At 33.5% G+C, this 72,089-nt stretch overlaps 4 protein-coding genes across 5 annotated transcripts in view; 1 reads left to right on the top strand and 3 right to left on the bottom strand.

Moving 5' to 3' along the window:
• The window catches only part of LOC117920197 (E3 ubiquitin-protein ligase AMFR-like), a 720-nt gene extending 10 nt beyond the window's left edge, over positions 1–710 (bottom strand). The window contains exons 1-2 of the mRNA XM_034837588.1: positions 327–710; positions 1–269 (exon numbers count right to left, since the gene is read on the bottom strand). The exon at positions 1–269 is cut by the window's left edge and continues 10 nt beyond it. Coding sequence (XP_034693479.1) covers positions 1–269; positions 327–710 — 653 coding nt within the window. The remainder of the gene's footprint in view (positions 270–326) is intronic.
• A 22,053-nt stretch (positions 711–22,763) lies between these two features.
• On the bottom strand, positions 22,764–28,361 carry LOC117922075 (protein IQ-DOMAIN 31-like). The gene is made up of 7 exons (XM_034840086.1): positions 28,133–28,361; positions 27,474–27,610; positions 26,879–27,175; positions 26,114–26,317; positions 25,740–25,820; positions 23,721–24,753; positions 22,764–23,037 (listed from the first exon to the last, which is right to left on the bottom strand). Exons 2-7 carry the CDS (start codon positions 27,561–27,563, stop codon positions 23,006–23,008), a joined length of 1,737 nt encoding a protein of 578 aa, XP_034695977.1. The 5' UTR covers positions 27,564–27,610; positions 28,133–28,361; the 3' UTR covers positions 22,764–23,005.
• A 10,297-nt stretch (positions 28,362–38,658) lies between these two features.
• Positions 38,659–42,091, top strand: LOC117915774 (probable LRR receptor-like serine/threonine-protein kinase At1g14390). Its single transcript, XM_034831457.1, has 7 exons — positions 38,659–40,271; positions 40,456–40,589; positions 40,683–40,926; positions 41,014–41,207; positions 41,337–41,389; positions 41,477–41,588; positions 41,693–42,091. Exons 1-7 carry the CDS (start codon positions 39,044–39,046, stop codon positions 41,924–41,926), a joined length of 2,199 nt encoding a protein of 732 aa, XP_034687348.1. The 5' UTR covers positions 38,659–39,043; the 3' UTR covers positions 41,927–42,091.
• A 614-nt stretch (positions 42,092–42,705) lies between these two features.
• Positions 42,706–46,971, bottom strand: LOC117915784 (ubiquitin-conjugating enzyme E2 2). Of its 2 annotated transcripts, none has more exons than XM_034831476.1 (6): positions 46,693–46,971; positions 46,057–46,190; positions 45,924–45,949; positions 44,840–44,929; positions 44,151–44,239; positions 42,706–43,055 (listed from the first exon to the last, which is right to left on the bottom strand). In XM_034831476.1, the coding sequence occupies exons 2-6, from the start codon at positions 46,179–46,181 to the stop codon at positions 42,927–42,929; spliced, it is 459 nt and encodes a 152-aa protein (XP_034687367.1). In that variant the 5' UTR covers positions 46,182–46,190; positions 46,693–46,971; the 3' UTR covers positions 42,706–42,926. The 2 variants fall into 2 exon arrangements, with proteins under 2 accessions (XP_034687367.1, XP_034687360.1); XM_034831469.1 differs by having other exon boundaries at positions 46,734–46,969.
• Between the last annotated feature and the right edge of the window lie 25,118 nt (positions 46,972–72,089).

The following is a 72,089-nucleotide window of genomic DNA, read 5'->3' as shown; positions in this document are numbered from 1 at the left end:
CAAGTAGGCATCTCAAAGCGACAGATGGGGCATACATGGCTCTGCTTCAGCCACCTTATTATACATGAACCATGAAAGACATGAGAACATGGCATGACTGTCACTTTCGACCCACCGCTCAACTCTTCCAAACATATCGTACAGCTTTCACCCTCTAATATTGTCTCCGTCTTGAGTGCCTTGATTGAGATATCAGTAGCCGGAATCATCCCCTTTCCTCTGCCCTCATTTTCTATCATTGATTCCCTAGTAGCCAAATCAATCAACACCTGCTCATTGCGAACATGCATAGTTACCAATCTTATTCTAGCCCGTATTGGAAGTACCATGCCTGCAGCCATGTGGGATACCAAGTTTTGGATGCTTCGTGCATACGCAACTATGTTGACAATTATGCTATCATGTAAATATGGGTCCACTCCCATAGACAACAACGCGCCAGACAACATTTGGTGAGAGGTGTGGTCGGACATGAAGACCTGATAATCAAATAAGGGCAGTCGTAAAGCCAAGCTATGAACAACGCATCTGCTGATAATAGATGCAGCCCCATCGGATGCTATGTTCGTCCATTCATGCTCCAATTGCCATAAAATTGTCAAGTCAACTTGAACAGATGAAGACGATGTGGAAGCAGAGTAGCCATTAGGATCATGGTCAGGTATCCATAATTTTGTTACCAAGTGCTTGCAACGATGAGTGGTTTCCATAATCAAGAAACTAGAAGGAAAACTGAGAAGACGACACAAAAATCTTGATGTTATGCTAAGAGATGAATCGAAAGATGTTCAAATTGAGTATGGAATGTAGTGTTTAACTATGTATATATATATATATACCTCTCTTACTCCAATAAGTTTCTAAATCTTGGTATTTGTAAGTTTCTAAATACGGGTATTTGTACTTTATATCAGATAACTTTCTAAATCAAATCTTATCCCAATATATTTTGCAAAATATAGAAAGTTTCTAATTCTAATCAAGTCATGGTTCTTAAATGTAAAAAGTGATTATGACTTATTTTATTAAGTTTCTAAATCTGCTTGGGGTACTTTATCTTTCTAAATCAAATCTTATCTTATATATTACAAGACAAATATTTTAAAATATAATAAATTTCTAATTGAAAAAGTTGTTAAATATAAAAAGCTTTATTTGTAGATTGACGTATTTATCCTTCCAAAATCATAACTGATTTATGCCTAATTGGTGTCTCAGCTGGTTCGTGTCCAACTGGTGCTCCTTGATGGCGAGAGTAATCAACAATATTTATAACCTATAACACCATGAACTAGGGTAGCAAATACAAAGCTACTATAGCATAGTGGCTCTAGGATCGTTCCACTGGGAAGGGTACTCAAGTTGAAAATGATACCAATTCAAAGTGAATTGGTGCTGTTCCATTTCAAGATTAGCTTAAGAAATAAAACACAAACTTTGGTTGGAAAAGGGTTAAGCTTAAGTTAACAACACGGCAAGTGATGAAAATTACTTAAGAAGAAAAGCATTCCTTGGAGATTCAGGTATACAGGGGAGGTTCCTCATGCAAAATCATAGCTCCGGTCAGTTGGTTCATTTCCTCACATTAGAGAATTAACATAAAGTCAATTCTCTAACAGGTGCTGCACAAATGCATCCCTCAATTGGATTTCAGCTTTAATTCTCTCACTGATGCAACTTGCAATGGTTCAAGCCTCTCACTTAGCCTTTACCATTCAAGGTGATCTTTAACCTTGGATTACCCGTCAAAAGCTCGCAAGAGATAACTAATGGATGTCTCCTAAGAGTCCAAAAGCTTACCAAGTGTTGGCTATTCTAGAAAATCCTACCTTCAAGTCACCTACCAGAGGCTCGCAAGGGGTAAACTAGTGCATCTCCATGGTTAGAGATCACTTGCCTTACCAAGTGTTGGCCCAGGTGACTCCAAGGTGTTTTAAGTTAACTAAAAACATTAGAAACCATTCACGGGACACACTTACTCTTCATTCATATCTGAAACCACAAAGCTTCTGATTGATGCACTTGGAACCTTTCCCGGCAACCTTAACTCCAAGGAACTAAAAAGTTTAGTTACTCATTCTCTGGGGAAAGCTCCTCAGGGAGTGCATAACTTAGTAAAATAAGTAAAAACACAATCAAAGAGAGAAGGTAAGGTAGAAAAGAGCTCAAGCTCTGTGTATTTCTTCCTTTGAAATTTACAAAAGGTTCATCACTGTAACACACACAGAACAGGCTCCTCGGGCTCCCTTTATACCAAAATCACATAATCAACTATTACATTGATATTTTAGCCAAATTCCTAACTTAAAAACTAAGGAATCCTATCATTGGTGACTTACAAGGAGAATTTGGGCATTTAGGCAACAAAAATCTAATGAAAAATATCTCCAAGTGTCGGTTACAAATATCGGGAAGCACTAAGGACCACTTCGCAGGTGAAAAGTGAGGTCTGCGAAATTTCGCAGGTGCACAAGAAGAGCTGCGAAATTTCTTCATAGCATCCTGCTGATTCAACACCTTTGCAAAGTGGACTTCCATCTTATGGTGTTTGGCTTCCATCGCGGCGTGAAGCTTCAGGGGAAATCCATGGAACTGTGCAAAAAGGCTGCGAAACCATTCCGCAACAAAAGACTGATTCCACAGCACTTTTCTGAAGCCTTCCTTCAGCTTGGAGCAGTTGTCTTCCGAAGGCTGTAACTTCCTCATTTCAAATCCAAATTGCACACGGTTTGAAGCATTGGATTGTTGACTTCCTAAGCTTTCAAATGACATATTGTATACATAATTTGGACATCAGGAAGTGCTCCAAAAGTAGCTGCAGTGACTGTCATCAAGAATGCTCCATGACTGATTTCTCTTTGCTTCCCCTTTGCATTTCCACTTTGCTTATGGCAAAAGATGCTTCAAAGCTTTGATTCTTCATGCCTCTAAGCTTCCCATTGCTTGCCAAGGATTCCATATAACTCTCCTCAATCTCATAATGCTTTGGTGATCAAAATACTAACAAAAACACCAAAACTTACACAATTTGATTAGAATTAATTGAAAGGGACCTTAACATGCTAATTGGGTTAAAAGGCACTAACTACTACTCAAAAGTGTTTAAAAGGATTAATTAAAAGCTATCAAATAGCACTTTTTGAGTAGTAATCAATAACTACAAACGAAATCTTGACATTTTCAAATATTTAAATCTTATCAATAGAAACGTTTTGAAGAAAATTAAAAAATAATAAAAACTTTTAGTAATTTTAGTAATTTTGTTGTAAAAAAATTTAAAATTTTTTCATGAAATTTATTAATTGAATTAATAATTTGTTTTTTTTTTTTTTTTTTTGGAGTAATAGAGGTTTTAGTTGAAAAATTATATATGATATGTTAATGTAAATATTATATTATGACTAAATTAAAAGTGGATTGACACTTAGAATTTAGATAATGTGACAAGAGACTATTTTTAATTTCATTAGTTATTTTGTAAATTGACTTAAGGAAACTAATTTACAATGTAAAAAATAGTTATATCTTCTATACCAATAATTGGGTTTAAATTTTAGATTTTCATGTTTTTTGGTAATTGTATGATAGTTTATAAAAAATAATTTTATCGACTAAGGAAATGAAAGTTGCCACATAACCAAATTAAAGTCATTGTCTCTTGAAAAATTGATTTTCTTTTCTAAAAAAAAAATAATATATATATAAGCAAAAATCGAGATGAATTCTAAAAATCCAAAATTAAAGTTAAAATCATCTTTTGAAGTTATGATTTTAAAAAAATAAAAATAAATTTAAACAAGATATCTTTTCAAGAAGTAATTTCTTAAAATCCAAAAATAAAGCAAAAACCATCTTTTCCTTTGAATTTTTTTTTTTTTAAAAAAATTGTTTCCTCCAAAAAAACATTTGGTGCTACATGTTTTCAATTTTATTAAAATGATGATTTCTCAGTTTTATAAAAAAATTCAATTTTATTTAAAATTGATTTTATATTTTTTATTAAAATATGATTTTCCAAGTTTATATACATAAAAAAGAAAACTATTTTTCCGGTTTTATTTTGAAAAAGGGAAATAGTTTTATTAAAAAAAATGTTGTTTAGTTTTATTAAAAAGGATTTTACAAATGTATTTTTAAAAAATTATAGATTTTAAGAAGAAAGTTTGAAATTTTTGTTTTAAAAATAACTACTAATTGGAGATGGGTGAGAGAGATATGTGCGCGTGATCGTGGATGACGCCGGCGACAGTGGGGATGCTCTCGGACGGTGGAGTTGAGAGGGATGAGCGGCTGTGGGGGTCCCGTAATGGTTTCTGGACTGGCAGTGGAGATGGAGATGACTGCATCTCCAGCTGTCGGAGAGGAGCGGCGATGAGAGACAGTGAGCTGTGATAGTGGTGCAGTGAGACCTCTCTTCAAACAAAAATCTCCTATCTTCTCTAAAACATTTCAATTCTTAAAACTCTGATTCTCTCTCTCTCTTTTAAAATCCTGACTTTCTATTTTTTTAAATTCTGACTTTCCTCTAAAAATGTTTATTTTTCTTTTCAATTCTATCTTCGGTTTATTAAAAAAATTAATAAGAAGAATACATACAAGAGTGTATGGGCTAGAGAGCCTGAAACTTTATGTTAAAAAAAAAAAATCCTAAGACCAATTTTGGAGTATATATTATGAGTGGCCCAAAATTTAAATGCAATTAGGCTTAAATTTAAAGATAAAATGGAATCTAAAATCAATTTAAAAATAGGCTTTGCACAAATTTTGTGGTTTACACATTGTCTAAACAAAAAAAAAAAAAACTAAATTTGTGTCAATTGACATAATCATGTTAGTAAATAAAAATACAATTAAAACAAAATCATATAATAATATTTGAAAAATATATAAAGACAAATGATGAGAAAAAAGATGGATGTTATTCATGAAATTAATACATTAATAAATGTTCTTCAAAAATAAATGCTATTCATGTTACATATGAGAGACAGTCACTACAACATTCCTCCTCACCAAATTTCACTATCTTAAGATTCAACAACCACCTTTTATATAGTTTAGGTCTCCCTCCTCCAATAAGTACACAGTGAAAACTTCTATTTCTACTGTCATCAACCATGACTTATGTACTACTCCCATGTTCATCGACAACTCCCTATAAGCCTTGGAGATGATATCCTTAACTATACAATCCTTGGTGGGGGCTTTTATCTTTAGTGGCAACAAATCTCATAACAAGGACAGGAATGTTGACAAAACTAAGACACATCAAGTTGGAGAAACCATTGACTCATTGTGGATTCCTCTTGGAGAAATACCTTGCAATTATTACCCTCCATCGACATCCACATTTTCTTGTGTTTGGAATTGGGATGAATGCTAAATTGGAAACATGAGCTTTCTCTTTCCGAAGCAAAAGGTTTGGCGAACAAACGAACCAGCACATTAGACCTTTCGACTACCATGACAATTGCTTTAAAGCGAATGAGCAACAACACACAAAAGATGGATTGCAAGAAGTGGTTCTACTAGTCTATTTAAGGATAAATTTGGTTTCTATTTTAAAAAATATTAAAATATGTTAAAAATATTTCATGTTCTTAAACAAATTTTTGTTCTACAAAAACATTAGAGAATAATTTTTAAAATTTGTTCTTAAAAATTATTTTTCAAAACTGTTTTAAAAAATAGTTACCAAATAAGGATTTCATTTTTTGTATGTGACATTTCCTTTTATATCATAAATATATATTTTTTCAAAGGAGGGTTATTCTTTGTTTGTAAATTAATAATAATAAATTGATAGTATTTTTAATGGTGAGATGCATGATATAAATTTGATTTTTTGGGAGAAAGCACTTACAAAGTATTAATTAAAATATTATTTAAATTTTTAAAAGATAAATTAGCCATTTCACCCATCCCTATCTATTGTAAGAAAAATATTTTCAAATATTAAAAAAAAAAACTTTTAAACCTTTAAATTTTGATTTTTAAAAAGAGTCAATAAATACTTATCGAATCAAGATGGTAAGATTGAGTGATATATGCTATATATACTAGAGTTTGTTTATTAAATTGAAAAAAATAAGTGTAAATTAAAAGAATCCACTAATATTTAAAACTCCAAGATATATACATCTTAATCTTCTGTAGGCCGTCTCCGACTTCTTCAACTAAATATCAAATTTCATATATTGTAATTCGAAAAGACTACAATCCAACTAATATCAAATTACTAATTTTGCATTATTCTTAAACCTACGGGAAAAAAGAGTCCAACTATCTAACTATCTGCATTACTTACTACAAGTAGGCATCTGAAAGCGACAGATGGGGCATACATGGCTCTGCTTCAGCCACCTTATTATACATGAACCATGAAAGACATGAGAACAAAGCATGACTGTCACTTCCGACCCACCGCTCAACTCTTCCAAACATATCATACAGCTTTCACCCTCTAATATTGTCTCCGTCATGAGTGCCTAGATTGAGATATCAGTAGCCGGAATCATCCCCTTTCCTGTGCCCTCATTTTCTATCATTGATTCCCTAGTAGCCAAATCAATCAACACCTGCTCATTGCGAACATGCATAGTTACCAATCTTATTCTAGCCTGTAGTGGAAACACCATGCCTGCAGCCACATGGGATACCAAGTTTTGGATGCTTCGTGCAAACGCAACTATTTTGACAATTATACGATCATGTAAATTTGCGTCCACTCCCATAGACAACAACGTACCAGACAACATTTGGTGAGAGGTGTGGTCGGACATGAAGACCTGATAATCAAATAAGGGCAGTCGTAAATCCAAGCTATGAACAACACATCTACTGATAATAGATGCAGCCCCATCGGATGCTATCTTCATCCATTCATGCTCCAATTGCCATAAAATTGTCAAGTCAACTCGAACAGATGAAGACGATGTGGAAGTAGAGTAGCCATCAAGATCATAGTCAGGTATCCATAATTTTGTTACCAAGTGCTTGCAGCGATGAGTGGTTTCCATAATCAAGAAACTGGAAGGAAAACTGAGTAGACGACACAAAAATCTTGATGTTATGCCAAGAGATGAATCAAAAGATGTTCAAATTGAGTAAGGAATGTAGTGTTTAACTATGTATATATACCTCTCCTACTCCAATAAGTTTCTAAATCTTGGTATTTGTAAGTTTCTAAATACGGGTATTTGTACTTTATATCAAATAACTTTCTAAATCAAATCTTATCCGAATATATATTGTAAAATATAGGAAGTTTCTAATTCTAACCAGTCATAGTTCTTAAACGTAAAAAGTGATTATGACTTATTTTATTAAGTTTCTAAATTTGCTTCCAGTGCTTTATCTTTCTAAATCAAATCAAATCTTATCTTATATATTACAAGACAAATATTTCAAAATATAATAAATTTCTAATTTCAAAAGTTGTTAAATATAAAAAGGTCTGTTTGTAAATTGACTTATTTATCTTTCCAAAATCATAACTACAATCAAAATCTTGAGATCTTAAAATTTTTAAATCTTATCAATAGAAACGTTTTGAAGAAAATTAAAAAATAATAATTTTTTTTAATAATTTTAGTAATTTTGCAGTAAAAAAATCTAAAAGTTTTTCATGAAATTTATTAATTGAATTAATAATTTGAATATTTTTTTTTTTTGGAGTAATAGAGGTTTTAATTGAAAAATTATATATGATATGTTAATGTAAATATTATATCATAAGTAAATTAAAAGTGGATTGACAATTAGAATTTAGATAATGTCACAAGAGACAATTTTTAATTTCATTAGTTATTTTGTAAATTGACTTAATTATCTTTCGAAAATCATAACTACCAAAAAAAAAATCTTCAAATCTTATCAATATAAACCCATCACAAAAAAAATGTATAAAATAATAAATTGAGTTACATATGGAATGAGATAAACATAATTAAAACAAAAATTTTGGACTATAAAAAAATTGTAACAAAGGAAACTAATTTACAATGTAAAAAACAGTTATATCTTCTATACCAATAATTGAGTTTAGAATTGAGATTTTCATGGTTTTTTGGTAATTGTATGGTAAATTATAAAAAATAATTTGCAAAATACGATTGTGAAGAAAAAATATTTTCAAATCTTTCATAATTTTTGTCGAAATGAAAGTTGCCACATAACCAAATTAAAGTCATTGTCACTTGAAAAATTGATTTTCTTTTCTTAAAAAAGAAATTATAAGCAAAAATGGAGATGATTTCTAAAAAATCCAAAATTAAAGTCAAAATCATTTTTTGAAGGTACGATTTAAAAAAAATTAAAATTCTTAAAATCCAAAAAGAAAGCAAAAACCAGATGGTAGGACCTGTGGTGAGGCTTGATGGTTGGCGGCGGTGGCTGTGAGAGTATGGGGGAGGTGACGCCGGCGGTGTGTGGAGGGTGATGTGAAGATGGAGGGAGCAGAAAAGGGAAAGAATTAAGCCAGAAAAGAAACGAACGAAACAAATAAGCAGCAGAAGGGAAAAGAAGAAGAAGAGGGAAGGGGGCCGGACTCCCTGGACGAAAGAGAGACCTCTCTTCAAACAAAAATCTCCTATCTTCTCTAAAACACTTCTATTCTTAAAACTCTGATTCTCTCTCTCTTAAAATCCTGACTTTCTATTTTTTAAATTCTGACTTTCCTCTAAAAATGTTGATTTTTCTTTTCAATTCTATCTTCGGTTTATTAAAAAAATAATAAGAATACATTCAGAGTGTATGGCTAGAAAGCCTGAAACTTTTGGTTAAAAAAAATCTAAGACCAATTTTGGAGTATATATATATTATGAGTGGCCCAAATTTAATATAATTAGGCTTAAATTTAAAAATAAAATTGAATCTAAATAAATTTAAGAAAAAAAACTGAAAAACACTATTGAACAGCCAAAAAACTGTTTATTGTTTTGTGTTTTATATTATCAAAAATAGAAATAAAATATTTTTAGATAACATCTTTTAATTGCTTTCACTTTTTTTTATAATTGTTTTAAATAATAATTATATAAACGTGTCTAATGATTAATATTAAAATTCTAAACATAAAAATTATTTTTAATATATTAAAATATGTTAAAAATATTTCATGTTCTTAAACAAATTTTTATTTTACAAAACATTAGAGAATAATTTAAAAATATGTTCTTAAAAATTATTTTTAAAACTATTTAAAAAGTAGTTATCAAACAAGGACTTCATTTTTTTGTATGTGACATTTCCTTTTATATCATAAATATATTTTTTCAAATGAGGGTTATTCTTTGTTTGTAATTAATAATAATAAATTGATAGTATTTTTATGGTGAGATGCATGATATAAATTTGATTTTTTGGGAGAAGCACTTACAAAGTATTAATTCAAAAATTATTTAAATATTTAAAAGATAATTTAGCCATTTCACCCATCCCTAACTATTGTAAGAAAAATATTTTCAAATATTAAAAAAAATGCTTTTAAACCTTTAAATTTTAATTTTTAAAAAGAGTCAATAAATAATTATCGAATCAACATGGTCAGACTGAGTGGTATATGGTATATATACTAGAGTTTGTTTATTAAATTGAAAAAAATAAGTGTAATTAAAAGATCCACTAATATTTAAAAACTCCAAGATATATGTCTTAATATTCTGAAGGCCATCTCCAACTTCTTCAACTAATATCAAATTTGATATATTGTAATTCGAAAAGAGTACAATCCAACTAATATCAAATACTAATTTTACATTATTCTTACAATATTATAACCTACAAGAAAAAGCGTCCAACTATCTAATTATCTGCATTACTGACTGCAAGTAGGCATCTCAAAGCGACAGATGGGGCATACATGCTCTGCTTCAGCCACCTTATTATACATGAACCATGAAAGACATGAGAAACATGGCATGACTGTCACTTCCGACCCACCGCTCAACTCTTCCAAACATATCGTACAGCTTTCACCCTCTAATATTGTCTCCGTCTTGAGTGCCTGATTGAGAATCAGTAGCCGAAATCATCCCTTTTCCTTGCCCTCATTTTCTATCATTGATTCCCTAGTAGCCAAATCAATCAACACCCGCTCATTGCGAACATGCATAGTTACCAATCTTATTCTAGCCCGTAGTGGAAGTACCATGCCTGCAGCCATGTGGGATACCAAGTTTTGGATGCTTCGTGCATACGCAACTATATTGACAATTATGCTATCATGTAAATATGGGTCCACTCCCATAGACAACAACGCGCCAGACAACATTGGTGAGAGGTGTGGTCGGCATGAAGACTGATAATCAAATAAGGGCAGTCGTAAAGCCAAGCTATGAATTGGAAGGAAAACTGAGAAGACGACACAAAAATCTTGATGTTATGCCAAGAGATGAATCGATAGACGTTCAAAATTGAGTATGGAATGTAGTGTTTAACTATGTATATATATATATACCTCTCTTACTCCAGTAAGTTTCTAAATCTTGGTATTTGTAAGTTTTTAAATACGGGTATTTGTACTTTATATCAAATAACATTATAATCAATCAAATCTTATCTTATATATTACAGACAATATTTCAAATTAATAAATTTCTAATTTCAAAAGTTGTTAATATAAAAGCTTTGTTTGTAAATTGACTTATTTATCTTTCCAAATCATAACTACATCAAAATCTTGAGATCTTAAAATTTTTAAATCTTTTCAATAGAAATGTTTTGAAGAAAATTAAAAAATAATTAAAGCTTTAATAATTTATAATTTTGCAGTAAAAAAATCTAAAAGTTTTTCATGAAATTTATTAATTGAATTAATAATTTGATTTTTTTTTTTTTTGGAGTAATAGAGGTTTTAATTGAAAAATTATATATGATATGTTAATGTAAATATTATATCATAAGTAAATTAAAAGTGGATTGACAATTAGAATTTAGATAATATCACAAGAGACAATTTTTAATTTCATTAGTTATTTGTAAATTACTTAATTATCTTTCGAAAATCATAACTACCAAAAAAATCTTCAAATCTTCGAATCTTATCAATATAAACCCATCACAAAAAAAAATGTATAAAATAATAAATTGAGTTACATATGGAATGAGATAAAAATAATTAAAACAAAAATTTGGGACTATAAAAAAATTGTAACAAAGGAAACTAATTTACAATGTAAAAAACAGTTATATCTTCTATACCAATAATTGAGTTTAGACTTGAGATTTTCATGGTTTTTGGTAATTATATGGTAGATAATAAAAAATAATTTGTAAAATATGATTGTGTAGAAAATATTTTCAAATCTATCATAATTTTTGTCAACTAAGGAAATGAAAGTTGTCATATAATCAAATTAAAGTCATTCTCTTTTGAAAATTTGATTTTCTTTTCTAAAAAAGGAAATTATAAGCAAAAATCGAGATGATTTCTAAAAATCCAAAATTAAAATCAAAATCATTTTTTGAAGGTACGATTAAAAAAAATATTAAAATAAATTTAAATAAGATATCTTTTTAAAAAACTATTTCTTAAAATCCAAAAAGAAAGCAAAAACCATCTCTTCCTTTGAAATTAAAAAAAAAAATTGTTTCCACCAAAAAAAACATTTGACGTTACATGTTTCTTTTTTTCTTAATAATATTTTTACTAACAATATATAAAAAAATTACTTGATATTATATAAAAAATTATTTTTACAATTTTATTTACAAAAGATATTCCAATACCATTTTTCAATATCTTTATTTAATTTATTATAAAGGTTTATAGAAAATCATTTTATCTTTGTTTTGTTTAAGAAGAGTTTTTCAATTTTATTAAAATGATGATTTCCTAGTTTTATAAAAAAAAAAATTCAATTTTATTAAAATTGATTTTATATTGTTTATTAAAAAGATGATTTCCAACTTTATATACACAAATAAAATAAATTTAAAAAAACTATTTTTCCAATTTTATTTGAAAAAGGATAATAGTTTTATTTAAAAAATGTCGTTTAGTTTTATTAAACAGGATTTTACAAATTTATTTTAAAAAAATCATATGTTAAAAAAAAAAAATGGTATTCCATCTCTTAATTGGAGACGAGTGAGAGAGAGGCGGGGTGGCGCGCGATCGTGGATGATGCCGGCGACAGTGGGGTGCCATCTCGGCGGTGGAAGTGAGAGGGATGAGCGGCTGTGGGGGTCCGTGATTATTCTGGACTGGCAGTGGAGATGGAGATGACTTCATTTCCAGCTGTCGAAGAGGAGCGGCGATGAGAGACAGTGAGCTGTGATAGCGGTGCAGTGGCGGCTATGAGTCGCAGTTGCGTGGTGGAGGGTGATGGTAGGACCTGTGGTGAGGCTTGATTGTTGGCGGCGTGGCTGTGAGAGGATGGGGAAGGTGACGCCGCGGTGTGTGGAGGGTGATGTGAAGATGGAGGGAGCAGAAAAGGAAAGAATTAAAGCCAGAAAGAAACGAACGAAACAATAAGCAGCAGAAGGGAAAGAAGAAGAAGAGGGAAGGGGGCCCGGACTCCCTGGACGAAGAGAGACCTCTCTTCAAACAAAAATCTCCTATCTTCTCTAAAACACTTCTATTCTTAAAACTCTGATTCTCTCTCTCTTAAAATCCTGACTTTCTATTTTTTTTAAATTCTGACTTTCCTCTAAAATGTTGATTTTTCTTTTCAATTCTATCTTCGGTTTATAAAAAATAATAAGAATACATACAAGAGTGTATGGGCTAGAGAGCCTGAAACTTTTGGTTAAAAAAAATCCTAAGACCAGTTTCGGAGTATATATTATGAGTGGCCCAAAATTTAAATATAATTAGGCTTAAATTTAAAAATAAATTGAATCTAAAATCAATTTAAAAAAAAAAAAACTCAAAAATACTTTGGACAATAAAAAAACTGTTTAGTGTTTTGTTTTTTTCTATTATCAAAAACAGAAAATAAAGTGTTTTTAGATAACATCTTTTAATTGCTTTCACTTATTTTTTTTTATAATTATTTTAAATAATAATTATATAAACGTGTATAATGATTAAAAATAAAACTCTAAACATGAAAGTTATTTTTAAATATATTAAAATATGTTAAAAATATTTCATGTTTTTAAATAAATTTTTGTTTTATAAAACATTAGAGAATAATTTTAAAAATTTATTCTTAAAAACTATTTTCAAAACTGTTTTAAAAAATAATTATCAAGCAATGACTTCATTTTTTTGTATGTGACATTTCCTTTTATATCATAAATATATATTTTTTTCAAAGGAGGGTTATTCTTTGTTTGCAAATTAATAATAATAATTTGATAGTATTTTTAATGGTGAGATGCATGATATAAATTTGATTTTTTTGGAGAAGCACTTACAAAGTATTAATTCAAAATTTATTTAAATATTTAAAAGATAATTTAGCCATTTCACCCATCCCTAACTAAAAATATTTTCAAATATTAAAAAAAAAAAAAACTTTTAAACCTTTAAATTTTGGTTTTTAAAAAGAGTCAATAAATAATTATCGAATCAAGATGGTCAGACTGAGTGGTATATGGTATATATACTAGAGTTTGTTTATTAAATTGAAAAAAAATAAGTGTAAATTAAAAGAATCCACTAATATTTAAAACTCCAAGATATATATGTCTTAATATTCTGTAGGCCATCTCCGACTTCTTCAACTAAATATCAAATTTGATATATTGTAATTCGAAAAAACTACAATCCAACTAATATCAAATTACTAATTTTGCATTATTCTTACAATATTGTAACCTACAAGAAAAAAAGCGTCCAACTATCTAATTATCTGCATTACTGACTGCAAGTAGGCATCTCAAAGCGACAGATGGGGCATACATGGCTCTGCTTCAACCACCTTATTATACATGAACCATGAAAAACGTGAGAACATGGCATGACTGTCACTTCCGACCCACCGCCCAACTCTTCCAAACATATCATACAGCTTTCACCCTCTAATATTGTCTTCGTCTTGAGTGCCTTGATTGAGATATCAGTTGCCGGAATCATCCCGTTTCCTCTGCCCTCATTTTCTATCATTGATTCCCTAGTAGCCAAATCAATTAACACCCGCTCATTGCGAACATGCATAGTTACCAATCTTATTCTAGCCTGTAGTGGAATACCATGCCTGCATCCATGTGGGATACCAAGTTTTGGATGCTTCGTGCAAACGCAACTATTTGACAATTATACGATCATGTAAATTTGGGTCCACTCCCATAGACGACAACACGCCAGACAACATTTGGTGAGAGGTGTGGTCGGACATGAAGACCTGATAATCAAATAAGGGCAGTTGTAAAGCCAAGCTATGAACAAAACATCTGCTGATAATAGATGCAGCCCCATCGGATGCTATGTTCATCCATTCATGCTCCAATTGCCATAAAATTGTCAAGTCAACTCGAACAGATGAAGACGATGTGGAAGCAGAGTAGCCATCAGGATCATGGTCAGGTATCCATAATTTTGTTACCAAGTGCTTGCAGCGATGAGTGGTTTCCATAATCAAGAAACTGGAAGGAAAACTGAGAAGACGACACAAAAATCTTGATGTTATGCCAAGATATGAATCGAAAGATGTTCAAATTGAGTAAAGAATGTAGTGTTTAACTATGTATGTATATATATATATATATATATATATATATATATATATATATATATATATATGCCTCTCCTACTCCAATAAGTTTCTAAATCTTGGTATTTGTAAGTTTCTAAATACGGGTATTTGTACTTTATATCAAATAACTTTCTAAATCAAATCTTATCCGAATATATATTGCAAAATATAGGAAGTTTCTAATTCTAACCAGTCATAGTTCTTAAACGTAAAAAGTGATTATGACTTATTTTATTAAGTTCTAAATCTGCTTCCGATACTTTATCTTTCTAAATCAAATCAAATCTTTTCTTATATATTACAAGACAAATATTTCAAAATATAATAAATTTCTAATTTCAAAAGTTGTTAAATATAAAAAGCTTTGTTTGTAAATTGACTTATTTATCTTTCCAAAATCATAACTACAATCAAAATCTTGAGATCTTAAAATTTTTAAATCTTATCAATAGAAACGTTTTGAAGAAAATTAAAAAATAATTAATTTTTTTAATAATTTTAGTAATTTTGCAGTAAAAAAATCTAAAAGTTTTTCATTAAATTTATTAATTGAATTAATAATTTGTAAATATTTTTTTTTTGGAGTAATAGAGGTTTTAATTGAAAATTTATATACGATATGTTAATGTAAATATTATATCATAAGTAAATTAAAAGTGGATTTACAATTAGAATTTAGATAATGTCACAAGAGACAATTTTTAATTTCATTAGTTATTTTGTAAATTGACTTAATTATCTTTGGAAAATCATAACTACCAAAAAAAAATCTTCAAATCTTATCAATATAAACCCATCACAAAAAAAAATGTATAAAATAATAAATTGAGTTACATATGGAATGAGATAAACATAATTAAAACAAAAATTTTGGACTATAAAAAAATTGTAACAAAGAAACTAATTTACAATGTAAACAACAGCTATATCTTCTATACCAATAATTGAGTTTAGAATTGAGATTTTCATAGTTTTTTGGTAATTGTATGGTAGATTTAAAAAAATAATTTGCAAAATACGATTGTGAAGAAAATATTTTCAAATCTTTCATAATTTTTGTCAACTAAGGAAATGAAAGTTGCCACATAACCAAATTAAAGTCATTGTCTCTTGAAAATTTGATTTTCTTTTCTTAAAAAAGAAATTATATGCAAAAATCCAGATGATTTCTAAAAATTCAAAATTAACGTCAAAATCATTTTTTGAAGGTACGATTTAAAAAAAAAATAAAATTCTTAAAATCCAAAAAGAAAGCAAAAACCAGATGGCCTACCTGTGGTGAGGCTTGATGGTTGGCGGCGGTGGCTGTGAGAGTATGGGGGAGGTGACGCCGGCGGTGTGTGGAGGGTGATGTGATGATGGAGGGAGCAGAAAAGGGAAAGAATTAAAGCCAGAAAAGAAACGAACGAAACAAATAAGCAGCAGAAGGGAAAAGAAGAAGAAGAGGGAAGGGGGGCCGGACTCCCTGGACGAAAGAGAGACCTCTCTTCAAACAAAAATCTCCTATCTTCTCTAAAACACTTCTATTCTTAAAACTCTGATTCTCTCTCTCTTAAAATCCTGACTTTCTATTTTTTAAAAATTCTGACTTTCTCCTATCTTCTCTAAAACATTTCTATTCTTAAAACTCTGATTCTCTCTCTCTTAAAATCCTGACTTTCTATTTTTTTTAAATTCTGACTTTCCTCTAAAAATGTTGATTTTTCTTTTCAATTCTATCTTCGGTTTATTAAAAAAATAATAAGAATACATACAGGAGTGTATGGGCTAGAAAGCCTGAAACTTTTGGTTAAAAAAAATCCTAAGACCAATTTTGGAGTATATATATATATTATGAGTGGCCCAAAATTTAAATGTAATTAGGCTTAAATTTAAAAATAAAATTGAATCTAAAATCAATTTAAGAAAAAAAACTGAAAAACACATTGAACAGCCAAAAAACTGTTTACTATTTTGTGTTTTATATTATCAAAAATAGAAAATAAAATATTTTTAGATAACATCTTTTAATTGCTTTCACTTATTTTTTTTTATAATTGTTTTAAATAATAATTATACAAACGTGTCTAATGATTAATATTAAAACTCTAAACATAAAAATTATTTTTAAATATATTAAAATATGTTAAAAATATTTCATGTTATTAAACAAATTTTTATTTTACAAAACATTAGAGAATAATTTTAAAAATTTGTTCTTAAAAATTATTTTTTAAAATTATTTTAAAAAGTAGTTATCAAACAAGGACTTCATTTTTTTGTATGTGACATTTCCTTTTATATCATAAATATATATTTTTTCAAAGGAGGGTTATTCTTTGTTTGTAAATTAATAATAATAAATTGATAGTATTTTTAATGGTGAGATGCATGATATAAATTTGATTTTTTGGGAGAAGCACTTACAAAGTATTAATTCAAAAATTATTTAAATATTTAAAAGATAATTTAGCCATTTCACCCATCCCTAACTATTGTAAGAAAAATATTTTCAAATATTAAAAAAAAAAACTTTTAAACCTTTAAATTTTGGTTTTTAAAAAGAGTTAATAAATAATTATCGAATCAAGATGGTCAGACTGAGTGGTATATGGTATATATACTAGAGTTTGTTTATTAAATTGAAAAAAATAAGTGTAAATTAAAAGAATCCACTAATATTTAAAACTCCAAGATATATATGTCTTAATATTCTGTAGGCCATCTCCGACTTCTTCAACTAAATATCAAATTTGATATATTGTAATTCGAAAAGACTACAATCCAACTAATATCAAATTACTAATTTTGCATTATTCTTACAATATTGTAACCTACAAGAAAAAAAGCGTCCAACTATCTAATTATCTGCCTTACTGACTGCAAGTAGGCATCTCAAAGCGACAGATGTGACATACATGGCTCTGCTTCAGCCACCTTATTATACATGAACCATGAAAGACATGAGAACATGGCATGACTGTCACTTCCGACCCACCGCTCAACTCTTCCAAACATTTCGTACAACTTTCACCCTCTAATATTGTCTCCGTCTTGAGTGCCTTGATTGAGATTTCAGTTGCCGGAATCATCCCCTTTCCTGTGCCCTCATTTTCTATCATTGATTCCCTAGTAGCCAAATCAATCAGCACCTGCTCATTGCGAACATGCATAGTTACCAATCTTATTCTATCCCGTAGTGGAAATACCATGCCTGCAGCCATGTGGGATACCAAGTTTCGGATGCTTCGTGCATATGCAACTATGTTGACAATTATGCTATCATGTAAATATGGGTCCACTCCCATAGACGACAACGCGCCAGACAACATTTGGTGAGAGGTGTGGTCGGACATGAAGACCTGATAATCAAATAAGGGCAGTCGTAAAGCCAAGCTATGAACAACACATCTGCTGATAATAGATGCAGCCCCATCGGATGCTATCTTCATCCATTCATGCTCCAATTGCCATAAAATTGTCAAGTCAACTCGAACAGATGAAGACGATGTGGAAGCAGAGTAGCCATCAGGATCATAGTCAGGTATCCATAATTTTGTTACCAAGTGCTTGCAGCGATGAGTGGTTTCCATAATCAAGAAACTGGAAGGAAAACTGAGAAGACGACACAAAAATCTTTATGCCAAGAGATGAATCGAAAGATGTTCAAAATGAGTATGGACTGTAGTGTTTAACTATGTCTATATATATACATCTCTTACTCCAGTAAGTTTCTAAATCTTGGTATTTGTAAGTTTCTAAATACGAGTATTTGTACTTTATATCAGATAACTTTCTAAATCAAATATTATCCCAATATATATTGCAAAATATAGAAAGTTTCTAATTCTAACCCATCATAGTTCTTAAATGTAAAAAGTGATTATGACTTATTTTATTAAGTTTCTAAATCTGCTTCCGGTACTTTATCTTTCTAAATCAAATCTTATCTTATATATTACAAGACAAATATTTTAAAATATAAGAAATTTCTAATCGAAAAAGTTGTTAAATATAAAAAGCGTTCTTTGTAGATTGACTTATTTATCTTTCCAAAATCATAACTACAAACGAAATCTTGACATCTTCAAATATTTAAATCTTATCAATAGAAACATTTTGAAGAAAATTTTAAAATAATAAAAACTTTCAGTAATTTTGCAGTAAAAAATTTAAAATTTTTTCATGAAATTTATTAATTGAATTAATAATTTGTTAATATTTTTTTTAGAGTAATAGAGCTTTTAATTGAAGAATTATATATGATATTTAATGTAAACATTATTTCGTCACTGAAATAAAAGTGAATTGACGTTTAGAATTTAGATAATGTATCAATATATATATATATATTAAAATCTGCAAATCTTATCAATATAAACCAATCATTAAAAAAAAAGTGTATAAAATAATAATAATATATTGAGTAACATGTGGAATGAGATAAAAATAATTAAAACAAAAAATTTGGAACATCAAAAAATTGTGACGAAGGAAACTAATTTACAAAGTGAAAAATAGTTATATCTTCTGTACCAATAATTGGGTTTAGAATCAACATTTTCAGGTTTATTTGGTAATTTTATGGTAGTTTATAAAAAATAATTTGAAAAATGTGATTGTGAATTTTTTTTAAAAAAAAAAAAAAATCTATCATAATTTTTGCCAACTAAGGAAATGAAAATTGCCACATAACCAAATTAAAGTTACTGTCTCTTGGAAAGTTGATTTTTTATTTTTAAAAGAAATTATAAGTAGAAATTGAAACGATTTCTAAAAATCCAAATTAAAGCCAAAATCATATTTTGAAGAGATATTCTCTAAAAATTCTTTTAGAAATAAATTCAAACAAGATGTCCTTTGGAGACGATTTCCTAAAATAAAAAAATCAAGTCAAAACCATCTCTTCAAAAGATTATTTTCCTTTGGAATTTTTTTTTAAAAAAAAAACAAATTGTTTTCACTCTTGATGGTACATGTTTTCCTTTTTTCTTAATAATATTTTAACTACTAATATATATAAAAAAAAATTGCTTGATTATTATATAAAAAATTAAATTTATGATTTTATTTACAAAAGGTATTCCAATGTAATTTTTAAATATCTTTATTTAATTTTATTAGAAAAGGTTTATTGAAAAATGATTTTATTAAGGAGTTTTTCAATTTTATTAAAATGATGATTTCCCAGTTTTATAAAAAAATAAAAATAAATAAAAATCAATTTTATTTAAAATTGATTTTATATTTTTTATTAAAAATATGTGTGGACCTTGTATTTCACTGGATGCGTTCCCACTTGATGGTAAAACTTGCTTTTTATTTACTTGGTGAAAAATATTATTTTAAAAAAAAGACTTGGAGTCGCCATTTATTTTTGAAAGGGAAAATAAAATAAAAAAAAAACTCTAAATGTGACTTCTTATTTAGAAAAAACGGTATATGAAAACAGAGAGACAGGTTCAGGGGTCAGGTTACTTATTAGGAAGATACGACGAAAGACCGTAGCACCCCTCTAAGTCCCTAAAAATGGGTCTTTACAAAATAAGGTGAGACGAGTGTGACAATTGATAAGGAAATCAATTAATACCAATGAAATGATCAAATAATAAAACAAATCATGCATGAGAATAAGCAAAGTGAAAGTGAAATCGTACATTCGCAACAAGTAATAGTGCGCTATCATGAAATGCGATTAGTGCACAATAACAAATACAAAATATATCGCATGTATCACAAAATTCAATAAGAAATCCCCGATGACAATTATGCACTTCACTCAAATCATTTTAAAAGAAAATATCATGGATGTTGGGCCTCCACCAAAGCCTAATTGATTTTTGCATGAATTAATCCCACAATTTCTATTATTTTGGAATTATGAAAAATTCAATCATGCTTATTAAAAATCGAGAAAATGGAAAAATTATTTGAAAATAAAAGAAAAGTTGTGAAAGTGCTTATCAGAAGGGAAAGGTAGCAAGTTTATTAAAAACGAGATTTTTTTTATGACTCTAAACCCTAAGGAAGGAAGAAGAAAAGAAAGGGCTTAAAATTATTTGAAAACGGGAGTGAAATTAAAATTATTTGAAAATATGAAGTTTTGAAAATTATTTAAAAATTGAAGTTTTGAAAATTAAATTTAAAAAATTGGAGTTTTGAAAATTGGAGTTTTAAAAATTAAAGTTTTGAAAGTTAAATTTGGACACCAAAAGATGAAAAAAAACAAAGAGGAGGACACGTGGCCTTTAGGTGGTGCACTGGAGGGTGGCCATGCATAGCCAACCAGGAGTGGCCGGGGTTGCAAGGTGGCTGCTTTGTTGGTGGTGAGTTGACTTGATACCGTTCGAATTAAAGAATTCCAAGTATCTCAACTTCTAATTCCCACAATTCTAGACATTCTCGTCTAAGCTCCATAGCGCGTCCATTGACCCAAAAAAAACAAAAAAATAGTAAGACTATCAATCTGCAATATATGAACATTAAGACTGCGCATTTCAATTTCTCATATCGTCTTCAAATTGTGCTCCCTCATACGTGCTATAATAGAGCTTGATTCACACTGCCCATGGTGGAGTAAACCATTTTCTGCATTCGATCCCATCATAGTTTCCCATAAAATTCCCATGTGACAAAGATCTAGCACAGACAACACAACCCATTACAACTAGCTCAGACCAGATGTCTTCAAGCCATGTATGAATCAACCTTGTACACTGTAAAAGCTGAGAATTACTGCAATGGAAATCATGGGCTATAGCCATGAAATCTTCATTGAAGACACTATGAACCTCTGCAACTATACCCTCCATCTCCAGAACCATGCTTCTTGTTTATGTCAAATCTAAGGCAAGCTACTTTTCAAAGTTTTCACATTGCCGATACTTCAAATTATTGGAAGATTGCAAGCTTTGAACCTTGCCAATTACACTCCCTCTTCCAACAATTCCTCTTCATCAAAGCTTCGCTACCCCACAATTTAATAACCACCTTTTATAGTTTAGGTCTCCCTCTTCTCACAAGTAGACGATGAAACACCTTGAAATTATTGCCCTCCAGCGACACCCACATTCTCTTGTGTTTGGAATCGGGATGTATGTTAAATTGAAAACAACACGAGTTTTTCTCTTTCTAAAGCAAAGGGTTCAGCGAAAAGGCAAACCAACACAATAGACTTTCCAACTACCATGACAATTGTTTTAAAGCTATAGCCAACAACACACAAAAAATGGATTGCAAGAAAGGAATTGTGTTTCAATTTGAAAAGATATCTACTTTCAATTCAGAAAGAAGTTTTTTTTATTCCGGAAAGCTTCCATTGTTGGAACAATATACAATCAATATAAATGTTTCTCCTTTGTTATGACTCTTAAATTAGAAACTTTTGAAAGCCTTTTCAAAACTTATACTTCATCTAGACCTAAATATTCATCCAAAAAAATAAAATTAGGAAAGTAACTAGTTAGATCATAAAAGAATTTGTAGTCATTATTTTTCTCATTACGATACAAAAAATTACAAAAAGGTAATATTTTAAGAGGCCATATATGAAGGCACCGCAAGAAGGAGAAAAATAAAACAATAAAAAATAAAATAAAATCCTCACACCCATGCAGTAATTTTACTACCAATGTTGGAAATCTCTACCTTCTATTTTAAGCAAAAGCTAGCCACATGCTCAATGTCGATCCAACCCAACACAAAAGTGATGTTTGTTTTTTTGGCTTTTTGCTTAAAGCAATTTAATTTTAGAATTTAGGTAGTTTATTTTTCTACTTTTTCATCACTTCTTATAAACTTTTTACTAAATAGAAAAAACCAAAATATGTAACTTTTTCTAAATAGAAAAAATAACATATTAGTTTTTTTTACTTTTTAATACTTGATAGAAATAAAATACTACAAAAACAAACAATCTAATATTTAACACTATTAAGCATTAAGGTTCTATTTAAAATTAAGTAAAAAAACAAACACCACCAAAGTGTCCCGCTATTTATGAGAAGAAAGGACAGATGAATTACACATTAGGACACCTTGCACCTGTACCTTCCTTCAAGCAGTATCAGGCAATCATATGGTGCTTCCTTGAGTTTGTGATATTTATAAATACACCATTCAGATAGCAGGGTTCATGCATTAGCTTAAATGGTGAACTCAGCATCATTTAATATTAACACTAAAATTTGAGTAGCAAAAAGAAGCAAGTATTCAATCTCCAACATCACACGGTATGACAAAAGTTCCTATGATCTTGCAAGTTTAAATATTCTATTGCAAAAGCCTAAAGACGAGGAAAAATAAAAAATAAAAGACACTGCAGAAAAGACATACTTTCTTTACCACTTGACATAATTTTTCTATGGAACCTTTGTGCACAATCACCTCCTCCACTCTGGTTGCAGCAACTTCTCTGAAATTAAAACACCAAAAATAATGAACAAATCAGAAATTGGACTGGGTATCTCATAGATTTTATTCATCATTATGCTAAAGATTTCAGAGTGAGGAAATTCATTTTATAAAGTACTACATCTGAACATGCATGCATGATGACCAAGAATATTTAGCTTAATTTCTAGCAGAAAGAGTTAACAAAGAGAGGGAACGGGATCAATGAATTCTAAATTTGTAAGAAATCCATACAAAATCAAAGCTGTTCAACTTCAGACTCAGCTGCAAGGCCTGGACAGCCAAGTTGGAAGTTCTAGTAGTTGAGTGAATCAAAAGGCAGACAGACAGCACAATTACCAAATATATGCATATGCTGAAATCTCCAAACTTGAGTGCATGCATGCAGGCAGGTGATCTTGTGTACGAGTTAGTTTCAATCCTCTTATTTCCAGAAATAAAACCCACATTGCAGACCAGATGTATTCCACCTCAAATTTACTCAAAATAAGTATGACTACTCAAACAAAGTGCAGCCCAAATCTTGCACATGCAATCATCTCATAACCATAAATAAGTGCTCTACTTTTCTAGACAGAAAACTCATGGTTGAGAGTCTTGAGACTGAAGCAACCTTCATACCAGCCTACAAAAATGTACGCAAAACAAAGGCATAAGAGAAGTTATAGGTTCAAAAGTTCTTACCACTACCGTCTCTAGAAGACATTAAAGATCTGTCACTTCTGAACACTCCTTTGCCACTTGCTTGGACCAGTCTTTGCGCTCGTGGTGACCATGAACTCAACTTGCCATTGGTAGAAGATGATGGTAGAGAATGTCGTCTGGTGATACCATTCTTATCAGCCTCATCTTGGCCAAACCTCGGGGAGCCTAATGCTCTCAGTTTGGCCTTCGCAGATTCAGTTGCTGCCATATAGCTAGGCAGTCTTGGTGTGTTATGTAACCCATTCTCTTGATAATCATACTTTCCAGGTAAAGAAGCTCTTCTCTGGCTGGTTTTCTGGTCATCATTGCTAATATCATTATCCTTATAGCTCATGTCCTTGTTCACTTCAGGAATATTCTCGCTTTTACCATTGTTTTCCACACATTGCAAGTCAGCCAGAGTATGATCATGTACATCATCAACTAGCTCATTTTCAACAAGTGGTTTCAGACTTGTCTCAATATCAGACTGTTTTGACACTGTCACTGCCATATCCTTCTTGATCTTTTTAAGAGAATCCCCAGTGCCCTGCTCAGGGGCATCAGAGGCAGCGCTTGATGATTTCCTCAGACTGTGCTTGGGTTTCTCAGCTTTAACCTCTAGCTGATCAGAAGCATCTGATGTGGATTTCAGATTTTTTCTTAATTTACTTTTAGTCTTCTCAGTTGCATTTTTTGGATGCTCCTGAACAGAATCTACTGGATGGCTTGAAACTTTCCTCAGGTTGCGTTTAGGTTTATCTGACTCTAATGTGGACTGAGTAGATCCATTTTCAAATTTTGCACTGGTTGCTTTTCGAACACTTCGCTTTGGCCTACTTCGATCAGTTTCTACCGTTTGAGAAGTGCCACGCTTTTTCTGAGACTTTGAGTCAATAATCTTTTTGGGTTTTGTTAGGGGTTCCCAAAAATGTGACTTCGTCCAACGTTCTAGCCAATCCCAGGCTGAGTTTGGCTCCCCAGGACCATACTGAAGGTGCAGAGGCATTGATGTAGGTGATGAAGCAAGAAGCTGAAAGTGATGAAGAAGCACAATCACACACTCAGTTTGAAAGAGCAGTCAAAGAAACAAAATGGGGCAGCTCAAGGTCATAACCATTTTTTGTTGCAATTCACAATACTTACATCATTGATGGCACCTGCATTTCTTGTGCATGGGTACAGGTGCCAAGAATTGATGTAGGTAGTCAATGCCCAATTTCCCATGTTTGCTGCCAGGGCACAGTTACTAGTTTATTGTATGATATTTTCAAACTAATATAACAAGTACTAATATATTGCACTTGCAGTCTTAAATTCTTCCCCAGATGATTCCAGAATGATAAGATCCAGACCATGTTATTATGGCTTATCAAAACCAACAATGAGCTTGCAGGGCCTCCAACCTAGGTACATAGAATAACATCACAAGTGGTATGTGCACAGGGTGCACAGGCCAAGCTTGATATACCAAAGATAACTTTTTCTTTTTCTTTCTCTTTTTGACAGGCAACCTCCTTGGCACTTAAGTCAAGCCTCAAGGGTTTGGTGTACCAAAGATAACTTAAAGCAAATGCCCTTCTAACATTTAAATCCTGTAAGCCCAAACAGATTGGAACCAACTAATGAAGCAAAACTAATACATATTAAATATAATAAAAGATGTTTAGGGAAGCATACATAAGCCCAAAGGCCCCAAACAAATTCCACCATGAAAAGTGAGCATCATTGGCAGATAAGTCCATTAAGAAATCCTCAAGAATAAAAATTATTATGCAAGATTATCTACATTTCAAAAACTGATATATATATATTATGAACTCACCTTACAGACAAACATTTTTTGTCATAAGCCCAAAGGTCCCAAACAATTCCACCAGGAAAAGTGAGCATCATTGGCAGATAAGTCCATTAATAAATCCTCCAGGGCAATAATTATAATGCAAGATTATCAACATTTTAACAACTGATAGATATATATATATATATATATATATATATATATATATATGAACTCACCGTACAGACAAAAACATTTTTTGACAGCTTCTCTGCCTGATTAGATGTTTGTAACCCAAAAGAGTTTGAACATTTGGCATCCTGATAAGAAAGAAAGAAAGAAAAAAAAAACTAGTAAAAAAGATGCAAAAATCTTCTATTCCAACTGCTCATTGATGGTGTAACATGCAAACAAAATCAAAGATAGGTGTAAATAGTCGATATACCAGTCTCACAAGAAACAATAGTATGAAAATTTCTCAACATACCCTCTCATTCATGCTGACATGAACAAGGGTCAAGTTATATAGACAAAAAAATATTTTTGCCCACACTTCTCTTCTGATCAGACAAAGACAAGAAGCTATGGATAATTGTATGAGACACTCAATTACCGGAAATTTTCTCGCACTCAGTTTTTCATGCACTTCAGTCCCGATATTAGAATGTCTGACACTTCGGCCACGAACCAGTGCCTGGAACTTAACAATTCCCTGCACACAGCATAAGGTGGCTATAGCTTGTCTTCTAACCAAACGGCCGCGACCAAGTGCTTGAAGCCTTATGATGCCCTTAAGGGTTCGAAATGCTCGTCGAGCCTTCAAAGATATTAAGCTGGCATCAGTAAACTAGAACATTGACCCAAAAAAGTAAGAATTTTCATATCAACCACCAAGAAAATTCAGGGGAGACAAAATATAGTAGAGGTTGAAAAAAAATACAGGTATAGCCTACATTTATCCAGAAAAATAAGGCAAAAAATGTAACTGACTATCTTTTCAAAAAACCATATGCATTCAGAAAAAACACACACACACACACAACAGCAACAAATAATCAATGAATAAAACACTTGCAAATGTAACATGGGTATGTTAAGGCTCATAATACGTACCATTGTATAACCTATCAACAGAACAGATACATATGCTATAACCAGACCAAAAAAACAAAAGACCATAGGAACATTCGTGCATAGTTAGCTGAGAAAGCCCCAGCACAAGCAAAGTTCAAGCATAAAGCTAATTTTTTGAAAAAAAGATGGTGCTGAGTAAAAAGAATTTTAGGATCTGTCGCAAATAGAAAGATAAGCATGAAAATTTATAAAATCCATCACATCATCCAAAAAAAATTTAACAAGTACAGAAAGAGGTAATTACCAAATAACCCCTGAATGCAGCTTGTGCCTTTGTTGCAGCTTGTTCATGTCTGATTCTTTCAGGATCTTTTGATAAACCCAAATTCATGATTGTTTCTGTATCCCCATTTTCCTTTGAAGATGATAAAATAACTCCATCATTTGGTAATCTAGAAGCTGTTCCCTTTTCTGAGTCTGAGACTACTCCATTTCTAGCAGTGGTGAGAGGAACAGGGAGTGAAGTCAAGGGAGCATCAACAGTCAAATCAGATGCTGGTACCTTAGCACAAACTAATGCATCTCCCTTGCTTGCATGTTTCTTCACATGAGAATCAAAAGATCAGTTATAAATTAGACATTTTAAAGCTTCATACCAATTTCCACCAGACAAAACAACACAAAATTAAGAGCATAAGCTTCATTCAGCCAATATCTTCTCAGAGTGCAGAGATTTCTTCTGAGATAATATCTATTAAAAAATAGCCTCAGGTCAATTTTAAATTTTCTAGCATCAAATCTTCCTTTAACAGTAACAATAAATTTCCTAAAAATAAATCCAATTGTTGCTAAAGATTACCATCAATAAGAACAAAAGAGAAAATGAATGTACAACTTACTGAAATTTCTCTTCCCTTTGACAAATTAGATTTGGATGATTTCTTCCCAAAGAGTAGCCCTTTGATCCATTTTCCAGGGGATTTCCCCATCACTTTAACACCAATAACTCAAAACCACATAACACAAATTTAAAATCCTGCAAGATGTCAATTACCAATAAATCAATATTATAAAATACCAACATAACCTCAATGATGTCAATTACCAAGAAACAAAAGAGGTTTAATCATATAAAGAGAGACGCCATAACACTGCATCAAATTGCCCAAACTTCTTAATCAATCTATAAACAAATCCTAAAGCCAAATAGCAATTAAAATTATGCTAAACAACATAAGAAACACACAAATTTCAAATCAAAAGTCCTACATTACTTCCACAAACATCTACCAATTAACCAAGCTCAACAATCGATTCATTACACCATTTGCCCCAGCGAAATGAACAAGCCTCCATTTGTTTCACCACAAAACATTTTCCAGGAAAACAGAGTTAGCTATGATTTACATCTATCTTGATGAATCTGAAGTGGGAGAAATATATGTTGGCACGTAGATGCGCACACGTAGATCCGAAATCATCATGGTATGAGAACAAGCATGAACTATAGAGAATGGAAGCTAGTAGTTCACAAACAACATTGGATCTGAAACATTACCTGAAAATGCACTTTCTCGAAACCCTAAATCCACCATTTCCGAACTCCAAATGAACCGAAGAAATGGCAGGAAGAGCAAAAGAGTAAACGATCTGAGATCTGAATGCTAAAAATAGAGCTTCGGATAATTATACAGACAGAAGATAGAGAGAAGAAGGAAACAAATGCACTATGACAGCATGAAGAGGAAGTAGAAGAAGAAGCCGTTTTATTCTTGGTTCTATGCTCTCTCCACTATACTACTGAAAAGACACCTGAAAATCATATCTTTATATATTTTTCTATTTATTTTTTTACCATTTATTATTTCTACACCAATTAAATTTATTTCTATTCAAATAATAAACAATAAACTAAATTAATATCGCCTTTTTTAGAAAAAAAAAAATCAGATAAAAATAGTGGAATTAGTTGATTGCATTTGGGTGGATGAAGTTGCCTTAAAAAAAAAGTTAGTTCGTGATAATCACAGTAGACCTTTTCCTTGTTTGGTGAAACTTCTTTATATTAGTTTTTAAAAAAAGTTTAGGTTGAAGGGCCTTCACGCCTTTTATAATCACCATGTCTCCTTTTTGAAATACTCGGAAAGCAAGAAAAATTATATAAAAATTATTTTTAAAAATATTAAAATTATGAAAGTGTCATTAATATTGACTCTTAAAAATATTTTTAATACTTAAAATTTAAAAATAATTCTTAAAATCATTACCAAACACATTTAAATTTTGATAGTTATTCTATAAAACGCTTTTAATATTTATAATACTTAAAAAAATTTATCATTAAGGTATTAAAAATGTTTTTCAGAATCATTCACAAACACGCTCTAAATAATTTTAAGTATAAAAAAAAAAATCATATTATTAAAAATGTAAAATACTATCAAAATACTTTTCTTTTAATTTTTACAAAGGAAAAACATTCTTAATTAAAATATTATAAATAAAGACGTTGGAATTAATGTCCTCCTCATGGTAGTTCCCATTTAGGGACATTACCACTAGGTGAAGCGTTGAGCTTGAATTATTAATAAAAGAAGATAAGGAGTGAAGCCACATAATGAGACAAACTTTAATTATTCATGCTCCAATTTAGTATCATTTGGTTATCAATCATTAGAAAAAAAAATTTATGTCAGCATGATTTTTCAATTTTTTTTCCTACTTTTAGGAGTAATTATCATTTTTAGTTTTTCAAAATTGAATTGGATGTGTTTTTTAATAATTTAATATAGGAATAATATTGTTTTTATCAAAATAATGTAGTATTGGTATATTGGGTGAGTCTTGAGGGTGTCGTATGTGTGACCGACACTTGTGGGCTCGATTCTGAGAATGTAGATGAAGGTTTAATAGATAAGATTTCTCGGACTGATTGATCCAGTCCAATGCCTTATCATTAGTTATGGTTTCCCTGTACCAAGGAATGGGGCCGATTAGATTCTCAATTCTAAGCAATTCCTACTCACCCATTGGGCCAACCACAATAAGCCTGGCCCATATCATCCTCTAACCGAATGCCATGCCCTTGGTCCAGGCTTCAACTATTTTTTGACAAATGGGCCAGGCTTACATAAGCAATTAGATTCTCAATTCTAAGCAATTCTTACATTTTGTTTGAACATTTATAACCTTACTCAATGACCTAAATCTCACCTTACATATTCAATCATTTGAATCTTTTATTTGGTAAGTACCGTTATGGTACCTTATCATTCCTTATTTGTATCTCGTTACATTTATTTGTTTATATATCGATTTCATATCTTTATATCTTAATCTAATAACCTAAATTTTATCATATATTTTTACTGATCCATATTACATTTTTTATAAATATGATTTAACATTTTGGAACTTTTTTTCTTTTTCTTTTTTTACTTAGAATTTATAAGGGAAAATCAAAATAATGTCCATAAATTTTAAAATATAGTACTATAAAAGCTTCATTTGAAATAAAATAAAACAACACAATATGTTATTAATTCTTTTAAACAAGACAATAATCTTAATTTAGCATAATTTAATTCATGCACGTTAAAAGTAAAAAAATAATTCTAAAAAGTAATTTTAGAATTACTTTTTAGAAGAATCATGGACCAGCCCTAGCACAAGGAACCATATACTTTTAGAAATATCCTACTTTTTGAAAAATGGAAACATAACTTCAAATGGACTTAAAAAACCATTTATGTTATTTCAGTTTTTATTTTTTAAATACAAAGTTTTAAAAATAAAAATATTAGGCCCGTTTGGTCATACACTCGTAAACTTGTTTCTAAAAATTATTTTTAGTTAAAAAACAAAAAACAGTTCTAGTAATTTTTTCTAAAATAAAGGTATTTGGTTAGTTGTTTTGAAAATATATTTTTTTAAAAAAATCATATTTGGATAGATAAATGTTGTTTCTTTTTTTAAAATTATTATTTATTTAATATTAATTTAATTTGATTCCAATTTTATTAAAAATAAAAATAGTTTGTAATTATAAATTAAAAAATAAATAGTTTTTAGTAAAAATATGAATCTATTTTTTAAAATTAATAATAATAATAATAATAAAGGTATGTGGTAAGTTATTTTGATTTTTTTTTTAAAAAGTACTTTTGGTAAATTTTAGTTTTTTAAAAAAATATATATTTTTCTTATTTAAAAAATTCATATTTTTTTATTTACTATTAATTAAATTTGATTCAAATTTTATTATAAATAAAGAATAGTTTGTAATTACAAATTAAAAAATAAATAGTTTTTAGTAAAATATGAATCAATATTAAACTAAAATCATGATTTATACTTTTTATTACAATAATACTATTCTAATATATATTATAAAATATGGATATAAGCCTCTGTATAAAATTATAATTAATTTTTAAAAAAAATGAATAATAATAATTTAAAAATAATAATGATCAATAATATTTTATTTGAAATGAAAACAAGCAAAGTCCAATTCTTTTCTATTGTAAATAATTCAATTTTTTCATTAAGTAGACATATTTAAGATTAGGGCATTTTAAACTGGTTTTGATTTAGCCCATAATTTATTAAGTCAATTTTTTGAATCCCAAATTATTATTAAAATTTAATAAATTTATTTAAAAAATCTAAAATATTAACTTTTGTTTTATTTGATTCCGTTTCATCTAGAATGTTTTTGCTTAAAAGTAATACCAAAAACTACATTAGTCATGATTCATTTTGAACCAATTTTGAAAAAAAAAATTGATAAAAATATACTTATATGGAAATGAGAAATTAGTAAAGCCAAATTTTGGTTCATGACTTTCTAATATCAATGACATAGATTTTGAGTTTTGTGACTTTCTAGTTTTAATTGAATGTGATATTAAGTTTTAAATTATTTTTATGATTTTTAATATATTTTTTTATTTTAATAATGAATGAAAATAATTTCACTTTTCCTCTAAAAAATCATTGAATTTCATTTCAGTAAATTTACATTTTTTTTATTTATTTTTTCCTTTGGCTCTTTTTCTTTTACTTCTCTATTTCTTTTTCTCCCGGCCCTTGTGCAACTTGCAGGGTTCCAAGAACTAACCAAATTAATTTATAGTCTTATTTTTACAGCTGCTTCCCCACTATACAGTGCAAGACTACCAAATTTGAAAGCTTCAGCCTACCCATCATACTTTACAGCCACAAAAAATAAAAATAAAAATAATTAAAAATTAAAAAAGGAGATTTTGGTCCAAAACCACTGATTATAGGCAAGGAAACTTGTGGATTATATTTTCTTAATATTATATAAATCATAAACTTTTCAAGAGATATAATCCATAGATAATTTTTTCAGAGCATATAATATCCAAAATTCTTTGATTTAATCTTTATAAGACGTGTGGTGTGTGCTGTCGGCGGGTGTCTCCAAAAGTGAGTGTGATTCATTGGCGTAGTTGTCAACATGTACTTTGGCGACGTGTTAGTTGTACCTAATCAATTCTTTTATCATAATTCTGTTTTTTTTTTTTTTAACGCCTCCTCAAAGTGCCAAATGATACATATCAAAAGATTAATGACAAAGGGATCAAAATATTGATAATTATAGTAGTATTTATAGAAAAGTAAATAGAATAATAAATTATTTAATTAAAAAAAAGAATTTGTAATATAGAATCCATCATTTAGAGATCAAATTATTCTAAAAATATTACAAAATTTAGTTTTAAATATTATTTTAACTTGCCTTTTAATCAAATTTATAGGTATTTTGTTTTTTAATCTTTTTTTTTTCTTAAAAAAAATTAATTACATAATTTAATCTTATAGCTTCATACTTGCATCCCATTGTTTGCAACTGTGATCCAATTTAGTAAATTAATTTAATAATTTAATTTAAATCCTTAAATAAATTAAGTAAATAAAATTAAAACTTTAAATATTAAATTAAAATAGTTATTTAAAAAAATTAATCTTTTTTACTTTATTTAGGCATAAAAATATTTTAAAACCATAATTTCATATTCACAACTTATTTTTTATAATAAATATTTTGATATCTTCAATGCCCTAAATATGTTAGAGGTTTAATAAATAATTTTATTATAATATTAACATTTTTAAATATTAATAAAATTAACGAAGATAAATATATTAGTTTAATAATTTAAATTAAATTTTAAGTTAATAATATAACAATGAGTTAACTTAAAATCAATTGTAGGCATTAAATAAAAGTATTAAAAGCATGTTTAACGGTCCTTTTACTTGAAATATTTTTAATAAAAGTGCTTTTATAATAATCACTTAAAAGAATATGTTTGATAGTAATTTTAAGAAGTGTTTTTAGTCTTTCTAATACTTGAAATTTTTTTTATCTTTCAAGTATTAAAGATATTAAGAGCGTATTTAACGGTAAATTTAAAAAGTGTTTCTAGTTTTCTAACATTTGAAAATTTTTATACTTTAAGTATTAAAGATGTTAGAAACACTTCTTAAAATCACTGTCAAACACATTCTAAAAACATTTCCTAAATTTACTGTTAAACATATTCTTATAAAATAATTCTTCAAAAAACACTATAAATAATTTTCAATACTAAAAGTAAATTTTCAAAATTTTGAAAGTGTTTTCTAAATTTTGTTAAATATCTTTTTTTCTAAAAAAATATTTTTTCAATTAAAAACATTTTTAAAAATAATTGTCAATCGGATTCTGAGTTTTATTGAATATCTTTAATTTTTTCTTTTATATTTTATATTTTGGTGTGACACCTAATTTTATTTATTTATTCCCATATATTTATATATCATATACTTTCAAAGGGATTATAAATCCAGTACCTACCAAATCGAGATCCCACCATTTTTCTTTAAAGATCCCCCACAATTCCACGAGACAAAATGCCACCTATAAGACCCCAAAGATAAAACAGACCAATCAATTTTATATTAGAAAGCATTTATGCATTGCAATGGTGTACTTTTTGTCTTCATTCATGTTTCCACTCCCAATAATTATCACGTAACTGTTTACAAAACAAGGTAACCGACAAATCTGACAATTCTCTATCTTTATTTTTTTTAATATTATTTATAATTTACATTTATATGAGTAATATAGTTAAAATATAACAAGTCAAAATAATAAACTTGCAGATTATTCAACGCAACTTGCAAAGAGCATTAAGTTACAGCTTGCTTGGAAGCCATTGTGTGCACAAATTGCAATGCTTTTAACCACCCCATGTGGAATTGCTATTACGGTGGGGAATTTATAAATTTATAAGAATTAGGAATGCTCAAGTAGAACAAAAAATAAATTAATTAAAATGATGCTTTTATTTTTAAACCATGAAAAATAAAAAAATAAAAAATCTAATATAATTAAAATTATTTTTGAAAATTTATACATCTTTCGATTATTTAATTTCTATATAAAAGATTGGTCTATTTGGTTCACGGGTGTCTAATGCGTGAAACATTTTACTAGGAAGCATGATCATAGGAATGACGCTCAAAAGAATTGAAAGACCTACACAAGTAGCGGAACATATGGTTTAATTAAATACAAGACACAAAATCTTATCAGCCCTTGACATATAAATAACAAAACTTGTTCTTAACAAGATGGTACTAACTTTCATTCGAGTATTTCATGATTGATATAAACTCGTATTGTGAAATGTTTAGTCAAGTCCTATGAAATCATCGTTTTGTGTTGATAAGACATCCACCTAAGGAAAGGGTCGTATAAAAATAATTTATTAACTTTATATTTTTTTTTTCTTTCTCGCTATTTTTCTTTTTTATATTTTCAATCAAATTTGGTGAGAACTAGGATTAAAATCTCAAAAATTGTTTGATTGATATTAAAAAAATAAAAATAAAATAAAAGCACATCAAGATAAATCATGAGACTCTAATGATATCTTCAAATTTGTAAAAATAGATATTTAGGGAAAATATTAATAATTATTGTAAAATGCATGTCCCTGAGAAATAAACCTAATCACCATGACAAGCAAGAGATTTAATGTTAATAATCTAAAATTCCAAGATAACTCTAATAAGAATCAATTGTTACCATAAAAGGGTCACATTTGAGGGTCAAAATATCCCTAGGAAACAAAAGATGGGTAAAAAAGAAACCAACAAAAAAATTGTAAAATTATTTAAACTCTATTTATAATAGATATTTTTGTTATTAATGTTTTAGTACAACATGACATGTTTATTTATGGGAGAATTGTGTTTTCAACCCAGTTGGGTTTGATATAGTCCTTTGATCACCTATAATTGATTACAAGGATATGAAATAGTAATGGATAAAAATACATTTTTGACTCATTTTTGTCTTTATTTTACCATTCTTCACATGTCACTACCATTAAATTCTCTCATATTTAACCATTTTTGGATGTTTAATTATTTTTTAAACTCTTTTATAAATAAACAAAAATTATATTAATGATTTAAAGACTATTTTGGAAAATACTTTCTAAAAATGTTAATTTAAATAAATAAATATTATCTTTTACATTTTAGAAGTAAATAATTTAATGATTAAAATACTATTTAAAATAAATATATTTACTATTTTCTTTTCTTTTATACTAAAAAGTATTTTAATTTTTTTTATTATAAAATAAAAAGTTGATTTTTTTTTTTAATTTTTTTTTCCTTTCTTATTTTAATAACTTTTTGAACATGACTTTTAATAATAAGTTATATGAAATATTGTAAATTTGTTTATAAGGATTTTTTTTAATGATTTGAATAAATTAAATAAGAAAAAGAAAAAGAAAGAGAATGAATTGAGAGTTTTTATTTTAAATATCCAATAAAAATGTTTTTATATAACTTAATTTTAAAAGTAGATTATATCAATACATGGTAGAGATTGAATTTTTCTTATATAAAAGAGTTGAAAAGTATATTTACTCATTTGAGATGAAAACAAGTAGTTAAAAATTATGTAAATTATGTTTGAGTTTGGTTTAAAAATATTTTTCTAGTTTTTATTTATTTATTTTTAAAAAATAATTTTTATTTTCTATATTGTCTTTTTTTAAAGTACATGAATTAAAAAATGAAAACTATTTTTAAAAATGAAAATTGAAAACCTTGTTTAATACTATTTTTTATATGAAAATAATAAAAATAATTAATTTTCATCTATTGTGTCATTTTACAATGGTATTACACTAACTGTACAAAGGAAATGTACTAAGTGTACAAGGGTGTACAATGCTACATTTTGTGAAAAATTTTAATTTATTCTGACCGATTCCTTTATTTTCCTTATTACCCAAGAATTGTATACTTATATCATGTATTTTATTTAATTCTCACATGAAAATTCAAATACTTTCCCAGTAATGATATTTGGGAAAAAAAAATTTGACCCTATATCATCCACCATTTTCTCAACTAAACCATTAGAAATATGGTTAAACACACCTATATAGATACATAACTTATGAGAGATATGAATTTGTGTCACTATATAAAGGTATTTCACCAAGTGTACAAAGGAAATGTACTAAGTATACAAGGGTGTACAAGGTTACATTTTGTGAAAGATTTCAATTTATTCTGAACTATTCCTTTATTTTTCTTATCACCCACAAATTGTACACCTATGTCATGCATTTTATTTTATTCTCATATGAAAATTCAAATACTTTTTTAAATAATGATATTTGAGGAATTTTTTTTGACCCTAAATCATCCACAATTTTCTCAATCAAACAATTGAAAACATTATTAACACATATACATGAACACAAAACTTAAGAGGGACATGAAATTTGCATTATTGTATAAGAGTATTACACTAACTGTATAAGGGAAATGTGTCAATGGTGTACAAGGCTCTTAATAAAGTTTGTACGATTTTTAAACAACTTGAGCTTGACATTAAAACAATTATTGATTTTTTTTTTAAACTAAACTATGTCATTAAGACATTTCCTACAAAAATTAACACATAGTAAATAAAATTAAAATCAATCACGTTTTAATTGTTCATTATAAGTAAACTAAATGAAATATATATATTTTTTTACTATTTTGCCATTATAAACATAATTTTATTGTTATCAATAGATATTAAAAAAATCATATTTAAACATAATTAAAAATAAACAAAATTATTTTTGTAACATTTTTATTTTTTTAAATCATTAATTTAAATTATGAAATTAGTTTTAAAATTAAAAATATTTTTTGTAATTATATTTTTGAAGATTTCATGATTTTTATCTTATTACTTTTAAAAAATTGCTTTAATAAGAAAAATATTTATTTTAATAGTTTTAAATATTTAAATATCTATTTAAAATATTTAGGATTAGTGTGGGGAGTAATTAGGTAATTTTGGATTTGAGAAATTTTTAATACCTTGAAGACTTTAATTTTGTCAATTACCCTATTTACACTTTCAAAATTATTGGAAGGTTGGTAAATTAGTCTTAGAAATATTGTTTTCTTGATTAATATTATATATATATATATTGTGTGTGTGTGTTTACATTATTTCCAAAATAATACGAGAAATAATAAATACTTTGTGTCTAATTTGCAAATTAGAAAAAAAAAAAGAATAATAATATTTTATGGGGTATTTAAAAATTATTTAATATATATAAGAAATAATATACAACATATTTATTATTTTGTAAGTAAGAAACAAAAAAAAAATATTTTCTAAGGTATTTAAAAAGTATTTATTATATATTCTATAAGTTTGAAAAAAAATAATAATATTTGATGATGTCTAATTTGTAAGTTAGAACAAATAAAAAATACTAATATTTTATGAGGTGTTTAAAAATTGTTTAATATATATGAGAAATAAGATAAGTTTGAAATAAAAAATGATATTTATTATATATTATGTAAGTTTCCAAAGTATTTAAAAAATATTTATTATATATTATGTAAGTTTGAAAAAAAGAATAATATTTGATGAGGTATTTAAAAGTTATTTACTTCCGAAATACATTTAGTAATAATAATTTTTAACCATTTATATTTTATATTCAATTTGATGGAGAAAAATAATTAGGAAATGATTCAACTTGGTCTCACCAATAAATAAGCGAGAGAGGAGTGAAAGAGTCAGGAAAAAAAGAGAGAGAGAGAGAATGAGAAAGAGAATGAGAAAGGTGAGGTGATCGATTAGTTTTTTCATTTAATAATCAAATGTATTTTAAAGATTTTTAAAGACAATATATTTCTTTTTAATTTATATTTTTTCATTGGGTTTTGAATTTAATGATGAGTGATAAGAGGACCTTACCACAATTACCAAGTTTAATTGAGGTGAAAACACAATTTTCCCATCATTTATTATAGATGTTGTACATAAATATTATATTAAAATATAATTGTTATACAAAAATAGAAGGCATTACATACCAATAAAATATGTTAACCCTCCTAACTATGCTATTATTATCACATTAACACCTCTAGTATTTGTCCTCTTTCTTTTACTAGTCTTTCAAACCTTATTCGTACAAACAATAAACAATAATCATTATTTGCTATAAATGTCAATTCCATTTAAAAGAATAATAATAATTATAGAAAATTTCTCTTTTATTTACTACTACATAAAATCTTGTTTTTATTTTTTAATGATGGTAAAAAAAATTAATTTTTTAATAAATAATCCTTATTATGAATTAAAAATTATTATTTTTAAGGACCGTTTCATTTTGTTGACATTTGGGAAATGAGGAATGATTTGATAGTTAAAGTAGCGATTTGTGGAGGTTGTCTCAGGGGTGTTTTGGTCATTATATATATTAAAGTTTTGGAAGAACCGAAGGTCTCACGAACCCCACGTGCTTAGGCGCGTGACGTTGGGATACTCGCGGGTCCACAGGGTTAACGTGGTCAACACCGTGGATCCAGCAAGATGTATTGCTTGAATACAGAGCCGGGTTGACTTTAGCCTCGTGATGGTGAGGATCGAGAGGGATCTGAGGTATTGGGAACTCCTTCGCAATTTAATACGTTGGATCGCGTAGTGTCAGATCAGGAATAGCTTCACCTGCCTTTTTTTGAAAGGACCGAAGTGGAGTGTGTGCTGTGCGTGGTGCCTTCAGCTCAGCGTCTGCAAATTACAATCTCCACATCTCTTTCTGTTTTCCTCAACTCACACCCATATCTTGCTTGTCCCGGAAAACATTTTCTTGGGTAGCATCATTTCCAAACACCACCTCATCACTTCTGAAATTAATGTTTCTGAAGTCTGACAAAAGATTCTGCACCGCTGGGCAAAACCCAGAGCATAACTGCCTCTTTATGAAATAGTCAGGGTGAGATTCATGCTTTCTTCTTCACCATAAATGGCCAACACTGTGCGTTCGTTCTAGTTCCTTATGGCGGTCGAGTGAATTCATGCAATTTGAGTTCCTTTTTCCTTGATCAGAAAATGGAGAGCTTCTGGGTTTTCTTCTGTTTCTTGTTTTCTGTAATCATTTTCCCAGTTTCCATGGGGCAACTGACTCCGACAGAAGGTCGAATTCTTCTCCAAGTTCAGCAACTTCTCGAGTACCCAGAAGCTCTTCAAGGCTGGAACAACTGGACTAGCTTCTGCTATCTTCCTCACTCGCCCTCTCTCAAGATCGTCTGTACAGATAATCGAGTCACTGAATTAACTATCATCGGAAACAAAAGCTCGCCTTCTGTTTCCGGGGACTTGAAGGTATCTCAGCAGACACTGTCCGAGAAATTCTCCATTGATGCTTTCTTCACAGTTCTAACCAAGCTCTCACACGTCAAAGTGCTGTCACTAGTGTCCTTGGGAATGTGGGGTCACTTGCCACCAAAGGTCAATAGGTTCCAAGCACTGGAAGTGCTGAATATCAGTTCAAATTTCATCTATGGAGAGCTTCCCCGGACAATCTCAACTTTTGTAAGTCTTAGGAGTATTGTGCTGGCTGATAATTTGTTGAATGGGAGCGTTCCGGATCTTAGAAGCTTGCTTCTTCTTGAAGAACTCAACCTGGGTGACAATCGCTTTGGACCTGAATTTCCTTCTCTGGGAACCAGTTTGGTTAGTGTGGTACTGAAGAACAATTCTCTAAGATCTGTTATTCCTTTAGGACTCATGAATTTTGATAGGCTTCAGCAATTCGATATCTCTTCCAACAAATTTGTGGGACCGATCCCGTCTTCCATATTTTATCTGCCTTCAATTCAGTACCTCAATTTGGCCAAAAATCAATTCACGGGGGCCTTTCAAACAAATATATCCTGCAGTGGTAACCTCAGATTTGTGGATATTTCGCACAACCATTTGATAGGAAAGTTGCCCTCCTGCGTTGGATCAAATTCTTCGAATTTGACTGTTATCAGTTCTTGGAACTGTTTATCTGGTGGAAACTTGGGTTATCAGCTTCCCAATTCAGCCTGCCGAAAAGAAGCATTGGCTGTTAAGCCTCCAACAAGAAATGATGCGCAGAAGTCCAGCAGCAAACTAGGCCTGATACTTGGTGTGGTGGCAGGCATTGTGGGGGTTCTGGTGGTTCTGGGGCTGTTGGCTTTGGCCATTTTCAGAAAATCACGACCAAATAAATCTGAAACAGATATATTTAATCAAGGATCGGTTGCTTATAAGTCTCCTCTTCACAGCTCCTCCAAACCAATCAGCGAAGCAAGTAAGCCCTTTGCTCTGCTCTTCCTTCTGTATGAACAGTGAACACTAACACTATAGCGTGTAAAGTACTTTACTCTTGATTATAGCTTTCCCAAATCTTGATTAGCACTTCACTACTTGCTTTAGATTTCGGTTTTGAGTTCATATTTGGCCTGTGAAGTGATAACCGGATGGGATTTTCACAGGACATGTGCCCACCACAATGGGGTTCGGCACACTGGGGCTCCCACCGTATCATGTTTTCACTTTGGAAGAAATGGAAGACGCAACAAACAACTTCGATCCATCTAATTTGATAGCAGAGGGATCTCAAGGACAGGTAAATGAGTAGGTTTAAATCACAGTCTATTCATGTGATGAACGACCCCCAAGAGACACCTAAATGCAATTCTCTTGTAATATTTACTTACAGTCCTACAAAGGGTGGCTCAGAGATGGCTCAGAAGTCCTTGTGAAATGTCTGAAATTGAAGCACAAGCATTCACCTCAAAGCTTGCCACAGCAAATGGAAGCAGTAACAAAACTGAGGCATCAACATTTGGTCAGCGTTCTTGGACACTGTATTGTCACATACCAGGAACATCCCAATACCGCTAGCACGGTCTTCATCGTCGTTGAACATGTTGCAAACGGGTCGCTCAGGGATCATCTTACTGGTAAAGCAAACGGGGACAGGATACGCTTTGTTCTAACTTGAGTCTTTAGATCATCAATGACATCTAATTTGTATCTGTATTTGGCAGACCGGAGGAGAAGAGAGATACTGAAATGGCCGCAGAGATTGGGAATCTCCATTGGCATTGCAAGGGGAATCCAGTTCTTGCACACTGGAAATGCACCAGGCATTTTTGGGAACAATTTGAAGATTGAGAATGTGCTGTTGAATGAGAAGCTTACTACAAAGATTAGTAACTACAATATTCCCTTGCGATTTAAGGTAGAGACAAGTAGAATAGACTAGAATTCAGCGGGATTAACTTTTTCACATTAAGCACATTTCCAGCATCTCATACCTCTACTCTAAATTGCCTTTTCTGATGATATAATAACCTTGTGGAATTTGCAGGTGGGTTCAGAAAGCCCTCTCAATGGACCAAAGTTCCGCAGTGATCTCCAAGGGTAATTCATTTTCTCAAAAATAAGTTGTCTATTTTCGTTGTCTTCTGCTGCATTATCCAATCTCATGGAAAATATACATGCGTGCAGTGCCCAAGAGGCGGAAAGGGATGATATTTATCAGTTGGGTGTTATTCTGCTTGAAATCATCACTGGAAAGCAAGTAACAAGCGAGAGTGAATTGGATGAGTTGAAACTCCAGGTATTTATACAGCTTCAAAGAAAGACAACATTTTTCTTGCCATATTGCATTTATTATATTAAATGCTATCCCGTTACTGGGAAATTTTGCTTATTGGCCAACAGCTGGAAAGGGGCTTAACGGAAGCGGCATCAAAACTCCGGGCATTAACAGACCCCTCAATTCGTGGTACCTTCGCTTATGAATCATTGACAAACACTGTCCAAATCACCCTCAACTGTCTCTCCAAGGATTCCAGGAAGCGCCCATCAATAGCAGATGTCCTTTGGAACTTGCAGTACTCCATTCAAGTTCAGGAAGGATGGGCAAGCAGTGAAGGCCTTAGCACCCAGCCGTAATGCTAGGAGAGACTGTTAAAGTCTGCCAAATGCCTGCATTTTGTTTTTTTTGTATTATTTTTTTTTCCTTTTCCCAGTTGAATAAGTGTTGACTAAAACCTGTACCCTATAGCTTCTATGTAAATCAATTCCCAATCCCAACCATAAAGTCTCTACTATTCTCAATCTTTTGCTACACCAATTGGATAGGTAACTAGTGGTTTCATCACCGTGGAAAGCTGCAGTTGGCAGCTGTTCTACCACCCTGTTGGACCCTACTTGAATATGTTTAGTTAGCTGCAAGTGTTCATTTATACATACAAAACAAGAATTTTAAAAAGAATAAATTGGAGCTTTCCCCACAAATAATTAAAAAAAAAAAAAGAGAAAAAGAAAAAAAAAAGAGTTACGGCATTGCACTCAAAAAATGTACAAAAATCAGAGGAAATTCTTAGAATATCAAATAGAATTTGATATTTTTGGAGCTCATACAATGCAAGATCAACCATCCCTATTTCCCTCCTCTCCTTCCCCTCCCTCCCCTCCCTCCTTTCTTCAATAGAATCTGACACCTAGGAAGGAAAGAAATGACCACATACAGACTAACCTACTTTAAACTTTCCAAATGGCAAGACTGTGATGTCCCCATAGCAATTGCATATCAAGCTAAAACCTAAAGGTACACCTCAAATTAATGCTGCCATCACCCTTACTTTACTGAACGTTATTTTGATTGTTTGAACTTTCTAGATAATTCCATCACTAAAACCAGTTCTACCTGGAGGTCCCAATGATAAAACTAGAGGTAACGAGAAACCTTTTATGCGCATTTACTTGAAGCAAAATGCAACAAGTTATATCCAAGGGACACAAAAATAGAGACCATTAACATCCATCCTTGGAAGGCAAGCAAACATATAAAATATAAAAGGTGTTTACAACACAATGGCTTAGAAGTCCCATAGTTATTCAAACAGGCCACTAGGCTATTTTTATAATTCCATCACCCTACCATGAGGAATTAATCAGCTGTCCAACTCTGCTCAACAATCTCACGCACTCTCCTGTTGTATTCACGCTTGTTCTCACTAAACATCCGTGCTGCTTCTGAATTTGCAGGAGAGTTTGGGTTTGGGTCACAAAGCAGCGACTGCAATCATAAGAGGAAGGCAACATAATTAGCAATCCAAATTCTCACAAAGCAAGCTGGAAGAAAAATGCATTCCCAATCTACACTATAAAAAGCCATTATAAATTGTTCTTTAATCCAAAATACAAGGGTATCAGTTATCCTTTCCAAAAGACCTACTTCCTTAGCCACCTTTAGTTTTCCCTTATAAAAGCCTGCTCTAATCCATCTTAGGAATGTCCCATAGAGCTCAGAATGCCACATGTCATATGGATTGGAGTTCAACATCGATCTCAATCAATTCAGGATACTAACCATGAGTAGAAAATAATATCAATAAGTAGTTTCAGCCACTTAATATTAATTAACATTTGGGGATGGTAAAAAAGAATTTTAAAAGAAAGATTAGGAAATAAGTATACAAGTTACATACTTATTTCATGAGTAGAATTTTAAAATACAAGTTGCACACTTATTTCGTGTGTAGAATTTTAAAAGAATGATTAGGAAATAGCTCTAACCATCCAACTCATATGCTTATTCGCTAATCATTCTTTTAAAATTCTATACATGAAATAAGTATACATCTTGTATACTTATTTCCTAATTGTTCTTTCCTAACCACAAGTCCTGTAGCTAAGCAAAAAGAGGGACTACATGAATCCACTCCAATATCTTAAGAAAGAATGAGACACCCACAGAATTATCCAATGAAATCACATTGTTAGACTACTAAAGTATGATAAGTGATAATGGCACTGAAGAGTACATATCAGGCTACAGAGCCTACCATCTCATGACTCATGCCAGTGTGAGTGTGTGTGCATGTACAGAAATCGGGGATGCACAAAGTGAACTACAGGAAAAAAAAAGGGAAAAAAAAAGAAAAATCTGACTGCATGCACAATGATCTGATTAATCCATTAAAAAAAAAAAACCAACAATCATAAGACAACATTGTCTCTTTCTGTGACAATCTCATGGACAAATTTGTTATACTAATAAGCGAATAGATAAAAGGCAAAAACATAGGTCAAATCAGCATTCTTTCATGTTTTAAATATCATGTTCTCAGTTGATGCAACATCCAAACAATAATATGAACATATCCAATACCTGGATGGATGTAAGAATGGCAGCTACATCATAAATTGGACTCCACTGATTTTGTAGAATGTCTAAGCAAATGCTTCCATCCGCATAAACTGACAAAAGATTAAGAGAACTTAGAGCCAGCAACAGAAAAATAATATTTAGTTTTGTTTCCTCAAAAGAGCTAAAAACATTAGGATGATCATCATCATGACAGAAGGAAAGCAAAGATGGAGAGAATCCAGTAGGAGTTGAAGGTAGACAAGCCAAGTGATGCATTAATGCTAAACGTAATTTTGTCCATGCAATGCATGAATACCAAATAAACATTATTTTATTAAGAGCTTGAGAACTAAATAGCACGTCCTTTATCCTTGTGGCTTAGAATCCAACATGGGCATTGTTATTTGCAGGGAATAATACCATTGGATGAATAACAAGACATCGAATTCCATCTAATGAAAACATAGTGTGTTCTAAAAAATAATAAATGCACCACAAACTAGCAACAGATATGGATAAAAACAGAGCCAGGGAACCTATGTTCCACCAGTGTATTAATAAAACTAACATGGAAGTGAAAATTCATTGGATACTAGATGTACAGAAAAGAAACTGATATCATTCCAGACACATTAGGCATATGTTGGCTGAGAACTCTCATAATTGAAAATGAGAATTGGGTAAAAGCATAGTTCTTGCGTCCAACTTACTATTTGGATGGAACATTCGAGAAACAAAGCGTACAGTTGGTGGCTTATTCGGATAATCCTCTGTAAACTGAAGCGTCAATTTAAACGTACCTGAAGGATTCAATCAGAGCATAGCAGCATTAAATACACAACAACAATAATCATAAGTGCCCTCATAACCACGAAAAATGCATCAAACAAAACAAAAACTGCACAGAAAAATTTGGAATCCATTTTGTGCAACTTTTTTTTGTTAATGGTTACATAAAAAAGTACCACAGAGGTCAGAAACAAGTCTCAGTAACTAAAGGTCAAACAACTATTCAAGTAAATACGTGTATGCCACTACCAACATTCTATGGATTCATACAATATGCACCCATAAATTGAATGGATTTCCACTTTTTTACTTCCACTTCTTAACATAAAGTGTTTGATTGGTATTTTATTGGCATACAAAGGATTTCCAGTTTCTCAAAGTTGATGACCAAATGGGACATCATGAAGAATACAATAGTAATAGTAACACCAATAGTAATACTAATATTAAACTAACAGCAAAATCAACGACACAAATGATAATAATCTTATAAAAAGGAGCACAAAATTTTCCAGCATAAATGCAAGGTGATTTACCATATAGTATTTTAGCATGGTAAAGCATATCTGAAGTTTTTGAATGGAGAATGAATGGATTGAGAATGTATGAATAGACCACCATGATTTAAGTATGTGATTGAAAGAAACCTTATTTCTGAACTAGCTGAAACATAACCCGGTTGAGCTAATACAATCCATCTTATAAGCAATGAAGAATAACAAGAGTCACATAGCCAGAATGCAAAAAGAGAAGAACACATGGAACCAAACACGTATCAATAGATAGAGCATTTGAACATGTTTTCTGCCAGAAGCATTTGAAATTATTTTGTTGATTTTATACAAGACCAAGAAAATAAAATCATGGTACACAAATATCATGTAGCTTAAAGAGTTAAATAAATAACAAACTAAGATGAGCCAAAAAGAAAAAATAACAAATCCAACTACAAGCTTTCTGAACATCCTCTTAAATAATTACATATAGTATAGGCCTTGAATTTACCTCCGTCCCAAGGTGTGTCATCAGGTCTGCAATTCAACCAAGAAGGCGTATAAGTGCAACTTATTCAGATCTTTAACACCCAACACAAACTATATAAAAGAAAGAATAAACGATGATGCATTTCCCGGCATACCCAAATATAACAGCATTCCAGAGCATAATGTTATTGTCTTGAGGAGCACCGCTGATGCCTGCAGGTGGATCCTGTTGCAACCTCTTGAAATCCCTCATGAGCCTCTTCCTGGCTGGAGTCGACATCCTCACCGCCTATTCCAAAGAGAAGCCAACCAACACAACATTGCTTGGTAATCATCTTAAACAATGCAGTGAGTCGATTACAATAGCATAATGCATGTTTATCATTCAACCCATACTTAATTAGGGCTTCATTAAAAGAACAGGTTGCAACAGAAATCCAACATAAGAATTGTGATTGAATTGAAAACCGCATCCTAAATTCCAATCATAGCGATCTTAAAAAGATCAAGCATTTGCAACAAAGAATAGAAAATTCACGCGTTTATACCACATGACAGATCTTGAGAAGAACATAACATTATTAAACCATAATTACTTAAAGAAAACATGATCCGATAAGTCATTTGCCGCCAAATTTCAGAAATGATTGGGCTCGAGATTTATCATAAATCCCTAGATCCATAATCAGATTTCTCACGCTAGGGTTCGTTCTCACAAAACGCCCAAATATTTAGCAAAAAAGCAAATCCAAGCAAAATTAAACAAACAACCGCTTGAATAAAACCATTACCCAATGGAAAAGTGAGAAAATAAATTCTTATAAGAGCTCACTTGCAAGGAAACGCGGCGAGTAGGTTTGATTCTTCGGCGATAGAGAGAAACTTTTGGCTGGAAAATTTCCTAGGAAACAAAGGGAGGATGCCGATATCAGAGCCAGACACCCATGATGATAGATGGATCGAAGCGAGAGAGAAAGGGAAAACTAGGTTACGGTCTTTATATAACGAAACGACGTCGTTCAAGGCTCAGGTCAGCGGTCCCAATCTGTCTCTTTCCCTTTCTCTCTTTGCTGATACTCGTTCTGTTCCATGCGTTCACCGCCAGTTTGCAAGCGTGCACCGTATGTATAACCTTCCATCTACGTATTTTATTCCCTATGCCCACGTATCATGGCCTCTCCCACTTAATTTTAAAAAGACAAAAAAGTCCAGATTTGGATAAGAGAACATCTTAAAAGATATATGGCAATAATTTCATACATTTCTTTGATGGATTTTTTTAAGATAAGATATATATTAATTGATTTTATTATACATAAAATAAAATAAAATAGTCTAATTTTAATCATTTTATATGGTAAATAAAAAAAGTAAATGCCTGTTCGAAAATTATTAACAAATTGAAGGCATTTTGATGAGGGTGAATTGCCAGAATTGGTGCTTGGAAATGAAAGGTTGGAGGTCATTTTCGAATTGGATATGATATAGATTCGTCGCCGTGACATTTCATGCTTTATGAATAATCTCAAGGCAGAAAGCCAAAAAGCTTTGTAACAAAAAGCAAGGCAATAGTGGAGGACCGGAGGTGTGTTGGTGCATAGTAAAGATTCTTGGCACAAACATCCAACTTAAAAGCATGCCCCCGATGGAATTTGGATTTTCATACAACCATCACTGCATCTACATTTACTTTTTCTTTCGCTTTCAAGATCTCTAAGATTCTTATTTCTGCTTTCTACAACAGTTGTGTCCAATCACGTTTTAGTATGCAAGTGGTCCGAATGATTTCATTTCAGAAAATAATTTCATTAGTCAATTTATTACTTTAATGACTTAATTATAATTAACTTGCGGATTGAAAGAGTAGGAAACAACTCTTTCTCACAAACATCCAACTAATTAGAGTGCGGGTACTTGTTTTATTCTTAACGGTAGTTAGGTTTTGTTTATCAAATGATCTTTTAATTTTTTTTAAACCCATTTTTTTTAATTTTATGGAACATCTAATTTTTTTTTTTATAAAAACATTATTTGGATTAAAAATATTTTTTAAAATCATGATTACACTTGATTTTTTAATTTTAGAAATTAATTTTAAAACATTAAAGTATTTAAAGAAAATATTATAAATGATTTAAAATAAAATCAAATATTAGAAAATACTTTAAATTTTTTTAAAAAATTACTTGTAATATAACACTACTAGCTTTTAAAGAAAACCTTTAGGATGATCAAACCCACGTTTAATTTTCCCTTAAAAACCCACTTATTTATTTTTTATGGTAGAAGTCTCTTCTAAAAACAAGGGGAAAATGACTGTTAGGCTATGTTTGGTTCTCGAAAAGTACAAAAGAAAGAAAAAAAATGTTAAGAAAAATGATTTTCTCATGTTTGATTGTACTACGAAAAATATTAAAGAAAATCAAATATAATTAAAACTAATTAAAAATTTATGTATTTTTAAATTATTTAATCTTTATATTGATGAGTTAAAATAAATAAAATAAGTTTGAAGTAACAAAAAAAATAATTTATCAACTTTTAATCCATTTTTTAATTTTCCTTCACTTTTTCTTTTCTTCTACTTTTCCTTTATATTTTCTTTCCCTCACATTTTTCCTCAAATTTTCCGAGAACCAAACATAGCATTAACCTTGCTGTGAATTGTTTTGGGGGTGTGTACATGCATGGACGATGAGGGGTGAATTTTGAGGGGCATGTGGATGCTGCGCTGGTAATGAGTTATGAGTTATGGGTGTATATAAAGCACTTGACTGATCATCGTGTCGCCACTTTTATTGAATCTGTCCTGATGATGAAGTGGATTCTAAAATTCCCTCTATATTTGCTTACAAGTGTTTTCTACTTGTCGGTTTCCCTGCTGTCTTTTTGTCTTAAAGTTTTGCAAGTTGCTCCTCTCTCCATGTTATTTTTCTTTCCTCGTTTGGATATTTTTTAGGTACCAATGTTGATTATTTTTGGGTGATATGGCTTATTCCTAGGTCCATTTATTTATTTCTTTTACCCAAATGGCTGGTGGGAGGCAATTAGCCACTGTGATTCAATCTCAGTTGTTGGATGCACTTACTATTTTAAAACCCTTGTTAGATGAAGGTAGGGGATTCCTGATTATTAGATTTGAAGGATATTTAAATTTTGAGTGCCTTTGAGAGTGTTTTTAATTAAATGTTTTTTTAGCACTTTGTAAGTGTTTTTAGAAAAATTTTAATTATAAAAAATAAGTTATAATACAAAGTCCTTATGAAAAAAATATCGAAAAATCATAAAGAAATTATGTAATGTATGACTTAGGTGTATTTTGATATAGGAGAGATGTAAAACACTTTCATATATTCATACATTAATCGAGAGTATTCTTTATATTTAGCATATTGATTGTAGATGTTTGTAAGCTTTATAACAATTGGAAATTTTCATCATTTATCAAATACCTCATTTATTTATTTATTATTTTTACTTATCTTTCATCTAATTGGATTTTATCATTTTCACTCATTTCTGGCATCATTTAAAATTAAAAAAAATATTTGATGAAATTTTAAATTATTAAGAGTCATTTAAGGATAACAATAAAAAGTGTTTTTTTTGTTTTTTTTTTTTTATTGTTGAAGACCATGCATTTCGCACGATGTGTTCTCACTCGACGAGGATACTCACTTTTTATTTGTGAAAAAAATTTATTTTTAGAAAAGACTTGGAGTTGCCACTTATTTTCATTTTATTTTAAAAGGGAAAACAAAATAAGAAAAAATCATTAAGTATGACTCCTTATTTGAAAAAAAGGGTATGTAAAAACAGAAACGGGTTTAGGGGTCAGGTTACTTATCGGGAAGGTATGGTGAAAGATTATAGCATCCCTCTAAACCCCTGAAATCAATGGATAGAGGTTAGGTTACTTATTGGGAAAGTATAGTGAAAGATCATAGCACCCCTCTAAGCTCCTTAAAAACGTGTCTCAACTAAATAAGGTGAAGCAAGTGTGACAGTTGACAAAAAAAATCAATGGATACCAATAAAATAATAAGATAATAAAACAAATTATACATGAAAATAAGCTAAGTGGTAGTGAGATCATACCTTAACAGTAAGTAAAAATGCACTATCAATGAAACGGGGTTAGTGAATAATGATAGATGTAAAATATCTCACACAAAACCAATCAAAATTAAACAATGTCAATCATGCACTTCACTTGAATCGCTTTCAAAGAAAATGTTATGAATGTTAGGCCCCTACCAAAACCCAATTGATTTTGCATGAATTAATCCCATAAATTTCATTATTTTAGAATTATGAAAATGATATTCATGCTTATTTAAAATCAAGAGAAATAGAAAATTATTTGAAAATCAAAGAAAATTTGTACAAGTGCATACCAAAATGAGAACGACAACAAGCTTATTAAAATCGAGATTTTTGGTGACCTTAAACTCTAATGAAGGACGAAAGTTGGGACTTAAAATTAATTAAAAAAAAACCGAAGTGGCAAGAATTTTTTTTTTTTTGAAAACCAGAGTGGAATTAAAATTATTTGATAAACTGGAGTTTTGAAAATTATTCAAAAACCGGAGTTTTGAAAATTATTCGAAAACTAAAGTTTTGAAAATTATTCGAAAATTAGAGTTTTGAAAAATAAATTTTTAAAGTTTGGAAAATTAGATTTGAAATTGGAGTTTTAAAAATTATTTGAAAATTAGAGTTTTGAAAATGATTCGAAAGTTAGAGTTTTGAAAATTACTTGAAAATTGGAGTTTTTCAAAAATTAAATCTAAAAATTGGAATTTTGAAAATAAAATTTTAAAATTGGAGTTTTGAAAATTATTTGAAAATTGAAGTTTTAAAAATTAAATTTGAAAATTGGAGTTATGAAAATTATTTGGGAATTGGAGTTTTTGAAAATTAAATTTTTACTCCAAAAGATTAAAAAAAGAATTTAAAAAAAAAACAAAAACAAAACAAAAAGGATGACACTTGGCTTTTAGGTGGTGCATTGAAGGGTGGTCATGTATGGCCATGCAGGTGTGGGGCTTAGGGTGCAAGGTGGTTGCTTTGATCCACGAGCTCTGAGCCTGCCATTGTGGACATATTTTGGAGTTGCTATGATTGTCCTGAGCCTGCCATTGTGGACATATTTTGGAGTTGCTATGATTGTCCTGAAGACTATTTCCAATAGCTGGCTACAAGTAATCAAATTGAGGTAATCATATTTCCTTTTTATATGCTGAAAAATCCATTTGACCAATTTTCTGACTAAGACTTTTCACAAATTTTTTTTAGGGAAAATCATCTAATCATACACCAACTACAAAAAATATGAGATTTTGAAACTTTACTTTTTTCTTTTTAATTTTGGTATAAAATGAGAAAAAAATATTGTCTATTCATGCACTCTAATAGTGCTTTCAAATTTGTTCCATAATTACCCTCAAAAGTAAAGGACAAAGTACATACCAATTTAATACCACCTATTAACAAGTACATGTGTGTGGACCCCGCATTTTGGCTCAATGCGTTTCCCACTCGATGGCGAGCTCGATTTTTATTTTTGAAAAATAATGATTTTTATTGATTAAAAAAATGACTTGGAGTCGCCACTTATTTTTGTTTTATTTTTAAAGGGTAAACAAAATAAGAAAGAAAAACCCTAAGTGTGACTCCTTATTTTGGAAAAGGTGATCTACGAAAAACCGGATCGGGTTCGGGGGTCAGGTTACTTATCGGGAAGGTACGGTAAAGACCGTAGCACCCCTCTAAGTCCCTAAAGACGGGTCTCTACTAATAGAATGAAGCTGACATGGCGATCAATGTGAAAATCGATGAATACCCGAATCAATCATGCACATATGAGTATCAGAATATGCAACAGAGGATAATCAAAGTGGAAGTGGATGCGTACCTGATTAGCAAACGGCAACGCGCTATCACAAAACGGGGTTAGTGCATAGTAATGAGCATAAAGTATATCACTCATATCACCCAACCAGATAAAGAAGCACCAATATCATGCATGGTATTATTTCAAATTCACTTTTATTTTGATGAAAATTTATTTGATGTGGGGCCCCCACCAAAGCCCGTTTATTTTTGCATGAATTAATTTCGTAAATTCTATCACCAAGAATTACGAAAAATAAATTCACACTTATTTTAAAACATTTTGAAAATCAAAGAAAATTCGAAAGTGGCTCGCCAAAAAGAAAATGGCGACCAAATTTTATTAAAAATGAGATGCTGAGTCCTAAAAACTCTAAGGATGAAAGATTAGATGATTTGAAATCGTTTAAAAAAACAGAAGTTGGAAAAACACTTGAAAACGAGGTTAGGAAATTATTTTTGAAATCAGAGGAAAAGAATTTTGGAAGATGGCACGTGGCTCAGAAGGTGGCCATGCATCAGTTACATTCGCCCTGTGATTCCTCAAATCTTCCATAGTGAGAATCCCGTCTGCCTTTCTCATATCCTTGACTAGCTTCCCCCTACAGCTCCATTGTAGAAAGCTGGTGACCCTTGTTCTGCTACTGCCTATAAGCTGTTGCCAAGTTCCAGATTATAGCACATATTCCCTGCTTGTAACAGCTTCCCATTTGGAGCATATACCCACATTTAGCCAGTCGTATGGCTGGTTGGAATAAACGCCTCCAAACCAGTCGCCCATGTTTCAACCAAGCATCACGAAGGCCAGCTATCTCCTTAAGAACACCCATAGCCAGTGTACCTAGATACTTGGCTCTGGGATTATTCTCATACATGTTTTGTGGAGCAACAAAGGAAACAGTTTCCCTCATGCCAAAAGCCTCGGATTTTGAGGTTGATGAAGATTAAAAAAAAGAATCATGAAAACTCCACCTCCTATTCCACTTGCCATCGGATTAACTATCCCCACACGCAATACAGTTGCAACTTCAGCATCAATAGCAAGCCCTCTTTTTCTAAGCGTAAATGCACCGATTCTATAGCAACGGCTATCATCGGCAGCAACCACACCTTGCTTTGATTCAACGACACCAGCATCTTCAATTCCTGTCTTCTCATTACACTTGCTCTCAGCCGTGGGTGACAGCTAGCTGAACTGCTCACAAACTCAAGTACAAGACCAAGTAGCCTCTGACTGCAGCCTATATTATAGCTGCTGCAACGTCCATGCGGGATGAATTAGATCCTCGTGGAACCTTGAAGCCTCGACAGTAACGGAATGGGAACCCAACTCTAACATTCTCATCATCGTAACCTTATATACAGTGCCAAACCTGGAGCCGTCATGATTGCGGGGAGCAGAATGATGATCGCTCTGATCTAAGATGGAGCGGTTGTGCTTCGTTCCACAATGGGAAGCAATATCTTTGACAGGCGAGGAAGGGGGCATGTGGTGCTGCTGAACTTGAGCATGAGAAACGACAGCGTCCTCCTCAGTGTTAGCACGGCACCCAGACAGGAAGAACCATTCCATACGAGAATTTGCATGATTGATTCGGGTATTCATCGATTTTCACATTGATCGCCATGTCAGCTTCATTCTATTAGTAGAGACCCGTCTTTAGGGACTTAGAGGGGTGCTACGGTCTTTACCGTACCTTCCCGATAAGTAACCTGACCCCCGAACCCGATCCGGTTTTTCGTAGATCACCTTTTCCAAAATAAGGAGTCACACTTAGGGTTTTTCTTTCTTATTTTGTTTACCCTTTAAAAATAAAACAAAAATAAGTGGCGACTCCAAGTCATTTTTTTAATCAATAAAAATCATTATTTTTCAAAAATAAAAATCGAGCTCGCCATCGAGTGGGAAACGCATTGAGCCAAAATGCGGGGTCCACAAAATGGCGACTCCACTGGGGATCATTTAGAGGGTCAAGCTTGAACTTAAGATGAAGCAAATGTGGCGTTTGGTGAGTCGATCAGTGGGTACTCACTTCTTGATTGCACATTGAGGGTTCTCGAGTTTTCACTTGGGACATTGACATGATTGATCGTATTGGTCGATTATCTAGATTGGGGATTCTGATATAGTTAGTTTCTTCATGCTTCATTGATATATTTGTCTGAGATATTTGACATGTTGATTATGATGATTGATTCGTCTTGATAGAGGATTCTGAGATAGCTATTTTCTCTGTGCTTCATTGCCATATTCATTTGAGATATTGACATGCTGATTATATTGATTGCTCATCTTGTTTCGATTAGCATAGTGATTCTGATATTTGCTATGATTGTTTTGATTGTCTTGCACGTATGGATTCATTGTTATACATCGTTTGACTTGACATGTCGATTCTCTGGATTATATATTCTATCATCTTTGAGCATGGTTTTCTTATCACTATTCATCCTGATTGGCACGACTTGTATGTATACATGAGTGATATATCCTGTACTCTGCTTGACTGCATGTCGCATGACCTGCCTTCTTCTGCATGATTGCATGTTGCTTGCCTATGTGGGCCGCACATCTATCCCCCTACCTCCAACTCTCTTGGTTTCGGTCATTCTTTTCATCTCGGTTCTCACTATTGCAAGTGTGAGACCTTTTGTGTGCTTGCTCTCTGACCGAGCCAGAGATTAGGAGTAGGGTCTAGCAACGGGCTATATCGATGCACGGGAGCGTTCTGGAGGAGATCGACATATCGATGCTGATTGGAGTCCGATCATTGAAGACCTGTATAGCCCCGAGCTAGGTTTCATGAATAGTAGTGCGACCAGTGTGTTTCCTCTTCTGCTCTAGATTCATAGGGTTTTCGGATGCACCCACACCATCACTGTGCACTCTAGTTGACTATTGAGCGTTGAGAGTTTGAGAGGTTTAACCATAGGAACCCCCTTGGGATGTCGAGGTAGTGCATGTGTGGAGCTGATGACCACCTTGCATGGAAGCGCCCCGTCTCTTCGGAGGCGTGCAGAGGGTTGCGTACCGCCGGAGGGTACGATCGCTTCTGCTAGGGATCTTTAAAGTCCACCCATATCCATTTAGAGCCACCTTGACCTCGTAGGTTGAGCCATAGATCCTTCGATTAGGACTCCCTCCCTACACGTGGGTGCATCTGAGGGCTTTCAGAGTCTCTAAGGTTACATTTCGGATTTGACACTCCCTCTTTTAGTCTCCAGTTGAGAGTGCTCGGAGATCAGTATGAGTTTGAGTATCGGTTGGATCACATTTCGTCTTGTCGCCTTAGTTCGTGTTTTTCACCCGATGAGTTTAGCATTTTTTTTTCCTAGGGCTTTTCATTCCCATTTCTTGGCTCGACACATCCTTTCATTTTGTTGACACTCACTCGATGCTTTGGGATATGTTCATCGATCACGATCATCTTGTTTTTACACTGTACACTTATCACGGGCTTGGTACCTCATTCTTTGTTTGATCCTTGGTTCGATTTTCGACTCGATGCTCATATTTTCATTACAGAAAGGTGAAAGGCACATTTTCATATTCACACATTTTTCGGGAGATTCGCCTTGATCACCTTATCATTTTCTCTCTTATGGAGCTCGAGTCGAAGGTTGAATCAAGGATATTTTGTTATAGATTGAGTATCGATCTCGTGATAGTGTTGTTCTTCACACCTCATTCACTTTCTTCACACCTCGATCATTTTTTGGATCATCGATAGAAATTTTTTAGTCATATTTGTGGTTATCTCACACTAGACACTCATGTGACTCTAGAGATTCTATCGTACATCCAAATTTTGATTGTCACCATAGGATTGTGTATCACACCCTGTCATGTATTGGTTGTATTGTATCATGTGTTGGTCATTGTTCGTTGCATCCCGTGTCATTGCATGAGTCGTGTTTGAGTCATTTTGTTTGGGTTCTTTCGTAGGGGTCTGTTTGTAGTCCCGGTCTTGGTTCAGTGCCCTGGGTTGAGTGGGATAGAGGTTGATTCGTATCTGCTGAGCTGCTATAGATGGATTCATAGTCAGTTTCGATTGGTTAGCTTATCGCTTCTATGGTTTCGATTCAGGAGGCATTGACCAGCTTGAGTTAGAGAATGGATGCTCAGCAGAGTAGACGTGTAGTGCTCGAGGACACGCCATCTGATATAGTGACACCACCTGTTATACCTGTTCAGATGCCAGCTACACAGACTTCACATGATCAGGCTACTATCATTCCACCCATTGTCACGCCAGTTACTGTTATTGAGGATCCTCGTTCTCGTATGGACAGACTCGAGCGGAGGGTTAGACAGATGAGAGATCCTGATGAGATGATTTCGTGGGATGACACTGACGATGTGCCAGTGGCCACTTTGCCAGTCGGTTTCAGGATGCCTGATATAGAGAGATATACGGGTGTTGGATGTCCTCGTATTCATCTCAGACTTTATAGCACAGTTATGAGGGCTCTTGGTTTAGATGAGGCACAGTTGCTCACTTTGTTCCCATTGTCATTGAGCGGCATGACACAGAGATGGTACGCTTCATTAGAGTCATCTCGTCGGAGGACTTGGGAGGACTTAGCACGGGAGTTTCTGAGACAGTATTCCTTCAGTGGTGATACGAGTGTTACACGTAGAGAGCTTGAGTTTCTTAGACAGGGATCAGATGAGTCTGTTTCTTCTTTTATCTCCCGATGGAAGGAGAAGGCTGCGGAGATGATTGAGAGACCTACTGAGAGAGATCAGATGAGCATGTTTTTGAGGAGTTTGCATCCTAGGTTTGCTCGGCATTTGACAGGAGTCCCATTCCAGGATTTCAGGTCATTGGTTCAGGCTTTGTTCGATGTAGATGATGGCATATCTAGAGGATTATGGTCAGATATTACTCATTCCCCAGATACTGAGGGGAAAGAAGTTGTTGGATCATTTGAGAGTTATGGAGGCGTATGTTCTGCGGATTTTCAGCTTCGACGACCTGGTTATCATCCCTATGCAAGATCATTGCAGATACCCAGGAGTGATTTCCCGCCTTTACAGCATCGTCATCCTCATTCAGTTCAGCAGTACCCTTCTGTGCATCCTCATACTGTCACGGTGCGACCTTCATTTCAGTTTCAGCGGCCACAGACTAGTATCCCACGGCATGAGCAGTCTCGCCCCCATCGGCGACGTCAGAGGACTTATTCTGATTTGGGGATGCCTTTGGATAGAGCTTTTGAGCGACTCAGAGCTGCTGGTTTTTTAGTACCATTGGCCCCTAGGCCACTCCCGAGTACCTTGCCTCCACGTTTTCGTGCTCATGAGTTCTGTGCATTTCACCAGATGGCAGGTCACCGTACTGATTATTGTGCTTCTCTACGTCATACCATACAGGATCTTATTGACAGTGGTGTGATTAGCTTTCCCGTATCGACCACAGATACTGATCTCGGTCCAGATATGACTGCTAATTCCTTTCCAGCATATTCCACGTGTGCAGCTCCTTCTCCCTCGGGCTTATACCATCATGTTGTGGACACCCAGGGCACTGATATTCACCAGACACTTTGATATTGCAGACCTTGTTGGTGTATTTTGGCACTACATTGTTAGTTGGTCGTTTGAGTTTTTGTTTTTTTATTTTATATTTGAGTCTTATTTTATAGTTAGTGATTCGAGTTCGTACCCTGTGTTTCGAGAGTAGACCTTATTGTCTTATTTTTCGCATGATGTACTCTCATTTCACTTAGTGATATTGTTGTTTTCTTGGGCATGTGTTTCTATCTTCTTTTTATTGTTATCATTGTTTCATATCATGCATTTTATGTGTTGTTATTTTGAGTAGCACCGTGTGTTGTTTTGTTTTGTCTCTTGCATGTGTTTGTTTTAGAGTCTTGGACAGTTTTAGTGTCGTGACTGGTCCCCGAGCAGAGATTGATGGTATGATGGTTATGATACAGAGCACATTGAGATTAAACTTCTTCAGTTGAGGTTCATCATGTCGGACGAGATCGCACCCATTACTCTTACTACTCTTTACGGGATGATGGTGGATTTGACACGGAGGGTTGAGAGGATTGAGCTTATTTTGTCGGAGTACCCATCGTCATCGAGAGGAGCTCCAGGAGTAGCGATGCCTTCATTGCCACATTCGACTTCACCGACACCTGTTACTTTGGGTGCCTCACATCCACGGCCTCGCCCATATTCAGTGTTCCAGCAGCATTCCTCATCCATTTCATTGGCTACGTCGACACGACCTCTATCCTGGGTTCGCGGCCCTCCGGTCATTACAGTTCCTCAGGAGCGACTTCACCCTCGTCGACGATGTCGGAGATATTTTTCAGATTTTAGCATACCCCTGAGCAGAGTTTTTGAGACATTCCAGGCCATGGGATTTTTGGCCCCTTTGGCTCCTAGGGCACTTCCAGATCCCGTGCCTCCCCAGTTTCGGCTTGATTTATATTGTATGTACCATCAGTCAGTAGGACATCACACTGATCGTTGCACTGCTCTACGACATGCCATACAGGACATTGTTGATTCTGGGACGTTTGGGCATCCTCAGTCTGATATGTTTCCTATTCCTACCTCAGCTCAGGCCATGCATGCAGACGATCCTTCACCAGCGGTCCCTGATCTTATTGACTTGGGCGATTGACTCATGATTGGATTACCTTGATGTGGTGGCACTCAGATTTTGTTCCTTCTGTGGCCAGAGATGTGATGACAGGACCAGTCACTGTTTTTGTTTTTGTTTGTTTAGTCTTGTCTTACTTTTGACTTTTAGAGACTATAACTCGATTCTTGAGTATTGTCTTTGTTATCCTTCTTTTGCATGATGTACTCATCGGATTATCCCATTTGATGCATTTTCTTTTATGGACGTATCTTTGTGTTTTGTGATATGATGTGTTGTTCTTTTGACTTGAGACGTCTTTTCACTTGCACATTGTGGTCTTGAGGCTTGACCTATCATGGAGGATATTGAGCCTATTAGCCTAGGATCAGAGATTTGACCTAGGGAATTCGAGACTGTGACACATCTTCTTATGATCATAGCAGTACCTTGCTCACTTCCTGCACCTTGACTTTGTTTTGACCTACATCCATCCATTGTGAGCTTTGCACAACATTACCCTTGGGACCATTATATGACCTTTTCATCCTCGGCTTTTCTGGCTTTTAACATCCCCTCTCCGATTCGATCGGGTAGAGTGTGAGGAGTTTGAGCCCAGGGTTGTTCTTGCATGGCGAGGGATAGCTTATGATCTTTGGATGGCTTACGATGAGAGGATTGGTCGATTGCTTGATGAGACTGTCACTTATTTTGCCGTGAGTACAGAGGTTGACCTTGTATGATGAGAGTTGGTTTGTGATGAGCATTCGTGCCCGATGAGATCGTCGTTCACTTTGCTTTGAGAGGATCATCTTTGAGATTATTATGGAGCATTCAGAGTACGGTTTGATGCATGATTCTAAAGGGTTGACGTGGTTATATCAGATGGACATCGATCTCTAGTATTGATCATTTGAGGGCTTGAGAGCACGATGTTTTGAGACCGTGGTCGCAGGATGGGTGGCCTTCATTTCGGTTAGCTCACACCCTATTACCTTTATTGACATCTAGTCCATTGCTAGCCCTTTGAGCCTTCGCATGAGCATCATAGCCTTTTCTTTCTTATAGCCTTGCTCACCTTCTACACCGGGATAGGGGCCCTTCAGTGTATGCATGCGTTGTTTAGGAGTTTCAGGAGCCTTGGACCGAGGGGCACATCTTTCTCATTATCTTTTCCTATCATTGCGTCATTGAATTTCATCACATCTCGTTGGTTCTTCATCCTCTTCTTTATTATATCTGTTGTTTGTTCCACTTCATCTTCTTCCACCCCGAGTGGTAATCCTCCTCAGTTCATTACATGGAGGGTAGTCATGTCATTTTCCACTATCTATCCTACGAACGTTGATCCAGGGATCCTTAGTTTGAGAAGGTCATCTCGTCAGAGTTTGAGAGCATGTTTATCCATTTTTGACTTCATCTTTGTGGCTTCTTGGTTTGCGTTCAGAGCATGTATATTTGTATGTATGTTTTAAAAAAAAAAAACAAAACAAAAAAAAAAAAAAAAAAAAAAAAAAAAAAAAAAAAAAAAAAAAAAAGAGGACACATGTGTGTATTATTCTCTATCATTGAGTGTGTATATTAGTGTTCGAGGGTCACTTTGCTGGATATGTCTATTGATAGGAGTTCGTATGTGAGCTCCCCGAGACCTTTCATTCTTCGTATTCATTTTGTTGTATGTTTTGAGAGTGAGATGGGTGGCCTTCTCTTAGGAGCTCTGGGTCATTGTCCATTCCATCATTGTGTTCGTTATTGACATGACCTCCTTCCACATTTGATTTGAGCGGATCATCACTCATTCTCGTATTCTATGCTTCATCATCATCCTCGTTTTCACTTCTGATTCATCATTTTTATTTCACCTCTTATTCCGTTCTTGTAGTGACCTCGTTTTCGGGTTTGGTGCTCTCTCCACACCATCATTATACATCTTGTCATCAGTTCGGCTTTTCTTCATTGCGTCATCATTGTTACGATGTTCACAGTAGGCATCTTCAGGTCCATGGCTCACGATATTTTCTATACATGTTGCATTTTATACACGAGGGCATGGGTTTTGATCATTGGGTATTTGGGCCTAGTTTCCCTTCATTTCTATCACCCTATCACCCTAGCCTTCGTTACGTCCTGAGTCTTAAGACCACCCTGAGGCCATGACATCACACATTGTGTTTGATAGCTCTCGTGTGAGCGATATTTGGGATTGATTCGGGAGCATTCTGTTTGTGATGGACCAGGAGTTATGGTATGACCCTACACTAGGGCATAGCCATCTCAGAGAGTTTTATTATCGGGTGACCATTATGTCGAGGCATACTCTTCTCAGTCGATGACAGATTTTTGAGCCATGTTCATTCCTCGGAGGATATCAGATGTCCTTTTTCACATTGGAGCATGGGACAGGATTGACGCATTTCATCTGGTGTACTTTACACAGGGGCATACCCCATTTCGGTCCATGATGGTTTTTAGGCATAGTTGTTCCTTGGAGGCGATTAGATTCATTTCACATTGGAGTATGGGATATGATTGGTTGATTTCTTTGATATGATTACAGGAGCGTAGCTTTCTCATCATTGTTGACATATTTTTGAGATGATTGGATCAGGACACGGACACTTATGAGAGCATGCAGCGGAGTTTAGTCATTTCAGGGTTTGCCCTATACTGGGGCATAACCCTTTCATTGGCGGTTGATCTTAGAGATACCAGTTCACATTGGGACATGTTATTTCTTTAGAGGAGGTCAGATACTCTTTTCACATTACCATGATGACTTTGAGGAGCGGAGATTCATTTTGATCAGATGATGATTGATTGATTGTACTCTTCTCATGGACGTTTGATTTGGAGATGCTTACATTGGGGCATAGCCCACTCATCGATGATGATTTTGTAAGATGACAGTTTATGCCAGACGCATACTTCCCAGAGTTTATCTTGCACTGAGGGCTTACCCATTTTGAGATGATGCATTCATACTGGGGCATACCCACCTTGCTGACTTTGACATTGAGACTCCATTTCGTGTTTATGATTGCTGCTTTCGACGGATCATGGAGTCATTGATACCCTGGGCTCAGTCTTCTCGGTGTACCTAGTTTGATTTGGATATTCACTTATCTTTGTTACGCACCCATACATCCTTCATTGGACACCGTTATACCTACACCCATCTTATCAGAGCCTTACACCTCTTGAGCTTACATATTTCATCATCTTACCTGACTTTATCCCTTTCTCTTGATCCGAGGAAGATGTGGACTAGTCTCGAGTTTTCTGGTTGAGTTTTCACATGTCTTTGGGCATTAGGTTCAACATCTTCCGTGATGGTAGGGCCTGTTAGATTGTTGATGCATTTGGGATGATGTGTTCATATTGATAGTTGAGACGTCACGTCTTGATTTGCTTACATTTCAGACCTAGAGTTTTGGTCAGCATTTGTTTGATCCATTATTTTAGTTTTGCTTCGTCAGCATAGTTTCGGTGATGCTTGGACTTGTTTTAGCATTTGTTCATTGAGGCTCTGTATGTGTTTTTTTCATTGCATCATCATTGAGCATATCCTAGAGTGTCTTGTTTGGTGACATTCTATGTCTTATGTTGGTTACTATCTCACACTGGGGCATACCCCCATCCTTCAGTTCATTAGATATTTTGCGGACTTTCTCACTACTCAGTCTATTTCTTGACCTTTGTGAGTTGTCATACCGGGGCATACCCCTACCCTTGAGTCCACCAGACCTTTTGTGAATTTTCTCATCCCTTGATCCACTTCTTGATCTTTGTGAGTCATCATACTGGGGCATACCCCCTTTAGTGCTTTTCTACTGGGGCATACCCCCTCTCTTTGGGTTTGCCATTGTCTCGTGTTGATTTCATGATTGTCAGACCCATTTGCCGATCTTTATGAGTTATCACCTAGGGCATCCCCCTACCATCAGCTTGTTTAGTGCATCCCCTTACCGTCAGTTTGTTTAGGGCATCCCCCTTTGTTTCAGATTTCACCATCATAGATTTTCATCTATGAGCATTTGTTTCAGATTCACCACCATAGATCAGGCATCTATGGGCTTTGATCAGTTTTTCACCATCATAGATTTTCATCTATGAGCATTGGTTTCAGATTCACCATCATAGATTTTCATCTATGAGCATCTGTTTCAGATTCACCATCATAGATTTTCATCTATGAGCATTTGCTTCAGATTCACCACCATAGATCGGACATCTATGGGCTTTGATCAGTTTTTCACTATCATAGATTTTCATCTATGAGCATTTGTTTCAGATTTCACCACCATAGATTTACATCTATGGGCCTTTCAGATTTCACCACCATGGATTTTCATCCTTGGGCTTTCGAGATTATCACCACCATAGATTTTTATCTGTGGGCATTTGAGAGTTTCACCACCATGGATTGGCATCTATGGGCATTTTTATTATATCACCACCGTAGGTCTTTACCTATGGGCCTTCTAGTTTAGCGTTTAGAGTTAGTTTTTTTTGGTTTGGCTTCCAGAGCTATTATTTTCTAGTTTAGCATTTAGAGTTAGCTTTTTGGTTTGACTTCCAGAGCCATTATTTTTCTTAGTTTAGTGTTTAGAGTCAGTCTTGTCATTCAGAGTCACAGCTCCTATCATTCATATTCTCTGGCATTGTACGTCTTACCTTCATGGTTTTGCATTCAGCCTCGGTTTCCTCGCCTCGTTACCCGGTGCTTATTGCTTATTCGTCTCGTAGTCCGCATAGGGCAGTCTCCTTTGGACGCATTCTTGTTCGTACTCCATGGTGGTTCGACCGTTACTTATCTCTGATATGGTCTTTCGAGTCATTTTTGGAGATATCTTAGAGGGAGCCTAGGTCCTTAGTGTAGTTTCAGAGGCGCTTTGAGATATGTTTTTAGGATTAGAGCCTTTGTGTTCGTCTGCTAGCCTGGGTGACTTTGCGTTTCACCAGTGTCCCTATGGGGGTCTCTTTGATTTCTTCGGTAGAGTTCACTTCATTCCACTCACTATTCACATTTGCTTTTCACTCCATTGTTCATGTTCCTTACACTCGTGAACTCTACCGAAGAGGGGCATATTTGTAGACCCCCATTTGGGGGCTCATTTTCTACAGCTTACCTTTTGCCAAATGTCACCATCTAGGGGAAGCCACGTGTCACGTTTTGACTAGCTGCTAGGGAATCAACCTTGCTTTTTGGGAAGCAAATCAGAGGCTGACACGTGGAGGGGTCTTCTAGAAGGTTCCTACATGCCGTTAGCAGGAGCGGAGGAGAGAGAGGCTGCAGGTGGTGGTGTTTTTGGTGGCTATCTCTGCAGGTGGTTAGAGGGGCAAATCCGGGAGAAAGGAAAAGGGATTTTGCTTTTTGGCAGAGGCAGGCAACGAAAAAGGGAAAGGATGGTTGCTTTTAGAGGGGGGTTGCAGGATTCCAGGGGGGGTGCTTTTTGGAGGGGATCCTTCTCTGGAGGAAGCTAAGTGTGAGGAGGGGAGCACGGTTTAGGTAGCTATAGGAGCTTTAGAGGAAGGCTTGGGATGAGAGATTTTTCTGGAGAGGTGCAGCCCAAAACATCCAGCTGAGGAAGAGACTTTCAGGTTTGGTTACTATGGTTTTCACGTACGTTTTCATCCTTCATGCCTTTCATACATATCTTATTCTCTTGGATTTTCCATCCCGTTTGTTGGTTTGTTCTGGAGTTGTTTTTGGTTTAATATCTGAAGAGCTTGCTGTATGTTGTGCTCTGTTCTTGTGAGCATTCTCTGTTTTTTTTTTTTTAACCCACTGATTGTTGGCCCCATGGATAAAATGAGGAAGTGGGCTCAACATATTTGTTAAATGCTTCATGATCTATTCCCGTTTTTGTTTCTTACTCCTCCGTTTTCCCCTGAAAGAGACCGTTAGGTTTTTAAGACTAGGAAAGAGACCTTATAGAAGAAAGGAACAGAGCATTTTCTTGAGAAGATTGCAGGCTGTCTGAGAAAAGAGATATATACTTGAAAGAAGAAACAGAGCAACTCAAAGTCGAGTTGATCTTGCTAGTAGGGAGGCAACTTGCTGACGAGAATCAAAGAAGGATTTCTGTATGTTGTTCCACATCCTCGATGGCCTGGGACCAGAAGTGAATATTCAGATTTGAAACATGAGTTCTTAACCGGCGTCGGTCGACAACAGAGTGAATGGCAGAGAAAATTTCTGGGTCATTGTGCTATAAAATAAAGACTTTGGCGAATTGATAAGAGGGATGAGATAAATGCAGCAGGTTTGTTGAAAGTTTGATCCAGAGGAGAAGCTTGCTTGTTTTAGATACTTAGCACGAGGATCTTGCTTGGCCCGATGGTGTTCTGAAGAAGGCTGCGTCAGGAAATATTCAGCAAGTAAAGCATTCTTTGTTGGTTTTACGTGGATCGCTTCAGCATCTCCATGGTCGGTTGGAAATTGTGATTGTTAAGAAGGAAGGACCTGTAGCCGTTGCTATTTCAATTAGTTCCCAGGCATGTCCCCTTGCTGAGTCGCCGCGTGGATGTGAGCACCTAGAGGATTCGTTGTCATGTCATCCTTTCCTCCACTACCTCTTCCATGTATTTCCCCATTTGTTTATTAACCATCTTCCTCATGTATGAAGACCAAAGTGCGTGGCCCATATCCCCTGACCCATGCCTCATTTTTCAAACCCACTACTTACTCCGTCCTATATACAATCATTCCTTCCATAGCTCCTATAGATCAAAATGGAAAAATCCTTCTTGGCCGGCGAGTGATTTTGATATGCAGCTACTGCTAGCAACCGTTTCCACTACCGAACCCTTTACCTTCATTACCTATAGCTATACTCACACCCTAGTGAAGCCAATTGACATGGCCACGAATCCACCATATTGGTCAAGTCAGGTGCCCGGAGTGGTTCACAAAGAGAGACGACAGTCATTTGAAATTGAAATAGAATTATGTGGAATCTGTCAAATTGGGGAAAGTAAAGAAGCAGCAGGATGTGATTGGGGAAAAATTGATTTCTGATGATACTGATCAGTTGATATTTGATTTTTCCATCAGCAAAGAACATTCTGAGGTATAGGATCACAAAACAGTGGATCCTGGGACATACTCCTTTATTGCAATTGTGCTACAATTCCCTCATGATGAAATTGATGATTTATAGAAATCACAATCTATTGGCTCTGTTGATTCTTATGAACAATGTGAAACTGAAGAAACAGTTACTAAATCAAGAGATGTTGGAACTTCATAGCCGTATCAACAGCCATTACCCATTCCACCCATTATGCCCATTGCTTCCCTTCATTACACCCCCAACCTTTGCTCCTGTTCCGCCACCTCAGATGGAGTCTTCCCCTACAACTCCAACTTCTCTCCCTCCAACACCCCTGTCAGTCTCCACACCTGTACCTCCACAAATGCAACCATTAACTACATCGGCACCAATTCCTAAACCTTCCCCAAGGCCTGTATTGGGGACCACCCCAATTCCTTCATCAATGTTATCATCTACACCCCCAACACTTCTGCAGTTTGGGAGTCCAAGTCCCGTTTCTGGAGGTATCCTTAGCTTCACTTCTATAAGGCCTCCAATAGCCACTCTGATACCACAAAGGTCAAGTTCTAGTGATTTGTGTTCTGTCACCTGTAGCAGTTGCAGCTATCATGGAGGTAGTGGGAAGTAAATTGGATCCTATTGTGTGCATAACAGAATGAATTCCTCAGCATGACATGGATAAGGTGAAGGCTGCTCTATATGTACAAGCAAAAACCCGACTGATTGGCCCAAGCTACCCTAGTATTGTCAAGCCTCATAACTTTATGCACTCAGATGATAGTTTGGTGCTAGAGGATGAGAGTGGAAGAGCTAAACTTGGTGGAACAATGCTTTTACCTTCTGTATATGTTATAGGGACTGTTACTGGTCTGCATGGAAAAGCTCAAGAAGCTATCTACCGCCAGAAGAACAAGCGCCTTTGCTCTGTTTCCCGTCAAGAGCCAAATACAGTAAGATCTGGGAAGCTTTAGGATTCTTGACACCAATGTAACAGAACGTGAGTTGGTGTCACCAGCAGGCCCCATGTACCAGGCAGGAACCTTGAGTGTGAACCCTCATCAGCAGACACAACCAGGTTTATCTGATGGCCAGCAAACGTTCTGAACATGTTGCCCTTTCTAGTAGTATAAGGTACTGATATTACAGAGATATTGTGAACAGAGTTTTGCGTTGTCAAGCTTGCCAGAAATCCTTCATTGCCTATGATTTAAGAGCTCAGAGTGTGCCACCAGGAGCAACTTGGAGTCAGCCTGCATCCCACTTCATAATGAAGTCTCAAACCAGTGCCCCATTAAAGTGAAGACACCAAGTCCTGCGATGAACCCTGGCAGCATGGGGTCTCCTGGAAGTTTTTAACAGTAAAACTGCTGGACCAGACTTAGTAAAGAAAAGAGGTGCGCTGATGAAGCCCTTGGAGGATGTATGATCAATGGCAAAGCTCAAAAGTTGTAGCTGCTCTTCTTCTTGTGGCAGTTGCCCTGCTCTGTGCATGCGAACTTTGTGCTGTTTATGTTACAGCAGAATGGTCTTTGATGGAAATGGTCTCAAAGGGAAATAAGGATTCACAAGTAGACTTCAACGAAAAGCTTGATGAATTTGCAGAAATTGAAAAGTGCATTGGGGCTTCCCTCCTGCTGGAAATGAGGTGTTATAAATTCTGAGGTCTGGGACCTCTGGAAGTTTAATTTCCTCTGAACTGTGCCTTCGTTAGATCAAACAGTAATAATCTTTAATTCTCATGGAGTAGAGATGATAGAAAAGTGGTTAGAGATGCGGGTGATTTTGAGAATTGTCATAATAATAAGAGCAGAGATACAGAGGGACGAGAGAGGAATGGTATCTCAACAGCTGCAAAGGATAGCTTGAGCCCTACAATGGGCAGCAGAGTAGCAAATAACCCCCCTTGCTGTCACTCCACCAGCTGCTGGATCTGCTTCCTTGAGGAGTCCAAGGAACAATCCAACCTTTAATACTGCAAGCAAGCACCCACTTTCCATGCCCAGACGTCAACCCAATGGCGCTGAAGCCAAAGCCTCCTGCCAGTCCACTCATTGCCCAACCTTAATCCTTTCCAAACCCATCCAACCCATTATTTCATGCCCATTGAATCCTTCCTTCGCGTCCATCTTTGTCACTACCTGTGATTCCACTCAACACCACCCTTCATATACCACCATTCTTCTCACTTCCTATACATTATCCTCTGCCCGAAAGAAAATGATTCATTAGAATTTTCTTTTGGCCATTAAATGGACTGCTAGTGCATGAAGAAAAACTCGGGATGGCGGATGGGTCCTGGAATAGGCAATACTTTGGCTCGCCCAAGCGGCATCGATCAGACTGTTGATCTCCCATATTCTAGGTTGTCTTCAGACAGTGTGGTCTGTAATTATTTAGTTCAAGGGGAAAGACGAGTGTTCGGAACAGCGCAGAGAGAAAGAAATCATGCAAATTCTCGTATGGAATGGTTCTTCCTGTCTGGGTGCCGTGCTAACACTGAGGAGGACGCTGTCGTTTCTCATGCTCAAGTTCAGCAGCACCACATGCCCCCTTCCTCGCCTGTCAAAGATATTGCTTCCCATTGTGGAACGAAGCACAACCGCTCCATCTTAGATCAGAGCGATCATCATTCTGCTCCCCGCAATCATGACGGCTCCAGGTTTGGCACTGTATATAAGGTTACGATGATGAGAATGTTAGAGTTGGGTTCCCATTCCGTTACTGTCGAGGCTTCAAGGTTCCACGAGGATCTAATTCATCCCGCATGGACGTTGCAGCAGCTATAATATAGGCTGCAGTCAGAGGCTACTTGGTCTTGTACTTGAGTTTGTGAGCAGTTCAGCTAGCTTGTCACCCACGGCTGAGAGCAAGTGTAATGAGAAGACAGGAATTGAAGATGCTGGTGTCGTTGAATCAAAGCAAGGTGTGGTTGCTGCCGATGATAGCCGTTGCTATAGAATCGGTGCATTTACGCTTAGAAAAAGAGGGCTTGCTGTTGATGCTGAAGTTGCAACTGTATTGCGTGTGGGGATAGTTAATCCGATGGCAAGTGGAATAGGAGGTGGAGTTTTCATGATTCTTTTTTTTAATCTTCATCAACCTCAAAATCCGAGGCTTTTGGCATGAGGGAAACTGCTTCCTTTGTTGCTCCACAAAACATGTATGAGAATAATCCCAGAGCCAAGTATCTAGGTACACTGGCTATGGGTGTTCTTAAGGAGATAGCTGGCCTTCGTGATGCTTGGTTGAAACATGGGCGACTGGTTTGGAGGCGTTTATTCCAACCAGCCATACGACTGGCTAAATGTGGGTATATGCTCCAAATGGGAAGCTGTTACAAGCAGGGAATATGTGCTATAATCTGGAACTTGGCAACAGCTTATAGGCAGTAGCAGAACAAGGGTCACCAGCTTTCTACAATGGAGCTGTAGGGGGGAAGCTAGTCAAGGATATGAGAAAGGCAGACGGGATTCTCACTATGGAAGATTTGAGGAATCACAGGGCGAATGTAACTGATGCATGGCCACCTTCTGAGCCACGTGCCATCTTCCAAAATTCTTTTCCTCTGATTTCAAAAATAATTTCCTAACCTCGTTTTCAAGTGTTTTTCCAACTTCTGTTTTTTTAAACGATTTCAAATCATCTAATCTTTCATCCTTAGAGTTTTTAGGACTCAGCATCTCATTTTTAATAAAATTTGGTCGCCATTTTCTTTTTGGCGAGCCACTTTCGAATTTTCTTTGATTTTCAAAATGTTTTAAAATAAGTGTGAATTTATTTTTCGTAATTCTTGGTGATAGAATTTACGAAATTAATTCATGCAAAAATAAACGGGCTTTGGTGGGGGCCCCACATCAAATAAATTTTCATCAAAATAAAAGTGAATTTGAAATAATACCATGCATGATATTGGTGCTTCTTTATCTGGTTGGGTGATATGAGTGATATACTTTATGCTCATTACTATGCACTAACCCCGTTTTGTGATAGCGCGTTGCCGTTTGCTAATCAGGTACGCATCCACTTCCACTTTGATTATCCTCTGTTGCATATTCTGATACTCATATGTGCATGATTGATTCGGGTATTCATCGATTTTCACATTGATCGCCATGTCAGCTTCATTCTATTAGTAGAGACCCGTCTTTAGGGACTTAGAGGGGTGCTACGGTCTTTACCGTACCTTCCCGATAAGTAACCTGACCCCCGAACCCGATCCGGTTTTTCGTAGATCACCTTTTCCAAAATAAGGAGTCACACTTAAGGTTTTTCTTTCTTATTTTGTTTACCCTTTAAAAATAAAACAAAAATAAGTGGCGACTCCAAGTCATTTTTTTAATCAATAAAAATCATTATTTTTCAAAAATAAAAATCGAGCTCGCCATCGAGTGGGAAACGCATTGAGCCAAAATGCGGGGTCCACAATGTGTCATTTATTTTTATTATTTTTCTCATATCAATATATCTCCCTTACCACTTATCATCACATTTCCACTTTTTTTTTTTCCTCTCCTGCCACCATAATCCATTATCACCTATTATAGTTTTTATTATTATTTTTCTTTTTTGTCTTTATATTCTTTTTAATATACTCGTGCATTTTTTTTAAAATAAAACTTCTTTAATTTTAATTTATTTTTACTCTCTAATTAATCTATATTTATAGATTTTAATTATTTTTTTGTCATATTAAACTTAAAATGATAATATATAATAAATAATTAATATAAAAAATTAAATAAAAACAAAATATATAATGTACAAAAATGAAAATATTATCCCACAAATAATAATGATTTTAAATATTAATTATAATAATACATTTTATAAATTAAGGTTTAAATTTAAAAACTCCATTTTATTATTTAGAAGTTTATGATATAAGATTTTTTATATTAAAACTAAACAAAAGATTTATTTATTTTGTAAATTCTATCACATGTAAAAGTAAAATATCATCGTAATACTATTTTATTATTTACATTATTTTTCTTTTAATTTTTATTTTAAATTTATCATATCAAAATCACAATAACTGATGGTGCTTTTATCATTTTTCTTATGATTTTAAATTGATTGTGGATCTAACTTTTTTTTTTTGTTAAAATATTTAAATTTTAATTAAAATAAAATATAAAAGAAAATATATTTTTCATAAAAAATTGTATTTAACATTTTATATTAATTTAATAAAAAATAGGTACATCCTTAAGAAAAAAAAGGTAAATTAATGCTTAGGAGAATAAAAAACACTATCATACTTACCATGGTGTATATATTCCTTTAGGACTCTTGATAAGTAATTGGAGGTCTTTGCCCACCCCAAAAAAAACTTTGGGATCCTAGGTATATCCATTCTTAGAGGAACCAAGACCCCTATTTTCATTTTCATGGTTCATATATTCCTTTGGGGACCATTGAGAAGGAATTAGAGGTTATTCCCCAACTTAAAATGGATATTGGAACCCAAGGTACATTATAAAGACAATTTGGTACATCATTTATAAAATTTGGTACATATTTCATAAAATTTGGCACATCCTTAAAACAATTTTGTACATCCAATCCATGAGCTACCAAGACCTCTATTATTACCCATGGTTTGTTTATTTCTTTAGGGATCTTTAGGAAGTAATTAGAGGTTGTTCCCTACTTAGAAACGAACTTTGGAACCCTAGGTACATCCTTAAGGAAATTTGGTACATCGTTAAGAAATTTTGATACATTAAATCCTCAGGCTATTGAGACCCCTATCTATCTTCCCATGGTCCATATTATCCTTTGAGGACCCTTAGGTAGTGATTAAAGGTAATTCCCCACATCGGAACGAACTTTGGCACTCTTGGTACATCCTTAAAAATATTTGGTACATACTTGAGCTATTGAAACCTCTATCTTATTACCCATGGTCCGATTATTCCTTTAGGGATCTTTGGGAAGTGATTGGAAATTGTTCCCTACTCCGAAATGGACTTTGGAACCCTAGGTACATCATTGAGAAAATTTGATACATCCAATCCTTAAGCTAACGAAACACTTATCTTCATTTCCATAGTCCATTTATTCATTTGGAGACTCTCAGGAAGTTATTAAAGGTCGTTCCCCATTTCATAACGAACTTTGGCAACATTGGTACATCCTTTAAAAAATTTGGTACATCCTTAACAAAATTTGGTACTTCCTTCACAAAATTTGATACATTATGAAGGATATACCAAATTTTGTGAAGGATGTACCAAGGGTTCCAAAGTGCATTCTAAGGTGGAGATTGACCCCCAATCACTTCCTTATGGGTTCCAAAATGAAATCATGTATCATTCATGTTCAGATGGGGGACCTGAAAACAATAGGATCGGATGTATCAAATTTAATGAATGATGAACCAAATTTTGAGAAGAATGTACCAAGCGTTCCAAAGTGCGTTCCGAGGCGAGGATCGGCCCCTAATCACTTCCTTATGGGTTTCTAAATGAAATTATGGATCATCCATGTTCAGATGAGGGTCCCAGAAGCGATAGGATGTGATGTACCAAATTTAATGAAGAATGTACCAAATCTAATGAAAGATGTACCAAATTTTGTGAAGGATGTACCAAGAGTTCCAAAGTGCGTTCCAAAATGGGAATCAACCCC

Source organism: Vitis riparia, chromosome 1 (genome assembly GCF_004353265.1).
Source record: "Vitis riparia cultivar Riparia Gloire de Montpellier isolate 1030 chromosome 1, EGFV_Vit.rip_1.0, whole genome shotgun sequence".
NCBI classification, from domain to species: domain Eukaryota; kingdom Viridiplantae; phylum Streptophyta; class Magnoliopsida; order Vitales; family Vitaceae; genus Vitis; species Vitis riparia.
The sequence above is the reverse complement of the archived record's forward strand: the minus strand, read 5'-3'. Positions and strand labels throughout refer to the sequence as shown.

Coding starts and splice junctions, on each gene's coding strand:
- LOC117922075 (XM_034840086.1), bottom strand. CDS start 27,563: ATGGGGAAATCCCCTGGAAAATGGATCAAAGGGCTACTCTTTGGGAAG. Junction 24,754..25,739: donor AAAATGTTTTTGTCTGTACG/GTGAGTTCATAT, acceptor CATCACTTTCAG/CTTCTTGCTTCATCACCTAC. Junction 23,038..23,720: donor GTCTTCTAGAGACGGTAGTG/GTAAGAACTTTT, acceptor TTTTAATTTCAG/AGAAGTTGCTGCAACCAGAG.
- LOC117915774 (XM_034831457.1), top strand. CDS start 39,044: ATGGAGAGCTTCTGGGTTTTCTTCTGTTTCTTGTTTTCTGTAATCATT. Junction 40,927..41,013: donor GCTCAGGGATCATCTTACTG/GTAAAGCAAACG, acceptor TGTATTTGGCAG/ACCGGAGGAGAAGAGAGATA. Junction 41,589..41,692: donor TGGATGAGTTGAAACTCCAG/GTATTTATACAG, acceptor ATTGGCCAACAG/CTGGAAAGGGGCTTAACGGA.
- LOC117915784 (XM_034831476.1), bottom strand. CDS start 46,181: ATGTCGACTCCAGCCAGGAAGAGGCTCATGAGGGATTTCAAGAGGTTG. Junction 45,950..46,056: donor TGGAATGCTGTTATATTTGG/GTATGCCGGGAA, acceptor GTTGAATTGCAG/ACCTGATGACACACCTTGGG. Junction 44,930..45,923: donor TGACACACCTTGGGACGGAG/GTAAATTCAAGG, acceptor TGAATCCTTCAG/GTACGTTTAAATTGACGCTT.